This window comes from Meleagris gallopavo, chromosome 1 (assembly GCF_905368555.1).
Source record: "Meleagris gallopavo chromosome 1, MGAL_WU_HG_1.1, whole genome shotgun sequence".
Classification (NCBI taxonomy): Eukaryota; Metazoa; Chordata; class Aves; order Galliformes; family Phasianidae; genus Meleagris; species Meleagris gallopavo.
The window spans coordinates 107232784-107293731 of NC_139404.1; the positions used below are offsets into that span (position 1 = coordinate 107232784).

The 60948-nt window shown below is 42.9% G+C and overlaps 1 protein-coding gene, 1 long non-coding RNA gene and 2 pseudogenes across 3 annotated transcripts; 1 reads left to right on the forward strand and 3 right to left on the reverse strand.

Annotated features, from left to right (window-relative positions):
* Positions 1 to 16933: 16933 nt before the first annotated feature.
* RIPK4 (receptor interacting serine/threonine kinase 4) lies at positions 16934 to 37714 on the reverse strand. The gene is made up of 8 exons (XM_085208839.1): positions 37533 to 37714; positions 31154 to 31445; positions 23782 to 23930; positions 22966 to 23015; positions 21743 to 21901; positions 20686 to 20792; positions 19939 to 20191; positions 16934 to 19159 (listed from the first exon to the last, which is right to left on the reverse strand). The coding sequence occupies exons 1-8, from the start codon at positions 37712 to 37714 to the stop codon at positions 17982 to 17984; spliced, it is 2370 nt and encodes a 789-aa protein (XP_085064965.1). The 3' UTR covers positions 16934 to 17981.
* A 102-nt stretch (positions 37715 to 37816) lies between these two features.
* LOC104914414 (uncharacterized) lies at positions 37817 to 39241 on the forward strand. Of its 2 annotated transcripts, none has more exons than XR_014879638.1 (2): positions 37817 to 37944; positions 38199 to 39241. It is a non-coding gene; the product is annotated as an uncharacterized LOC104914414 (long non-coding RNA). The 2 variants fall into 2 exon arrangements; XR_796006.4 differs by lacking the exon at positions 37817 to 37944 and adding an exon at positions 37948 to 38092.
* A 5534-nt stretch (positions 39242 to 44775) lies between these two features.
* Positions 44776 to 50016, reverse strand: LOC146545553 (histone H4 transcription factor-like; annotated as a pseudogene).
* Positions 50017 to 51121: 1105 nt separating this feature from the next.
* Positions 51122 to 58879, reverse strand: LOC146545554 (histone H4 transcription factor-like; annotated as a pseudogene).
* Between the last annotated feature and the right edge of the window lie 2069 nt (positions 58880 to 60948).

Here is a 60948-nt window from a genome sequence, read left to right on the forward strand (position 1 = left end):
ATCAATATTCATATCAATATGCATTTCACTAAAATGAAATTCTCATTCCTGTTTTCATTTTTAATTGGTATTTTCAATCGACACTACTTTGTGTGTTTCAATTCTCACTCTAATGGTTCCTCTCGTTTTTTATTATTTTTCCTTTCACTGTCAGTTTCCAACATTCCATCAGCCAGTTCATTTACTTAAGGTTTTTCTTAATAAAAATATACGGTGTATATATGAAATCATGCTATTCAAATGAATAAAAATAAGGAATGTTGAGTTGTTGCTCTTTTTTTTTTTTCCAAAGATCTGAGAAGTCTGCCTACCCTGTCTGTATTTCCTTACCACCTGTATCCCATACAGTGCCCTGGATCTGGGGTACAAGTGTAGCTGTCAACCTGTGCGGAGCTGGGAAGTGGAGGTCCCAGAGCATCCTTGGAGAGCAGAGATTGAGAATGGAGGCCAGAGGAACATCAAGTGGTGGGATGGGGAATAAAGATGGGACTTCAGAGGGGTCTGTGCTGGGTCTGGTAAAGTTGACAGCACAATGGGTTGGACGTTTCCCTCTTTCGTGGTAGAGTGAACCCAGCAAAAGAGGTGATTCAGTTGTTGCTCTGTGTGGTGGGGCTTGTGCATGTGCAAAGCATTCCTCTTGGTGGAAAGCAGCAGCTGTGGTTGCTGTGGTTGTGGTAGAGGGAGAAGTTCACCAGCTAGGGAGAGGAACAGCAGGAAAGGAAGGGATTCCACACTAGTGTGAGCACATGCAATGTGTTGCATAATGACGTTTGTGTCATTCAGCCAGAGAGGATGTGACCCAGAGAGGATGATAAAATATGAAAGAAAATATTAACTTGGAGGGCCCTGCACCCCTTGGCAAGACAGCAGCCTGTGGTTGTGCTAAGGAGAATTTGCTGCCACTGCCTTGTTCTGGGATAGCAGTTTGGGTAATATGCAGATTTGTAAGATCAGGATTTGTGAAGGACGCCCCATCTCTGAAAACATTCAAGGTTAGGCTGGATGAGGCTCTCAGCAACCTGTGGATGTCCCTGTTCATGGCAGGGGAGTTGGACTATATGGCCTTTAAATGTCCCTTCCAACTCAAGCAATTTTATGATTCCTTGATTTCTTAATTTCATGTTTCATTTCTCCTAGAGGAGCTGTTCAGGCTCATTTTTTCCTCTTCTTGGCAACTCTAAAAGAAAAAGTAGCCAGCTGAGGTTTAAGCTGTCTAACATCAGTCCCAATGCAACAAGGTAATGTAATAAATTGCAAACCCTACTTGGGAGCAATGAGGGTTGCTGGTGCTGTGCCAAGGGGAGCAAGCTATTGCCAGTATCTGAGCTGCAGCTGCTACACCAACGGCTCAGGAACATCAGTCTTTTTCCCCTTGGCATGGGCAAAACCTCTAGGCTCCTGCCTCAGCAGCAATTGCTGTTGATGCAGGTAGGAATCCCAGTCTGTCTCCCAAGGAAACTGAAATTGCATCACAGCACAAGCAGGAAGTCTCTCTGGGGCGAGGAAGAAATGGGAGACGTAATGGGATAGGAGAAACATATATGAGGGAAGAGGCTGTGGGAGGAAAAATGGTGAGAGACAAGTTTATCCACTAGTTGGGAGCAGACCACCCACTCGAAATTTTTACATTTTTTATCTGCTCATTGTACGCCATCTTTGACCTCATGTGAATTCTTGCTCTCTGTTCACCTCTCTGTCCTCTCCCATCCAGCATGTCTGCGTGTTTCCATGAGCAGCTGCTGGAGATATCAGAACTGTTCTTCAAAATGAGAGAGCTGGGCTTGGTTTGTTCTGGACAATTTAGGATCAACATACACACACCTGTCTGGATGTTGGGTGGCCGATGAGACTGCGAAAGAACAGTGTCATCACTTCTGAGATGTGCACAAACACCATGAGGTTGCACACACAAATTACCCAGTTGTTAAAAGGGGAAAACAAGGAAATACAATAGGAGGATCTGTGACAGACCCCTGTGGTATGGGAAAGAATGGGTGGGAGTGTTCTTTGAAGGCAGTTGTCATGCCTGTCTGAGGGATTGGACCTTGCTAAAAACAGACCTCTGGCTCTTCCAAAGCCAGGTCCTGTTGGAGAAGCAATTGGGCTGCCAATAGGCTGCAAACAGCTCACCTAAGAAATGGAAGGCAGCAAATCATGGACTGGCTATTTCAGTATGAGAGCTGGCCAATGGAAACTGAGTCGATAATCTGAAGGTGGCAGTTAATTGAATGATCACACAGTAACACAGGTCAGTGTGATAAGAATCATGGATTTCAAGAAAGGCATGAAGACAGATGGTTATTTTCTGGGTCAAGTCTAAAGAGTAAAGGATGACTTGCAACAAGATACGGTAACCAAAACACGCTGGTATACTTTCCTGATGTAGCAGCCAGCTGGAAAACTTTGTCTGAAATACTCTGGAGAGGAGCTCAGTGGAGACAGTCTTGCTTCCACTTCAGGATGTTGTGCAAATTCAAACATGGAGAATAGGTCCTCAGCAGCTGTGAAACAGAAAAGTTTGCTTGTGAACAAAGCACAAAGGACATCCAGTTGCAGTTGCAAGGCAAACGTGGCCTTCAGCAAGAATGGCCAAAGTCTAAAAAGGCTTGTGCTCCTGCATTGGCTCTCCTAGTTTGTTTGTGTTTTGGGACTGCAGCATGCTGTATCTCAAGTGGTTCATGTCCACAGGAATGTGAAGAGCGTTCAAATAAAGATTAGGATGACTGATAGAGTGGTGTTTGTTTTCTAACCCTGTTACAAAAAAAAAAAAAAAAAAAAAAAAAAAAAAAAACTGCTTTGTAGAGCAGTCTGCATTGTAAATAAAAGTCATCTGATTTGAGTCTGTTTGGAAACATTCAGCATAGCCAAGTCTTCGCAGTGCCCCTGAGCAGTGCTGGCATGTTGGCCTTTGTGCTGGCTGGAAACATGAGGGGGTACTCATTTTTGCTATAATAATATTAAATATAATAATGAAAAATTAGATACTTGAAAGAACTCACAAGTTTTTGGCAAAGCCCTCTGATTCAGCTCCACTTTGGCTGTTTTGTGGCCCTTTTGCATCCTCTGTGCATTCTGTTAACTAATGCTAGTGGTTTCTTTTACTGTTACAAAGCTAGATCATGAAGAGAAATATGCAACATGTCCAGCTTTTCTTGTTCAGGGAGTAATTTTTTCCATGACGTCTAATCTTTTTCTTCTGCTGAACTGTCAGTAAAGCCAGACCACTTAGGCTTGGCATTCAGCCCACATCCACCTACATATTTTTCTTACCAGCAAACAAACTAATTAAATGCCTTTATCGTATGAAACATTCCTTTCTCTCAGGTAGTTACTGATTAAAAAATAAATAGAACTTCTCACTATTTTGAGAAAACAAGAGATGAGTCAGTGTGTTCACAGCTTGGTTTATTATTAAATAAGAGGCCAGGATAAAAAAAAAATGAGCAGGCTGGAAAAAATGTTACTGCCATCATGTTATGTTTGTGGCCAATGAAAAGAGTTTGTTCTCACTCCAGTGAGCATTTCCAATATCTATTAAAATTCATGAGCTTTGTATTTGCACATGAAGGTGGATGGGGGTACATAAATGAGGCAGCGGTACTTCTCATGTGAAGGATTACTGAAATAAAATGTTGATTTACTAGCTGTAGTCAGTATTGCCTCACGGTAGGTATGGGCTTCAATACCTTTCCAACAATGCTAACTAGAGGCAGAAAGACATCTGGAGCTGAGGAAGTTTAACTACATCTAAGCAGAGGAACATGCAACAGTAAATTTACTAACTGAAGTTTTGTCTGCTTTTTAACCTCAAAAATTGTAGAGCCATAAAATGAATGAACAGGAAATGGGAAAATCCAGAGAGATCATCCAGGTCAGCCTCTACTGTGGCAGATGCAATTGGATGCTGCTTGGAACTGTGGGAACTGAAACTTCCATAGCTCCACGTTCCAGGCCTGAGGAGCAAAGGTACTGCTGGACAGCCTGGCTGTGGGATTTTCTGGTGCGGACCCTGGGTTAAGCTCCATGGACATCTTGGGACTAAGCAAAAAGGTCTCTCTTTCAGCCTTGCTGTCTGAGTGTTAACCACAACACCTTGATCAACCCAAAGGCACCAGCCAGGCTCTGAGGGCTGAACAGATCAGTAAGTTCCTGTCAGGGCAGCACGAACACCTCTAGGCTTAAGAGAAAACAACAATAAAGAGATCTTCAGTCCTTGCTGTCTCTTTCTCTACAATTAAGCCCCAATTCTAGGCTTGCCCATGTTTGCCTGGAGAACACTTTATGCCCCAAGACAAACCAGGAGACGCTTGCTTCTATTACCAGCAGTTGTCGCTCCACTTTGGGAGGTGTTGCAAAATGTGTAAATCAGCATAGCTCTTCAGCCCATGGTTTTCTTAATCAGGGCTTCAACTCCAGCCTTTGAAGCAGGCTTTACTCACAACAGACCTATTAAGTTATTTGCTTCTGCTATTGTATAACCAGGAGATCCACATATGCCCCACAGTTACATAGAAGCCATCCACGCTTTCTAACATCAGAATTTATGCAAATCTGCGGGATAGATCATTTGGCTTAGAGTTTGGACCAAAGTGCCAACCCTATATTTAAAAACTACCATGCCATGGAACAGTATCCCAGCAAATTCTCCTTGTCCCAGAAAAAAAAACTGGAGCTGTTGGCTTCCAGTCACACCATCTCTAATCCTACCCTCCAAGCTTTGAATGATTCAGCAGCAGCAGACTAGGATCTTCCATGCATTATTTTGATCCCTAATCCTGCCTTGTCCTCCTCCTTTGATATGTAATAGCAGGCTGCTGGCAACTGTGGTGAGTGGCTGCTGCTTGCCCAAGGGTGGTGAGCATACACCAGATGCCAGAGCTGAAGTATGTTACCACTTGGGCAGACTCTTCAGCATGGCCTGAAAGAGTAGATCTGCTGCTGGATTTGGAAAGGCCCAGGGAGGAGATGATGTTGAGTTTGGCCAGATAGTGCTCACTGAGATAGCGAAGAGGGCTAATAACCCCAACAGTGTGACACTGGCTCCCGACCTACCTTCCCACTTTGCCAATTATAGCAGGAAAACAGGCTCTTCCAAATCAAGCATTAAATGTGTGCCCATAGACAGATATACAGGAGTCCCTGCCTCATCCCAAAATAGCGCAAAAGTCATTTTCTCTTTTTAATACCAACTCTCTTGCTCCTTATCTAAGCTCAGCAAATCACTTAGGCTTCTCAGACCCTAATGTTCCTATGCCTAGCCCTCATCTTAGCACAATACGTCCTGGAGCATGTCTTTATGAAAAACAATTAAATCCTTGAGGACACTGCACAGGAAATCATCCCAGGAAACTCCCCAGCTCCTCTTGCACAAAGCTCTGGCCTTGCCTTGAGCTTTCTGGGGAGTTTCCACTGGTTTTGATTAGCGCTGGTGCTACGTGGGTGGGTGTTTGGTGGCTCATGGGTCTGATGGACTGCATGGAAAGGTCTGATTTGCTGCATGGGCCAATATGTTGTGTATGTCTGCAAGGCTAAACAAGCAAAAATGAGGGTGGTGTCCTGAGGGAAGACATTGGTCTTTGATTTGTTCAGATGTGCTTTGAAAAAAACATGGCAGAAGTCATGATGGTTAGGGTTTGGCTTCACATAGGTTGGAGACCTCTTCAGCTCTGTGTGCTGGGTCCTGATGGGTGTAAAAGTAGGATGGCTATCATAGGGGTGAGAGTCCTTATTCATTTTGAACCATCTCAGGGACTGTAAAGAAGGATATCAAGATTACAGATAGGGTGAGGATTCAAGCTGGCTTGCAAAAAATCTGTAACTTCTGTTTGGTTCTTGTAGTCCTGTAAAACACGGGCAAAAGTTAGCATCACCTGCGGCAAAAGGCTCACAATTCATTTAGTCTCAGCTCAGGATCACTGGACTAGAGAATTAAGAGCAGAAGCTGAAGTTTGATGTAATTAAGCATCTGCAGAGCCTGTCTGGAGAAGATAAGGGTTGCATCCTGCGGAGGCAAATTGCCTTTGATTTGCTCAGAAGTAGGATGGGCTTCTCTGTAAGGGTAAAATTAGAGCTGGTGCCTCCTGGCTCAAATCCAACGTTGATCTTTCTGCGCCAGATTCAACTCATTGAATAGGCATCATGGCTTGTACTTAGTGTATAGAAAACTACAGTCACTGAGCATGAGGCTGGAGCCAGGAACACTGGTGGAATATCTTTGTCTAGGACAAATGGAAATAGATTGGAATTAATGGAAAGGCTGGGTGTTAGTAGTCTCTATTACTACCACTGGCCTGAATTTACCCAAGCAATGTTGCTTGGGTTATTTATTTTGATCCTGTGGTACTTAACCCAGACTCTATATTTAGCAGAAGAGCTCAACATAAAACACATGCTGATAACTTGTGCGGGCACCTTGCTGCAACTTTAGGCCATGTTCTGAACGTCTTTAGATCCACTTGTACAAAATCATCTGACTATCCCTCCAGTCATGAGCTTCCATACACACAGAAATCTTCAGCCAAATTCAGAATTATCTAGAGCCCCTCAAAAACTTGCCTTCAAGCCCATTTCCCCCAAGGCATTATCTGGTAGGACAACCTTGCAACCCTAAGTCCCAGCTCTCACACAGGCACCACCTTGGTGAAGGTAGGTAGCTTAAGGGTTGATAACCGTTTAACCCTATAGACAACAGGAGGACTTACTCTACATCTTTGGTCCTTGCTTTTAACACGGTGGTAAACCGAGCTCTTTGTTTTCTTCTGTACTCGCCCATAATCATAACTCTACCCCTAGTGTTAGCCCATTAGCCTGGTCAGCTAAGCCCAACCCAACCTACTAAACAATAAGTTTCGAGAGCAAACTCTCACAAGGAGCACTCACCCTAGGAGAACACAACAGATGAAATACATGGCTCTGCTACCATCACAGTCATACTCCTTCCTTAAGAGTCTACAGCATGCAATCATGAGCCCAGTCTTCCAGCTCCTGAACCAAGGTTCTCAGATAAGCAGTAATACTCTGAAGCATTTCACAGGAACTTATATTTTGGCCTGTCCTGGGGCCATTTTAAGAACAAAGCATAGGCAGCTTTTTTGGGATTTAGCTCTCCTTACTTTGGTCACCACCATTCCTACGGTTTCATCCAGACAGTCTACACTCTCTCTCTGGTCAGTGCAGGACACTCAGCTCACCCAAAGGCACAGGTTGGTGCGGGAGGAATAAGCACATTGAGGTTTTCTCTTTTTCTGAGGGAGGGACTGACTACTGAGGGAGTTTTTGCATGCTTGAGGCCTATTAGAGACTTAAGCTGGCTCAGCATCCCATCAGGCTGTGAAAATTTATACATAATTGACAGTCTGCACAACTATGATAAAGTATGGCTGACTAGTCCACTTCTCCCGGTTTTATTTAACTTGCCATTATATTTCCAGCTTTAGCAAACATATTCTTTGTTGGTGATCACAAAAATTAATAAATAAACAGTGTGTAGACTGCCCCCTGCACTGAGATCTGGGATGTATGGCAAGGGAGACAGCACTACAGTGGGTGCCTGGCCCTGCTGCAAGGGAGTCTGTAAGCACAAGTCTTCAGTGACACTTAGGCACCTGCTGCCACGAATTTTGGCAGGGAAAGGAGTTGGGACGCTGCTGTGCTTAGGCAATCATCTAAGCCCTTCCCTGGGCACTGCGTTTGGATCCCCCCCACTTCTGGAAAATTGCCTGACACCGCGTGTCTGTGTTCATGCAGCTCATGCTGAGCAAGGAGGCGGTGGTAAGAGGAGGCCACAGAGTGAGTGCCGCAGTGAGAGGAAAAACAAACAAACAAACAAACCCATAATCTTCTTTTTGATAGGAGCTGTCAGAAAAACACCTGGTGGAGAGCTAATTTCAGCTGTTACCTGATACCAGCTTGATATCACAGTGCCATCTTGGGTGGGGTCTTTATAGAGAACAACTTTGCTACAAGAACATTAAAGCTGTAACAGCTGGCTCAGACAATGCAGGTAAAAGGAAATAAAAGGCAAGGATAAGAAAGTAATTGTCATAATTAGGCAGGAGAATAAAATTGAATAGACTGTGTTGGGGGGGGGAAGAGACAGCAAAGTGCTGTTGGGCTGCCTGCTGCAGGTGTTGAGCTTTAATGGCAAAGACTCAAAAAAAAACATTAAGAGTTGTGTAATTAATACCCTATGAATAATGCAGATAGGTGCCCTCACAAGTAGTTGAATAACTGATTTTGTTACAGGGCTCCTGCATAATTTTACAATATGCTTCCTTTTCAAGCTGTCTTGTTAATTTTCTGCCTCCTCCTCCACATTTTTGTTTCAGGATTTGCTGGCTTTTTTTTTAATTTTATTTTTTTCTTTCATCAGATCGGTTTCCTGCAGCTCAGCCCATTTTACTGCTGTGAGAGGCAGATCCTTAAAAACTTAGCCTGAACAAGACAGGAGTAAATGAAGAAAGGCTCTCTGACGGCCTTCATCACAGGTGACAGAGAGGAAAAGAAGTAGCTTCCTGCAGAGGCAGGAGAAAAAATTCTGCGGTGACTGGGCCAAATGATGTGTAGACTGAAGTACAGGAGTTGCTGCTGGCAGCTATGCTCCTGAAAGCCTCTGAAGCAATTTCTTTGTTGGAGCAGACACTGCTGGCTTCCAGCCTCCAGAAGATACAGTGCAGACTAAATACCCGCAGTGGGGGCTGAAGCACATGGCCCATCCTTTGTGTTCTGTTTTTCCTTTCCTTTTAGTTATTCTTCAGCTCTGGAGGTCTTCAATCACTCAAGGGGACTCAAAAGGAAGGAGAAGAACCAGTGAGAGGAATAGGAGGTGATGACAGCAAGTCTTATGCATCCCGACAGTGGCAGCTGGCTTACCTAAGGGAAAGAAGTGCATGCTGGGCTTGCTGGTATGTGTGGTGGCTGTAGGCACACCTACGCATCAGGAGGGATGGCCAGGTCACACCAGGGTGACAGCACAGCTGGCAACTGCAGTCATCTAGGAGTTGTCTTTAATGTCTGCTGGGTCAAGGTTGCTGTCAAGAATGAGGCCAAAGTAAGAAAGGATGGATGTTTATAGTCTGATGGCTTCTTAAGACAAGGGATCAGCACCTAGTGTAACCTAGGCATAAAGCAAGCTCTAGCTTGGGGCAGCCATTCCCTGAGAGTCTTCAAACTTACTTGCAGGCATGCTAGAAAACATCTTGGCTGGATGTTGATGTTCCTGGAGAGAAAATGGATGCCTTGCTGGCCCGTGTTCTTCCAATTCCTTGAATGAAGGATGGGATGCCAAACAGACTGAATTTAATACATAGTTAAAGGATTATATTTTTTTGGTTTCTCAACAGTCACACGCTCAGTGGAAATCCAGTGGCAGCACGTGTGTCATGATGTAATGTTAACAGCTTCGTTACATATCAACTCTGTTGCAGCCCAGACATCGCAGCCAAGCTCCTTCCCTGGCAGCAGGGAGGTGCTGGTGCCCATGATCTACTCCATTTCAAATGTCTTTTGGATGAAATAGTGGGACAGGGCTGGCTCCTTCAGGACGGTCACTAATGTGTTAGGTGGGGTGGTGGGGTGAAAACCAATGCCCTGGGCTGCCAGCAGCTTTCTTTACACACCTACCACCCATCCCCACACCACAGCACGCAGATGCCCCGAGCTCTGCTATCTTGGCAAGATCTTGCCCCTGCCTACCTCAGAACAGGGCCAGCCAGAAATGCTGCAGCACCAGCATGCACCAACTTGCTTTCTGCTCTCTAGCCACTGCTCCTCAGGTCCATTCTTCTCCATGACTGGCAGAGGAAAGCTGTATCTGATGGAGGATGGTGATTAAGGCCATGCAGGAGGCCTTTGAGGAAGACATTCTCCTCTGGCGTGGCCACAGAACACAGCCATGGCTGAGAACTGTGCTCTGCTTGAGTGGAAATTTTTGCCCCTTTGCATCTTGATACCTAGTGAGTTTTGTTAATCTGAAAAATATTTAGGGCTTTGAGGCTATTAGAAAAACAGGCAGAACTCAGAGAAACAGCAGAAGGGCGGGGGGGGGCTTGGGGCACTGCTGCTTGTAAAGTGGGTCTAGGGCTGTGAGAAGCTACTTAATCTCTGTGCATGTATGTGTGTGAAATATCTAATAAATACTTTATATAATAACAATGGTAATAAGAATAATAATGATGCTTTATGCATTATATAATACATAATGATAATACTTAATAACACAAGGAGGTGGGATTGTTTAGCCTGGAGAAGAGGAGGCTCAGAATAGACTTTATTACTCTCTACAGTCACCTGAAAGGAGGTTGTGGAGAGGTGGGGGTTAGCCTCTTCTGCCAGGTAACAGTGATAGGATGAGAGGGAATGGCCTCAAGTTGCATCAAGAGAGGTTCAGTTTTGATATTAGGAAACAATTCTCAGAAAGAGTAGTGAGGTCTTGGAACAGGCTGCCCTTGGAGGTGGTGGAGTCACCGTCCCTGGAGGTGTACAAGAACCACATAGATGTGGCACTGAGGGACATGGTTAGTGGGCATGGTGGAGATGGGCTGACGGTAGGTGATCCTAGTGGTCTTTTCCAACTTTAATGATTCTATGATTCTACTTTATATAATAAATAATACTTTACATATAAGTAATAAAAAAACCATTATACACAACTCTTCTACTTGCCAAAGACTGCCCATTTATGTAAACATCGGACCAGCGATGCACCAGCAGAGTGGATAGTCAAACAGATGTTCCAAAGGTTTTATATAGATATAAGCATTATATATAATATTGTACATATATAATATAAAAGGACTATTATATATATATTATGACATATGTATTATGTACCAGATTATATATCATTATATGTCATAAACTTATGCACATACATAAGTTTAATATATATAAAATAAATGACAACAGTTAAGAACAGTGTAGGATTCTAGATATCTTTAAATATTTATAATTGGTAATGCAAACACTGTGGCGACTGTGATGTGGAAGGTGTTCTCCCTCTGGGCCTTTTATTTCCCAGCTGCTCAGAGAGGGATGATTTTTAGCCTTCCTTCAGATTTTAATGCTGAAAACACTGAGTCAAAACACTGAATTTGGTGAATGCTGCTCTGATCCATCCTTGTATTCAGCAGACTCAGAGTGTCTAAACTGGAACAGCCACACTTGTGCTCATGGCTGTGCAAGTGGCTGTTTCTTCATCTTGTTTTTGCAGCCAGGATTTGATCCCTTCCCAACAGTGGCAGCACCTCGAGGGAGTGGATTGCAGGGCTGCGGTTGTGCTGCAATGCGTCTGACTCAGCAGCCTACAGCGATGCACCTTGGGGCAGCTTTTGGCTATTGGGATGATCTGACAGACCACAGGGAGCAGGGATGGAGCAGCTTAGAGGAAGAGCTGCCGGCTGCGTTGATACCAAGCAGATGGTGGGATTAAGTTAGCAAAGCATAACACTAACTTCGGTGCAGTACTGCTGTCTCCTGTCTGATTTTCGTAGTCTGTTTCCAAAAGGAAAGCACTGCAGTGTTGTCTGAACATGGCTTGGAGTGGAGTAAGTGTGCTGAATGTGGTGGTTTAAGAGTTCCCTACCTCGAAAAGGGTCTAATTTTGCATTTGTAGATGTGATTGTAGATGTGTGCACAAACACCCACCCGTGTGTGTGAAGGCCAAGCATGGGTATGTGTTTGCTCTGTAGGTGGGTCAGTCAGTACGCGTGTCTGTGTAGGCAGGTACACATGCACACACACCGGGCCATCCCTGTGATCAAAGTGAAGAAACAGGCGCATTAAAAAGCATGAATATCTTCAGATCATGTCCTTATTGCCTCTGGTGTCTCACCTCGCCCAGCCTCACCCTGTCCCACGTCCCTGCTAATTGCCTGCAAACAGCAGCAGGGATGCACCAGCTGCCAGGGCTGGAGCATGCTCACCACGGGGCTGAACGGGCTGGGCCTTTCTCTGGGAAGCTGTAATGTAATGCAAAGCTTGTGTGAGTGTGACACCACCTCCTTGGCAGGTGTCGAGCAAAGGGCAGGGAAGGTGGGGAAGTGTCCAAGGGAATGCCCTGAAGAGGGCTGGTGGCATGCATGAGGGCCCTGCATGGCACACCTCAGCCCATAGTTCTGGGAATTTTATAGGGAAAGTCCTTCTGCTGTCACAGTGGGTTGAGGGGGGTGGGTTTTGGTGCTCTTCTCTCTTTCCCTGATGCTGGCATAGCTGAAAGGGAACCCCTCAGCTCCTGAATGCCAAGCTTTTTGCTTTGGAAATTGTGCAGGAGCTGGTGGAAGGAGAGTGCTCAAGAGCTGCGCCAGGCTGAGGGATGTTCACATCTCCAGGAATTAGAACTGAATGTGAAGATACAGGGAATAACTGGCACTTCAAGTTAGGCTGAAGTCAGCCTTTATATTCACCCTACATTATCTTCTTAGGCTTCTATTTTGCAAATGACCAAATAACATTGTGCATGTAGAACTGCTACCAATAGAGCTACTGAGATAAAATTTCCCAGTGTCCATTGTAAGTGTGGCCTGCTTAATCTCCTACAATGCCCTTAGCTAAGCATCTCGAAAGGAAGGAAGGAAGGAAGGAAGGAAGGAAGGAAGGAAGGAAGGAAGGAAAGGAAGGAAGGAAGGAAGGAAGGAAGGAAGGAAGGAAGGAAAGGAAGGAAGGAAGGAAGGAAGGAAGGAAGGAAGGAAGGAAGGAAGGAAGGAAGGAAGGAAGGAAGGAAGGAAGGAAGGAAGGAAGGAAGGAAGGAAGGAAGGAAGGAAGGAAGGAAGGAAGGAAGGAAGGAAGGAAGGAAGGAAGGAAGGAAGGAAGGAAGAAGGAAGGAAGGAAGGAAGGAAGGAAGGAAGGAAGGAAGGAAGGAAGGAAGGAAGAAGGAAGGAAGGAAGGAAGGAAGGAAGGAAGGAAGGAAGGAAGGAAGGAAGGAAGGAAGGAAGGAAGGAAGGAAGGAAGGAAGGAAGGAAGGAAGGAAGGAAGGAAGGAAGGAAGAAGGAAGGAAGGAAGGAAGGAAGGAAGGAAGGAAGGAAGGAAGGAAGGAAGGAAGGAAGGAAGGAAGGAAGGAAGGAAGGAAGGAAGGAAGGAAGGAAGGAAGGAAGGAAGGAAGGAAGGAAGGAAGGAAGGAAGGAAGGAAGGAAGGAAGGAAGGAAGGAAGGAAGGAAGGAAGGAAGGAAGGAAGGAAGGAAGGAAGGAAGGAAGGAAGGAAGGAAGGAAGGAAGGAAGGAAGGAAGGAAGGAAGGAAGGAAGGAAGGAAGGAAGGAAGGAAGGAAGGAAGGAAGGAAGGAAGGAAGGAAGGGGAAGAGAAAGAAAGACAGACAAAGCCAACCTCACTAGGGGCTTTAAAACACAGAGCAGACATCAGGAATGTCTAGTGAGGTTTGGCATGCTGAGCTGTGAGTCTGCAGCCCATCTTCATCCTGCCACAGACAAAGGATGCTCCCTGCAGCCATTCTGTGCTGCCTCTCCCTTTCCCATAGGGTAGATGTGCTTTTAAAGGTTGTTCCATCACAACAGTGTAGGATCAGGTAAGGACAAATCTTTGGGGCAGCACTTGCAAATGGACCCTTGCCCATTCCTCAGACGGAGAGCACAGAGCATCTTTCCCCTTGTCACTGTCAGTTTTAGTATCTGCTTTGCGCTTTTGCTTGATTCCTCCCAAGCCTTCCCAATCAAGGTGTTTCTGTGCAGATCACGAGTTGCTCTTTGTTAGCATTTAAATGGTCTTTGCTCTACATAATTACAGAGGAAAGCCTGAAACTCTCTCCAATAGATTTGCAAAAACAAAAGGCAAATAAAAGTGGCAGTAGCGGTGATTTCATTCCATTTTTATTCAAGTGCCTGCTGTGTGGTCTCTTACAAGCTCTTGACTTCCTCAGTCGGGTGAGGATGGCAGCAAGGTGCTCCTGGTTGGACTGGGAGCTATGGGCGGGCTTCATGCCAGCCTCTCCGCCGCAGCCTAGCTGGTGAATCAGAGCCACGCAGCCGCCTCCCCATGCCACCTTGCAGTCTGCCTCGCAACGGCTGCTTTCCTTGCCCCATGTCTGGCTGCTGTTAGCCTGTGATGCTGAACCACAGTGTTATCATGGCCACCCAACATGTTCGGATCTGCCCTCTGCTCCCTCCTCTGTTGAAACAGTTTCCTGTGCTGTTGCTATCTGTTTAATCATCATCAGCTTTGAGTTGGTAGTCTTTCCTTAGTGGGTCCCCAGAGATAATATTTGCTGCTTTGCTGCAGCCAGGGGCTCAAAGCATGTCATTAAAGCTGGTGGGAGCATGTAGCACTGTGTGCCATACATCCTCCTGCACTACCCAGCCTCTGTTGTAACAGCAATCAGAAGCTTCATGCAGAGGCTTGAGCACATGTGTGAGCCAAAGAACAGGATGAGCTGAACTGACAAAATCACAAAATCAGAATATCCTGAGTTGGATGGGACCCACAAGGATCACGGAGTCCAACTCCTTGCTTCGTACCAGAAATTCAAACCCTATGTTTGAGAGCACTGTCCAGATGGTCTCTGAACTCTCTCACTGGTGGCCGTGCCCATAGCCCTGTGCATTCCGTTCCATGCCCACCGCCCTGTGGTGCAGCCCCTTTCCCTGACCCCCAGCTGCCCCTCCCCTGACACAGCTCCATGCGTTCCTTCGGGCCCTGTCGCTGTCACACAGATCAGAGCTCAGCGCTGCCCCTCCGCTCCCTGTGAGGAGCTGCAGCCGTCATCAGGCCTCTCCTCAGCTCCTCTGCTCTGGGCTGAGCACAGCGAGGGGCCTCAGCCGCCCCTTACACACCTTGCCCTCAGACCCTCCCCCATCTTTGGATGCTCTCTAATAGCTTTATGTCCTTGTTAAATCGCAGCATCCAAACCCGCACCCAATGCTGCAGGTGAGGCCACGCAGTGCAGAGCAGAAGGCACCTGTGCTGGGCCTGGTGCCTGCCGGGTATGGTTGTCCCTTTGGCCCCAGGGCACACTGCTGGCTCAGGTACAGCTTGCCATTAGCCAGAATCCCTAGATTCCTTTCCACGGGGCTGCTCTCCAGCCTCTAATCCCCTGTGTGTACATATATTTGAGGTTGCCCCATCCCAGGTGCAGAATCCAGCATTTGTTCTTTTTAAACTACATGCACCGACACCACAGGTCTCAGAACTTGCATGCAGAGCAGCCTGGTGCCTTGCTTGTGCAGGTTTTCACCCTTCTGCCAAAGGAGCCCTCGGTGATGCAGCTCGTCTCCCTCACGCCTTGTTTTCCTGGCAGCCCTGCCGTGCAGAGCCAAGGTGGTGCAACGAGGAGGCAGGAGTGAAAAGTCTGAGGTTTGCCTCCGGGCCTCTTTGCAATCGCCCAGCAATCCTCTCCCCTTGCCTGCTGCCAAGCGTGTTTGAACCACAGGCTTGTCAAGTCCTCTCAAGGCCTGTAGAGACATGGTACTGCAGCTCCTTGGTCTGAGGAGTGGGTAAATAACACCAGCGGGTGCTGGGAACAGGCTGCTGGGAAGACAGGTCACGCACCAGGGGCTGCCTCGACACCCAGAGGCCGAGGCTTGCATCAGGGAGGTGGTGAGAGGCACATTCTGCTGCTGGGACCCTGCTCCTCCTAGCTGTGCTGCTGTGGGTGCTCAGAGCTGAGTTCTGCAGCACCCTCCTTGCCAACACACCGCATACCAAGCCTGTTCACCATGAACGTGGGTTTATGCACCTTTCTGGGGATTGCGTGATTGCTGGAGCCAAGGGTTTGAGCAGGCAGAGGCTGCATGCAGGGTGACAGCTCCCAACCCTGCCTTTTCTTGATTCCTGGTGTGAGCTGAGGGTGAGAGAGTGAAGCTGCTGCAGCGTCCAGCTGGGACATCAGCAAGCCAGTGAGCAGCACACACATGACCATGAAAGTCACCCACAGGAGATGTACAGAAAGCAGTAATTCCTAGTGCTCCTAGCCCTCCTGACTGCATGAGGAGCTGCTATGTGAGGAAAAATGCTCTCTACAACACTGGCAGTATGCAATCCCTTTGTTGCTTTTTCCCCAATGCCTTCTATGTAACACATAGCTGTTGCCTATTGTTGTGAAAGACTGGAAAATAAAGACTCATAAGTGTGGCTTCATGTCTAATTAGAAGCTAATGTGCTATTATTATTAGGCATTGAAGGAATGTACTGGCGAAGCAGTGCTCGAGTTGTTTTAAAAGCATAAGCTTATACTTTCTCTTTGCCTAGCTGGCACACACTGGCGTTATTAGGAGGCACAAGCCTGTTGCTGCTTAGTCCTACAGCTCTTCTTTTGAAGTTTGGGCAAATACCACTGGAATTAAGTATCTCAAATCTGTTTGTTTGAGGACTTGAAGTGTAAGGTGTGTCCCAGGCTAAGCCAAACATTTAATCACAGCAGCACAGAACTTGAGAGAGTAAGTGGTCTGTGGCTTAATTTCTATAAAGAGATAGTGATGAAGCACAGCTTAATGAAACATGACAACTGCACTGGTCTCAGAAGAGGCTGAAGGAAGCAGTAAGCAAATTACAATATTCTTATTTGTTTTATGAGAAGTTTCACTGTCTTGCATTTAGGAAGCTTGCCATGACTGTTAGGCTCAGTAAGAGGCATACTGCTTTGTAACCTCCATATATTGGCCATAAGCACAGATTCACTGTCTATTTCTTAGTACAGTTCCACTAGGTGGGCAGTGAAACATCTCCAACAGGGAGCAGTTTGCACCTATCCGCATACATAAAGCCCCACACTACACAGAATTTAACGGGGGTTGCAAACAGGTACAGAGAGGTACCCTATGCGTAGCCACAGTCTCAAGCAGCAGCGAGAGCCAACCCTTTGGGTTTTTTTATTAATTCAGCCACTACTGCTGCCATCACCCATGACAGGAGCAGCTTTGCCCTCAGGGAGGCAGAAGCCTTTGATTTGCTTCAAGATGGGAAAGAAAACCAATGTGACAAAATACAGGCAGATACGGAACACAATATTTTATTAATAATGTGCCACATTTGAATTTTGACAAGAGTGAAATTAAAAGGTGTATTAAAACATACCCACTCTAAACAATCTATTTTCTTCAGTAGAAAAAAAGCATACAACAGGTAGAAATACTATATACACAGTATATCAATCTAGGCAACACACAGTTCATTCTCCCAGGACATGTACTGTGGCATGGCTGGTATGGTTCTCTAACATGTCCCTACAAACATCATTTTGCAAACAGACTTAATGGTGTTAGAATATACCATCCAGTTACAGTCCAGTATGAATTTTGTTTGTTTGGCCAAACACAGTTCAGCTTACTGATCTTAAAATGCATAGAAGATGGTACTGCATATGAAGAGATCAGTTTTAAGCTTTTACTTCTGCTTATGTAATTTTGGGATCCTTGTTAATGACAGTCTGTCTTAGTCATCTTGATTACATGGAAAACTGTAATCAGTGTATAAACAGAATACCTTCTGAAAATGAAACTTAGCCAGGTTTTATGATTGACAGTATCTTGAATAGCTCTTTCTTCATCTCTTGCATTAATTTCCAGCAGATTTGTGTTGGGTTTATTTTACTTCGGAGGCTTTGAGCCCAAAATATAGATCACTGCAATAAACCAGGAACCTAATCCATCCTTTCTCTGAGGAAAATCAGAATATTAGTTCTTAAATTAGTTTGTCAAAAAAAAAAAAAAAAAAGCAAGGGGAACCCACAAGTTGCATCCTACTCTCACAACATCTGTGGAAGGGGAATATCACTATACAGGTGGGGTAGGCACATGCAGAGTGGACGATCCAGACCACAGTGTGGTGGGCTCCAGCTCTTAATCTTGCATTTGGCTTTAGTCCATGTGCTCCCTCTCTCACACACTCAAACATGAGTAGCTCCTTGCTGGCCGCCCCTCAGTCCATCTGCTGACTCTGCTGGTGAGCAGGTCACTGCACAGCTGGACAAGGCTCTCGTGAATCAAGTTCCAGCAACCTTCTCCACGCCAGGCAGAAAGATAGCAAATACTGCACTTTTTGATTAAGTTTCACTTAATAACACAGTAACTGAGCTACTGTTGCTCTGCTGAGTAAGCCGGAGGAGGGTCTGAAATGTGGGTCTTTGCAGATCAGTGAGTGCCCCATGCTTTAGAAGAACCTCAACTGTTTTTGTGTGCCCTCCTCTTGCAGCCAGATGAAGAGCTGTCAACCCCTCATCGTCAGAAACATTGATGTTTCCTGAACTGACAAGTTCTTCTACTACTTCAGAGTGCCCATTTTCTGCAGCAAGATGCAACGCTGTCCTATTTAATGGGCCCCTGGCAAAAACATCGGCCCCTTCATCCATCAGCAATTTTGTTGTCGCTAAATGGCCGCTGCGAGATGCCAAGTGCAGAGCAGTACATCCTTCCGCTGTTGCTGCCTCAATGTCTGCACCGTGTTTAAGGAGCAGCCTGGATGTGCTCGTGTGGCCAGTTTCAGCAGCTATGTGGAGAGCAGTCTGCGAGAGCGCATTCGGTACGTTGACATCTGACTCCAGGTCTATGAGAAGGCGAGCGACACGGTAGTGACCTCGCTGAGCAGCCAAGTGTAGCGAGGTCCTTCCATCCATGGTCTGTACATTTACATTTGCACCTGGCTGTTTGGCCAGAAGCTTCACGATGGGAAGATGACCTTGCCAGGCAGCGTAGTGCAGAGGCACCCAGTCATCCTTTCCTTTGATGTTCACATTAACGCCTCTTCTCAGCAGAATCCGTACAATATTCTCTTGGCCGTACTGACAGGCTATGTGGATGGGGGCTCTGCCTTCAAAATCGACCTCATTCAAGGATGCATTCTTATCAAGCAGCATTTTGGTGCTGAAGTCATCCCCGTTTTGGGCAGCAAAGTGAAGAGCAGTCCACTGATCCTCATCTTTGGCATTAACGTTGATTTTCCTTGCCATGAGCAGCTCCACAATGCTTTTAATTTTCTTCTCGATGGCTATGTGAAGAGGGGTGGATCCTTTCTTGTTGGTGAGGTTTGGGTTAGCATTGTAAAGGAGGAGCCATTTGACACATTCTTCTTGACCAGCTTCAACAGCTAAGTGCAAAAGACTGCAGTTCCCATCTAAAACAATATCAACATCTTGAGGCTGGAGGATCTTCATCAGCTTGCTCGTGTCTCCAGCTAAAATAGCCTCTGTTAGCTTCCTTTTCTGTATGTCTGTAGTACCTATATCTAGATGGAAAAAAAAATCATCATCACAATGCTGACACTTGACAACCCTTACTCATTCCTGGCTAGCACAGCTGGTGGCTTCAGCAGTGTCTTCTGACTGCAAAAAATGCCTTCCCCTCTCACTGCTGTACCTGCAGAAGTTTCAGAGCCAGTTTACATGACAGCTGGAGCCCACACTTTCTCTTATTCCATCTCCAATGAAACTAAGAACACAGGAAGCTGCAGTTTGTTTCCCTACACTTATCATGCTTTGCTTAAGTGGAAAATAGATGCCTGTTTTATGCAGTGCATTTTGAAAAGGGAGGGGCACACCGGGAGGAGGGAGGAGTCTTTATTACAGTATTCCTAGGGCTGCTGAGAGAACTGCTTGAATCTTCTCAAAAGTAAGGTGCTCAGACTTGGGCTTAGTATTAACTGCAAAAGCTACAAGCTCTTGTACTAGCACTGGCTTTAGTCTCACTCTGACCAGGACACTAGACAAGACGATCTCCTTTCCAATCAACATTTCCATAACTAATTCTGTAATTGCTTTGATGGCAATTCAGGTACCTTTTTTTCGTAAGTAAACTAAATGTATTCCTTCTCATTATATCATGCTTGGGAATCTCTCCACTTATTTTTTTTTAATAGCTGCCTCCAGCAAACAAATTTGCAGTTATGACAGCAGGACATGTTATTCTTCACATGGTCACTCTCCAACCCATAAGCTCCCATGCTCCAATCCAAGCAACCAACCACAGAAATAGAAAAACCAACAACGAAAAACCCCTGACCATTACCTGAACTCTCTCTTTCAAAGGAAAGGGAAAGGGAGCCTCTGGATGAAAAAGCTGAATCTACAGATGAAACTCCTGAAAGCCGCTTGTCGCTGGCAGCAAGTTTGGATTCGGAAGAGCTGCGGCTGAGATCCTCAGGGCCTTCCATAGTCTGTGAAATCCCCGAATCCAGCTGGGACAACAATTCTGATAGACTGTAATCCTTAACTGATGCCACAACAGGCTCCTGTTTCGGCTGGGATAATGCAGACATCCCCTTCAAAAGAAACACACAAGTATTTTAGAAAGGTCAGTAAGGAAAACTGAGTATGACCCTCTATGAGAGGAAGCCTAATACTGTTAGCTTGCGAGTAGCTTTAAGCATTGCTCTTATTAAATGAAATCTGTCTAAAGCATCTGGTTTGTTGTTTCTTTTTGTTTGTTTGTTTTTAAGATCAAACACACCCACGTAGTTCCAGCCCTGATTTTCTAACTGTCTTGCTGTCCTTCAGCAGTCTAAGGATCCAGTGGATCTGAGGTTTTGTGCAGGGGTTTTCCTAAGCTTGCCTATACTGTTGCTTCTGCAGTCCAATCCTTCAGCAACACCCACTTCCACCAGGCAAGGAGGTGTTAAAAAGCAGCAAAGAGAAAGCAGTTTAGAAGTTAGTCACAGAGGAACATGTTTCTGGCAAAACAAACAAATAAATAAATAAATAAAAAGAAAAGGAAGGAAAAAAGTGCATTTTAGCATGGGACAGAAAGACAAAATACCTCAGATCGCTGCTTTGGGGAACTCTTGGTGTCCAGGTCCTCAGCTACCATTTCCTTTGTTTCATCTTCTGGTTTTTCACAAAGTGTTTCTGTTACCGAAGTAATTTCTTTGAAGAAAGAAAGAGAGGTTTTACTGTTTGGTTGGATGGTTGGTTGGTTTTGTTTGTTTTTTAACAACTTCTCCCCACGTGCCCTACTGCTTTTCTCTGTCTTAATGGTTATGAGATATTACAGGAGAAAGACTCCAGTTTCGGCTATTCCACCAAGCATCTCATCAGAAGGTAGAAATGTGCAACTAAGCAAAGAGTGCATAGGACTGACTGAACAGTTCGTTTTCACAGTCAGACAGGACTGATGTTACACACACAGGACTTTTTCAACTGTTAGCAGACTTATGTGATACATCTTCCACCCATGGCCATACTTTGTTCAGGCAGAAAGAGGGGAGTGAATGGGAAGAAGAAACAAATCTCTGTCACTGATGCTAAATGAAGCCACTTGTAGATACTATATGCTACATTCTACTGCACATTTGAATTCATTACAGGTTCTTTGGGCAAGTTCAAACCTTTGGCCAGAGTTGCCTTTTTTTTTTTTTTTTTGGAAACAGAAAAATGATAGTACAAATTGTTTTGTAACAAGAAGACAATTCTGTTTCTTGGCATATAGTGGTATCTATCTCAAGAGCCAGGATGTTCAACACTTTGGTATGGTACAAAGCCCATCAACTCCAGCTTGGCATCTACACTAATACAGATGATCGGACGTGAACATAAACCACCTTCCCTTCAGGTACCAGCTAAATGGATCAACTGGGTCAGTACAGATCTTATTCCCAATATGTTTACATAAAACCATCATGGTCTGACTTGTCCCCGGATAATCTCTTCCGCCACCAGTGAATAAGTGGCCTGTATCATCGTCTCTACCATACAATGTGCTCTATTTATTCTGTCACAAAGGTTTGCAGCATTTACCTCAAGGATTAAGAGAGTCCTGAGCAATAATGTGACTCATAGAAGAAGAAACAAGCAGCCAAGCTACGAGGAAATCTTACCTTGAAATGTTGGCCGTTCACCAGGATCATCTTGCCAACATTTTTGCATCAGTTTGATCAAGTTATTACATGAATGAGGTCTGGATTTGGAAACAGCAGGTAGCTCTGGGCGGTGGCCTTTAACTACTTTTACCATGATATGTAAAATGTTGTTTTCCTCTGTAAAGCAAAAGCACAGAATGGAAGCTCTCAGCAAAAGGAAGGATTTCTCTTTTGTCTAAGAGTACTAACAGTGCATTAAGCAAAAACTTGTTTTTTCACACTTTTTTTTTTTTTTTTTTTTTTTTTTTTTAAGATCTAGAGCACTTTATCAACAGGAAAAAAAAAGAGAAATTGGTCTTATTCTTCCACAACACTTCCAGCAACACATTAACGTCTACTTCTCATGTATCAGTTAATCATCAGTGAGTGACTATGTGCTCTTTCCACCCATAAAAGAGGCAGAAACAGAGAATGAAATACAAAAACACCTCACAGTTCTTTGCTACCTCTCTCTGGTTTTTTGTATCTGCTGTGTGAAAACTGAACCACAGTTTTTACATAAGCCAAGTGCCTGAACTTTACATAAAGGTGAAGAAAAAACACAGTGCAGTAATGTGGCTCTTGACTCTGAAGTCAACCACTGAGTTCACTAGGAGAAAAATGAGTAGCAGACTGGAACCCGCTCAAACATGTTTGCTATACTTAGGCTAGTCGCATACAAAGGAAAATAGTCATAAAGAATAAATAACTGCCTGTAGATTTCATACATTTACTGTGGGGCAGAACAAAGCTTACTCTCACAGGCAGCTTTTTTATTTTTATTTTTTTAATCTGTACCTGCAATCTACAAATAAACTCCAGAACCACTCTGCAGAGAAGCTCTTTCTGAAAACAACGGGGTTTGCCCTGCACCTTCCTTGCTGGCCATGAACATCTATTAGAAGTCTGAGCAGGCCACACACTGATCTGGATCAGCACAGCAAACTCCACAAAAACAGTGCAGATGAAGGCATCTCATGGCAATATACATTCTGCTTTTAGGATGGAGGACAAAGGAGAACTTGAAATTGTGCTTGGAATTTGAGAGTTTACATATGCCTATTGCACAGGGCTGCAGGAATTTGGAGGACATGAATTATATATATCACTTGTCTTATGAGGCTGGTGAGGAGGGAAGTGTGCATATCATTGAAAGAAAGGCATAAGAAAATCCAGTGCAAACCACAATACATCAAACTTACCTGCAAAAGGCTTCTTCTGTGTAAGAACTCCCCAGATCACAATGGAAAAGCTACAAATATATACCAAAAATAGTTTTAGAAAAGCTGCAAAAAATAATTTTAAAAGCCCACTATTAAACAGAAGCGTAATTTATTTTGCTGAGTTCTCTTTCCTTGTACTTCACTACTGTGTTTCCGCTGAATAACACCCAGAGCAAGATGCAGCCAAGAACTATGATCTGAAAGTCTCATTCGTGCAGGGAGGAATCTGAGGCAGTGAACAAAGAGACTTGTTGGAGACTGTGGGTTTCTTGTTAACATTTACCTATTACTCCACAAAAAACACTAACAAGATCAGAGAGCAGCAAAGAACTACTATGGATGTCATTTAATAGTAGCCTACAACACAACTGTACAAAAATACATTTCATTTAGAACATGACATATCTTGTAATCTACAGCTATGACTTCCTCTTCCTAACAGCCTTACTGCGAAAGAAGAACCGAAGACCTAGTGATGAAATCTACTTAAGATAGCTAAGAATTGTGTCATAGACTAGAAAAGTGGGTCAGCATGTACCTTTAATGGGGGAAAATAAGGTGGGCAGAATAGCATCCATGTCAGTTGCTAATAAATAAACATTACTTGGAACAATTAATTTCCATAAGACCAGGATCAGCTGCAGTTTGTTAAAAGCATTCTACCTTGTAAGGACTTGTAAGCAAATCAAACGTGAGCCTTTGCAAGATGAGGCTCAAACTAGAGGTAGGGTTCTCATGCTCAGTTTTTTGGGTCATTTATTCAAGCACTTTCAGGTTTTTTCGCAGTTAACTGACCTGTACACATCATGTTTGGTGTCAAAACACCTGTTCTTCTCCTTGATGCGCTCTGGAGGAAGGTATGCAATTGTGCCACACAAGCCGTCCATACTGAGGTCATGGGAATGTGACAAACCATTGCACTTCGCAAGTCCAAAATCAGAAATCTGCAGAAGATGGAGGAGGAGGAGAGAGAATTGTGCATGTTACCATCAGACTTCAGAGGAGTTTACAAAACCTCTTCAGTAAAAAGAGAGAGATGTAATGCAGTGACTCAAAAAAACAACATAGCGAGCTACCATTCAGAAGTGCCGAGCTAAGAAAACAATGCTGGAAGCATTACGCTGTTGTAGGCTTTTCTTTAAGGTTAAGCTAAACAAAATAAAATAAAAGCAAGCAGCTTTTTGCAAGCAGCAGCATGTTAACCCATTACACGGCAAATACAACCGCCAGACAATTTAGTGCAATTTAAAACCAGTCAAAAAGTAGCTAGTGCAAACTACAGGTTAACACAATTACTGCTCTCACCCATCCCCTCTCCCTATGTAACAGCATCTTGCCAGTTATGTCCAAGTGTTCTGAGTACCTGTTTTCAGAACATGGGCCCAACAAGTGCAAGAGAATTGCTCCTCCAGATATTACAGTTGCACTGACCCTGCCAACAAGGACTGAGGCACAAAAGGCTTAAAAACACACACACTAAACCCACACAGGGAATTCTTTTTGGCAATGAGCAGATACAGCAAGTTTGTGCAGTGACGCAGTGAAGGCAGCTGAAATGAACTAAACAAGTGACAGCAAGTTTAGAAAAAGGAAAACACACCTCCACTTTAATTTGAAGTGTCAAACAAATATGCATTCATTTGCTCTCAAAGGCATACCAATCATCGAGCAAACAGATAGGCAAGGAATTTTCCTTTGTCTTAATTATTTCGCACTGGTCAAAAATGTGTTTTATGCTAAGTGGAAATTTCAAGACAAGTCAAGCCTTTTTGGGCCGCTCAGGTTCTGTCTATGTGATAGGTAAGATTTCTCCTTCACATAACTCCCCTCCACCCCAAAATGGACTTAAACATTCTTTTTATCTCAAAAATACTCCAGTTTTCCATTGACTCACTCATCTCTTTTGATCTTCACAGCGTCTCCTTTGAGAAAGTTCTCCCTCAAAACAACAGGCATAATTAAAAAATATTTATTTATTTATTTAAAATAGGCTCCAGCTTGACACTCTCAGAAACTTCTCTCTAAAGATACCACAGGGCCAGTTGTAACATGCACCTGATATTGGAAAGGGAGAAAACTGCAGCCTGCTCCACTTTGCTGGAGAATGGGCAGGATATACACCACTGTTGCTCACGGTAGGAATCTCCTAGCATAGGAGAAATAAACCAACCCACACAGCTTGAGAAGGAACCTCTCCCAGGGAAAAAGAACTCAGGAGAGATGTTGTGTGGACAGCCTGTGCCCTAGCACACAGGGATACAGAATCATAGGATTGCATGAGTCAGAAACTTGAAAGACCATGTAGCCCAACTCCCCTGCAATGAACAGGGACATCTACAGCTACATCGGGTTGCTCGGAGTCCAATCCAGCCTGACCTTGAGTGTCTCCAGGGATGGGGCATCCACCGCCTCTCTGGACAACCTATTCCTACCTATATCTTAAATCTGTATGGGAATATGCGAATGACTTGACAGAAAGGAAGAAATGTGAAGTCATCTGGAAGAGCAGTTTTTCCTGCCAAGTGCTGGAATATAGGAAAGCAGAGAGTAGTCAAAAACCTGTGTTTGCAAGCCAGCTGCTTTGGGAAGAGCTGCACTGATGGCCCCAATGAGTGCTGCAGGAGTTTGGGGTGCTTAATGCTCCGCACAGAACAAAAGCACAATGCCAACATCACATAAATTCTTGGTGTCAGGTTAGTAAGCTCTCTAGCTCATGCAAGCCTGAACAGATCCGACTTGGCAGAGCCATGCTATCCTGTGATTAACATAAAGCAAGGAGCTGTATACACCTCAAGAAATCCATATGGCATGCAGGCATAATTAAAGTAATACATCTTCCTCTTTGTCTAAACAATACCAGGTTTCCTACTGTGTAAGTTAAGAAAAAAGATGAAATGCAGACAGTGCAGTGACAGTGCTGTGTTAGGAAAGAACAATAGCTACTTTGTGTGCAACTAAAGCTAGAGCTAAGACACGAGGTTTGTGCACTATGAGGTCTCACCCCGAGACTACAAACCAAGAAACAGCTAAAATACATGGCATATAGCCTTGTGAACCTGTCCCTGCCTACTGTGAAGGATTAGGCTTCACACCAAAGTAAAGGAAATTCATCTGCTGAGCAGAGCTGCCATTATACTGAATGTTGCAGAAAGCACTGGACAGGAACATGTGTTATCTACCAGGCTGCAACAAAAGAGCAAGATCCCACAGACAGCTTTTGTGGCTTTCATTAGTTCCTTCAGGATAACTTTTCCACACAGCACAGAGTATTTAGTCATGCAGTTTCTTTTAACATCAGTGGGAACTATGCAGTGGGTGGAAGATGCAGCCATTTAACTTATCTCTCCTGCCTTTAAGTTGCCCATCACGTGCTTCGTTCACCAGTCACCTTGCTGGCAAAGTTCCCACACCTTCCACTAAGTCCTTGCTACCCACAAGCCTGTGCCCACCCCAGCAGCTGACCCGTGCCACCACTGGGCACTAGTCCTCACTTTGGATGGATCCCATCACACTTCAAAAGCGCACATAATAACAGCACGGTTTAGAGGAGACACGGAGGCGACAACCTGCTTCATGCAAAGCAGGTGGTGAAGAGGTAGGAAGAGAAGAGAAAGAACAGCGGCCAAACCCCATGGAGGCAGCGGGATCGTTCATGTTCAGACAGCTCACCCGCTCCCTGCCTCTCAAAGGCTGTGTGAGAAGAAACACGTGAGCAGTCACTGGGGAGGGGAGCTGCCCGTGCTTCCCTGCCCGCAGCCCAGCAACATCACCCTACTGCCAGATCCCAGATCCGAAGGGCATTTGCCACAAAACTTTTCTTTTTTGGTTTGAGAGCGCTAGCTATACACAGATTTTTAGCTGTTTCCGCCTTTTGCAGACATTTCATAGAATCATTAAGGTTGGAAAAGACCACTGGGATCATCCTGTCCAACCATCAGCCCATCCCCACCACGCCCACCAACCACAACCCTCAGTGCCATGTATTTCCATTCTAGTTTGTGAAAAACACTCACTCACTCACAAGGGTTTAGATGTTTGAATTGGTCAAATCATTTTATGGAGCTTTTACAGAAACTAAAATCTCTCCTCTCCTGTTCAGCTATAGAGGTTACTGAAGCTGTTCCCGAGCAGTGCTGGGGTTTACCTCCCAGAAATAAAGTTAGTGATTGGAAACTAACTGCTCCCGATAGCCCACCCTGAAGTGCGCATGCACCTCTGCATGTCTCCTTTCTGCAAATAATACTCAAGCATCCACCACAGCAGACTCAGGTCAGAGTTCACCCAAAGGTTTTCTTCATCAAATAGGTAACATAAAGCAGTCAGATTAATTTTTAATCTCTGTTGGCATATTCAGTAATTGTCCCTGGCCAAACTCTCTGTGCACTTGGCTATTGAGAATGCCATTGCATCTGTCATAACAGGAAGTTTTAAAAACTATCTCCTCATAAATCTGTTTTTTTTTTTTTTTTTTTTTTTTTTTTTTTTTTTTTTTTTTTTTAAATCAGTGATGTTTACAGTTGTTTCTTCGGAAAAGCAGAAAGCTTTTCTAATCCATCACAAATGTATATGACCATAGCAGCAATAGTCTTGGTACCTCCTCTGTGCCACTGCTAGAGAACTGATCAAGATGAAAATCAGCTCAGTTAGCTGGGATCAAAGAGCCAGGTAACAGCCTTGCCTGGAAACCTCCATCTGAAAGGGTGGGAAACTGAGAAGGGACTCAGAACACAACAATTTCTAATAATCTCATTTCTAATAACAGGAGAGTGCTTGCAGCTAATAAAATGGCTATTAACTACATCAGCTAGTCCAACAAAAGAGAGAACCTCTCTTTACCAGCCTGGCCTCCAGGTGTTACATCTACCTATGGTACATTAAGAAGCTTTATCATCAATTTTCTACCTGACTGTGCTTCTTCTCACTTCAAACTCTATAAATTCTGCAGCTCTTCCCTTCAGCTGAAGGTAAGTAAACACAGACAGGATGCCTGCATGTAATGGGAGCACAGCAGCAAACTTCACATTGGCTTAAGCTGGACCAACAGTGGGTGAAAGCCACTACAGTTAGCTTGAGCAGCACACAGCTGAGACACCTCATCCCCACTCAAGTTCTTTAAAACAAAACCTGAGAGATGAAAAATAACTGGTGGGATTTGCTTGTGTATGTATCTGCACAGAGAGACTATATATATACATGGTGCAAATACACACGATTGCATATATATATATACACACACACACACACACACACACGCACATATATGAGCTGCAAAAGCCAGACTGGATAATAAAAGAAACAAGGACTTATAATAATGTTTTTATCCAGAAGTATTAAGTTGCAGGCTGATTTCATTTTAAAAATCTGAACAAAAGTAGCTCCCTTAAAACAATAAGTAACCTGTAAAGTAGTAACAGAATACATGGGCATGGTAGCTGGCAATACATCAGACAGAGATTCCTGCACGGGGGGGTGTATTCTCCTGCGGATGGCCCTGGAGAAAGATCCCATTGGAGCAGTGCTGGATGCGGCGTCACTTCCCCAGCTCCAGCTCTATCTGGATTGCCAGAGACCAAGGAGCTCAAAGGAGGGATTCCGAGTTTGTACAAGGGGTGGAAGGGCAGAAGAACAAATTTGCTAGATGTGGTCCAGGTAAGCAAAAACTAAGTATTAAGAAATCTATAAGCATATGAACCTACGAAAGACCGGAGAAAGGAGCAAGGCAGATCTCACTGATACAGACAGAAGCAACAGCTTGAAATTAAGGAAAAAAAATAATTGCAGACTGTTGGTTGCTAGCGAAGCTTGCCAGGGTATGCAATAATCTTCCCAAGGAAATCACACTGCTCAAGGCAGCCCAGAACAACAGGACATGGAGAGGAAGGGAACTCCTGCTTCAGACTTTTCAGGGCAGGAGGCATGCATACATCCTACAAATGACAGCAAAGCCTTATTCCAAGTTATACATATTATATACATACATTTAGAATCAGCAAGGAATCCCTGAACGTGAGAAAACTAATAAATACACAGCTATCTACGTCTTGGATCAGGCTAATCTTTCCTCTTAAATATCCTTAATAACCAAATTCAGCACACACACTTATGTAACAGACAGGAGACAGCTTTAAGATATGGAGGCACCCACATGATGATAAGTTCTGTGCAACACTGCTGCATTAGTCATCATCCTCTCTTGGGGTTTTTACAGTAAGTGTTGTGCTCATAAAAGAAGAAGGGCGTGTTTCCATTGAACTAGCAATATGGCTTTTCTAATGTACTCCACTGCAAGACTGTTTCCTGGCTCAAGGGCAAACAGCTTATAAAAATTCTCCCTACCTCCAAACTTCTCTTTTGCAGTCTGCAACATCTCTTCACTCACTTTAGGATCCTATTAGGGACAGGTCACCCACTAAATTAACACTAACATTTTAAAAGTAAAAGCACTTCAATCATCACCTTCATTAGCCTTCCAGCAAGAAAACGCACATTAAATGAAGCTGCAGGGTCTGAAATTTAATTACAAGTTTCACATCACACAAAAAGAAGGTTTGGGGCCACATTTTTAAAGTGAAGGCTCCTCACAGAATATGTACATCTCTTATTTTGCATGTAGGTTTGTATGTCTGCTTTGCTGCTTGGAGGACTTTCCAAGATGGCTACAGATATGAAAGACTTCTGGCTGAAAAAAGCTGGGATTAGACCATTCTCTTCAGAGCTTAATGGAAAGGGTCTGAAGAATGTGCTCTGTATATGAAACATGAAGAAGCAACAGCTTAGAGAAGTCAACAGTGACCTCAGCTGAAAAAAACTTTGGTGCATTTTGCACTTTGCCCCCTTGTATTACATCACCTTGAAGATATAGTTTATACTGCAGGCAGAATACTAGGCAGCATTTCAAGCTGCTGAAATGGTGAGAAAAATAAAGCCTTCATATCTTGGTTTGTGGATAAGTCAACAATTAGGAATGTAAAAGTTATGCAAGCAAGCATAAACTTTAGATAAATACTTAGCAAAGGCCTCTGAGAATGTGTGTGAGAATATATTTTGAACAGCTCAGATCATGATGTTCTGACCATAATACTGCCTGCAATTGCCTTGTAGCTCAGACAGAAGATCTTCCTAAGAAGTAAACCATTACATGGCCTAGAAAAAAGCTGAGAAAGCATGAAGTCTGATTCCATTAGGCTTTTAATGGCTCCGGCCCTCTCAAGAAATCAGGAAAGGTGCTTTTATTTACTGAATACTTCATTTTTAGAGCAGTAGAGCAGGATCACAGCCATTTGCCCACTTTGACGAGGACAGAAAAACAGGGAGAAGATGGATGATGGCACTGGAAGAGCTATGACTACGTGTGCTGAACTACATCAGCCAGGGTTAGAATTGGGCCACTGATTTGGAAAAAAAATAAAAATAATTAAAAAAAAAAAAGATATATTTCAGTCTCTCTCCCCTCCAAAAGGAATCATCAGAAAGCAGACACAATTTCTCCAATCCAGCTGTCAAAACAGAACCTTCAACAGAGAAAGCCAACACATTTGCCAGTTTACTCTGGAAAAGGATACTGAAAAGAATTTTGTAGTGATACAGCCACAATGATTTCCCTGAGTGACCTCTTGGTAAGCATAAGCACTCATGACAGAGCTAATTTTTCATTGTAAATACTCTGAACAAAAGAAAGGAGAAAATGAGTTGCTGCCAGGAAGGCTCTGGTTCTCTGGAATTCCACTGTAAATAAGATTTGGGTATTTAGAGGAGCGTACACAGCCCAGACATAGACAAAACAAGATTGTCACTAGGAGATGTGGTGCAAGTATAGATGATTTAGATATTCACACCATTTTGCTGTCTCCATTTTCATCTGCCTTATGATCCTGCTGTATGGAAATATATAACAGGATCTATAACATTTGCAAAAACAAAATTCACTACACTAGCACTCTACTAAAATTTTAGGAGAGGTCTCGCAGGCTCCCCAACTCTACCTCCATTTATACACCAAAATGGTGCATAAATCAGTAGGCAAGTTGGGGGATGGAACAATTAGGTATTTTTCTTACTCAAAAGGAGTGCTTCTGGGTTTCCTCCAGACCTCTGTGTTTGGCAAAAGCCATGCAAGAATATACAAAAGTGGGTTTGGGCCTCAGAGCACCCCTTGCCCAAGGCGTACCTTGACGTGGTAGTGGGCATCAAGAAGGATGTTGGCAGGCTTGAGGTCCAGGTGGAGCAGTGGAGGAGACATGCAGTGCAGGAAGTTCATGCCCACGGCTGTCTCGTGGATGATTCGGAAGCGCAACTCCCACGGCAGAGGTTCGGAAGCCAGGAGCTTTTCCAGAGATCCTGTCTCCATGTATTCCATCACCAAACCAACCGGCTCTTTACAGATGCCATAAACAGGAAGGATATAGCGAAATTTTGCCATTTCCATCTTCCTAGCTTCTTCCAATAACTCCATACGCTCCCTAGGTAGGAGAGAATATAAGGTGAAAGATGGACTAGCTGCTTCGTCCCTCAAAAGAAGCACAAAACACTTGAAACTGAAATACATGTTCAGTGGTCATCGCCTGGCTGTATCACACCGCATGCCTCCAGCCTATATACCCCAGGAATATTTTCACATTTACTGACTTGACAGTTCACAGTTGCTGAACCACATACAAGCTTGCACACTTCAGCAGCAAAAGTCCCCCTAGCGCAAAGCCCACCTCACTTTTGTGATGTGTACACAACGCAGTTAAGAATAAAGATGATACATGTAATGCACAGATTCACCAGTGCTGTAACTCCCTGGGCTAAAGTAATTAGCCTTTTGTGAGTTATAAGGCTGTGATCAGAAGTGAGCATGGACAGCGCTGCTTCAGCTGCCCTGTGCCCCAGGCTGCACAGACCCAGCACTGTCAACAAGAAGTCCCTCAGATCCAACATTTAGCAGAGAAAATTCCCTGCTGCAATCAGGTGGGGCATAGTAGAAGCCTTCTTTCCACCAAAATGTGATGTGGAACTGAGGCATATGGATTAGAGAGCACGGTGGTGATGTGTTGATTGTTGGACTAAATGGTTTTAATGGTCTTTTCCAATCTTAATGATTCTGTGATTCTAAAATCACTTCAGTACACTTGCCACACCACAGCTGATGCTGGCCTTCATTAGGTAACAGGGATGGCACAAGTAACGAGCACCTGTGGGTTGATTGCAGGTGGTGGCTGGCCTGACCCCACAGCATTAGTCAGGCTAAGGCACGCCATCCTGGGTCAGGACCCTTAATTGCCACAGCCTTCTGCAGAGCTGTAATGCCCGACATTATCTGTCTGCAGCCAAAGTCAAAACACAAAGCACCTACGAAGGGGAGCTCCATGCGACAAGTCAGTCAGAAATTACAATGCTGGTGGCGACAGACAGCATACAAAGCAGTTTGGGGTCACAGGTATCAGCATAGCACAGCAACCATCCATCCACTAACAGACCAGGACATGAGGTGGTCAGAGATTTAATATTCCTGCGCGGAATCTCCCACATCCTTCTGCACACCTCCTGTCCGGGACTTGGAGTGCTGGGGACACTTGAGTATGGACAGGTGACTGCAGTGAGATTTGTGTGGGAACACCGCTGGCAAAAAGCTCTCAATATGTCCCCACAGTGGCTGCAGGAGCCACCATGTGACACCCAGCCTGTGCCGTGGGGCTCCAATTGAAGGCTTACCATGATGGCAGGCCCCAGGGCAGAGGTGAGAAGGCTCCGCTTTGCCCAGCATGGGACACCTGGGTTGGCATTAGCTCTGCCTTACAGGTAACAACTGAGGGAACTGGGGTGTTCGGTCTAGAGAAGAGGATGCCCAGGGGAGACCTTACCACTTTCTACAACCACCTGAAAGGATATCAAGGCAAGGTGGGGGTTGGCCTCATTGCCCAGGTAACAGCAGTGGCGTGAGGGGTAATGGCCTTACGTTTTATCAGGGGAGGTTCAGGTTGAATGTTAGTATTGCATAGGCTGCCCAGGGATGTGTGAAGTCACCATCTCTGCTGGTGTTTAAGGAAAGAGTAGATGTGGTATTTAGGGACACTGTATAGAGGGCAATATTGGTGGTAGGTAGATGATTGGACTAGATGATCTTAAGAGATCTCTTCCAACCTTAATGATTCTATGATCTCCTAGTAGAAACCTTGACCAGCTGCAGCACTCTGCAGTGATCAGATATGCTGAACATTTCTCCTTGGGAGTGGTTCTAACCTAGCAAGAAGCCGCAGATCTATTTCAGAGGCAAGATCAGGCTGAAAAATGAGTGAAGAGGGAAGTACACAATACTGGAAGGATAAAAAGATAAATCTTTCTTCTCTGTTAACCATGTCGACTCTTGCTGCTCCCTACAGCAGCTTTCTTGTGAAATAACAGCCTTTGTAGACAAGTACCCAGTTTGCTCTCTGGCTCGCTGGAAGGGAGCGCCTCTGAATAACACAACCAACTCCTTGCCCCCAAGCCACATGCATAGCCAGCATAATTCATCAGGCTTCAGCGAGCTGAGCTGAGCGCTGGAGTCAGAGATGTAAAACACCCGTCTGAGCCCTCCGAGGCAGAGCAGGAGCCCAGCCAAAGCTGGAACAGAACAGGAGCCACTGAGCCCAGGGACAAGGGGGTTTCCTGGCTAAGGAAGCATTGCCAAAATCAGAGAACAGCTGCTAGAAATGGGACATCTTCCCCAGTGGAGAGGGCGCTTCCACTTAGAACAATACAAAAACCTCCTTTTCTGTTTCAACCAGGCTCAGTTAATTATTCATTTACTCAACTAAAAGACAAGTGTCTTAGATGTGATTTGCTCATTTAAATAAAAATCGCACACAATTGCCATCTTCAGGTTCTTCCCATACAAAGTGCATTTCAAAGTAAAACAGATGGTGATGCGGCATAGCCATTACAGTGTAAGTAGTCCAATTTTCAAACACAGCTCCATCACCTTCAGAAAACAGGAAAGAGAAAGTGGCAGAAGAAATAGCCAGAATACAACTTAATCATTAGTCAAGTAGGGAGTGCATTTGCATTAATCCTTTTAACACAGTCATCTCTTTAGGCAGGTAAGGCCACCTCCATCAAAATGAGATGAAAGGTCTCCACTTTTGCTTCCCACGTGGTGCAAGGATCTGCTGGCACTCAGCACTCACACAGTCTGCCTATCACTTCAGTTCACAAGTTCTAACGCTACAAGGATGCTGCAGGTATCACTGTCGTTCAGTTTTAACAGATCAAAGCATGGTTTTAATACTGTCCAGTTACTCCTAGAGCCTAGAAATTACACTGCATTGCCACCAAGAAACAAACACCTCTCCCTCCAAAGAGGAAGGAAAGATCCTTGTGAGGCTTCTAAGTCAAGTGGCATGAGACTAGCCCCTCTTACAGTTTCGTATTTCATACCTACAAGTTTGAAGAGTCAGAATTATCTTCTCTAACCACTTTCACTCCATGCCCTTTCCCCTTCCAAATAACAATATAGCAATTAAAAAGATTTGCATCCAGGACAGCTCAGCTCCCACAAATATAGGGGTACGTATGCTTTCCCACAAAAAAACATCAGGGAAGAGAGGCATGCACAGCAAGAGACCTAGCTCCAGATTCAGTGGCAAGTGACACCTGTCACAGAAGACAATGACAGATCAGTCATTTTCAGAACAATCAGAAATATTGGATAAATCACTATACATGACCTCTAGCATTCCTGAAGGCAGACAGAGCTGCATGCCTTCAGAAGGGACAAGGGAATTGTTCCTGCGGCAACTCTCACCACAGAAATTATGACTGTGCCCACACTTGTATGTACCTGATCTTTACGCTCTCTAAAGATAACGCTCTGTGTGCAAAGACACAACTTGCAGCTTCCCACACTGCTCTGCAGCTGGGAACACAGATTACTCCTGCGAGCTGCTGGCAATGAACACTGGGTCCACAACAACACGACATCGCTGAATTTTTCATGTGTTCTTTCACCTGCTTCAAGGCAGACATTTAAGAGTATGCTATGACCTCTGCTGTGCCATCTACTGCTTTAATAACCTTCACACTACTGATCCTCAGAGAGGAGTATGAATAAGAGTAGAAAAAACATAGTATGGTTAGAGCAGAATATGCTTTGGGCCAAAAATAAGGCAGAAAATCCCTTCTTTCAGGTTAAAATGGCTCTCAGACTGTTGACAGATCTCTGCCACACAGCCCTGGCGTGACAGGATTATATGCAAACCAGCACAGCTGGGCTCAACCTGCCTCTAAAAGGGAGTGAGGTGAGTATGAGGATTTGACTTACACATCCAGAGACCACCTGAATACATTCACTCACCTCTGTCACCTGCCTAAACAGACGCAGCACCTGCTAACAGCAACACATTCCTACACCTCGCTCCATTCCTAAGTTCTACTCCATTTCCAAACCCAGGTACACGTAAGATTTTGTTCATTTTTCCCAGGCACAAAGGCACACCTTTCCACCCCCGCATCCAGCAGGCACTCTCATGGACAAGCACACTTAGCCAGGAGCCTGCCCTGGGAACCGTTACAATGCTCACACTCCTCACAGTCCATACAGTCACATCCAGCTCTAAGAAACCCATACTGATTTCCAGGCTGTTCCCTCAGAGCTTGTCACCTTTTCTCCACACCAGACCTCTGTTCTGGCCAATGCAGGTATGGAAAAGACTTGGCTTTCTGCCTGCAGGCCCTGGCGACAGCCCCCTCCACTCTATTCTTTAGTCTTAGGCTGATCCTACCCACCCTGAGAGCACCTGAAGCTGCATGTGAGAATTTCAGGTCAGGGGAGGGAAAGTGGGAGCAGGTAAAGCCTAATAAATGGGATTTGGCTAGACAGCAAGAGAGGGTTTGGATTTAAAAGTAAAAATATTTCTGGCTGTACACTCAATTTTTTTCTGCTTGAGGCCACTTCACTTTATGGTGAGATAATTGCCAGGGGAATTACTCCAGATCTCTTACTGTCTGCACAAACACTGCAGGAGAACTAAAGAGCTCTACCAACACCAAACCAGTACAAATGGTGTTTTAATGTGGTCCCAAATAAATAAAGAAAAGCCCCTGCACAATTCAGTTAATGTTTCCAATACTTCTGGTAGCTCCAACTCTGCCGCTTCAGACACTTCCAAGACATGGTTCCTCAAATTAATCTCCTGGATTAACAGTTCAATTATACGGGCTTGTTTCAACTAGCTCCAAAACCTGCGAACTACATGAGGAGTGCTTTATTGTGTCTGTGCCCCCCTGCTATTTAAATATACAATCTGCAAAAACAGCCTTTTCAAAGGCCAAAGACCCCCCTCCCCCCACCCCCAAACTTCTGACTAATGCTCTCCTAAAGCACCTAAAACACATTCTGCAACAAAACAAATACACTCCTGTTTTTCCTGGATTGCCAAAACGAACCATGTGCTGCAGGAGTCCCTCGCCCTCAGATGTTCCAGAAGTGTTAAATTGTTTTAGTTCACTGAACCTCAAGTTCACATTATTTCCCTCATACTTGCAGACCTTGTAACTACTGGAAGAGAGGCAGCTCTCCATTGCACCACTGAGTACTGCTAAGAGAGACATGGACTTGCTGGAGCGTGTCCAGGGGAGGGCCACAAAAATGATTCCGAGGGATGGAACACCTCTCCTACGAGGACAGGCTGAGAGAGCTGAGGACAGCCTAGAGAAGAGAAGGCTCCAGGGATAGCTGAGGGCAGCCTTTCTGAGTCTACAAAGGGATGTAAGAAGAAGGGGACAGACTCTTCAGCAGGATCTGTTGTGACAGGACAAGGGGAAATGGTTTCAAACTGAAAGGGCAGATTTAGATAGGGTATAAGGAAGAAGTTTTTTACAATAAGGCACTGGCACAGGTTGCCCAGAGAGGCAGTGGATGCCCCATCCCCAGGGACACTTAAGGTCAAGCTGGATGGGGTTCTGAGCAACCTGATGTAGCTGTAGGTGTCCCTGATCATTGCAGGGGAGTTGGACCAGATGGCCTTTAAAGATCTGTCCCAACGATTTTATGACTCTATCACCGAGATTTGGTGGCACCTCTCAAAACTAATCACTCACATTACAGTAGGTGGCAGCACGGTTCACCTCACGCTAAAAAAAAAAGCTGAATGCATTTCTAAAACGTTCTGTAAATAAAAAGCGCAAAAACCATTCTAACTTATTTTTAAGGTGGTGATGGTGGCCCTGCCGTGTGACAGAGCTCCGGGGAGCGCTTATAGCCCAGTCTCCCTGTGCCTGGACACTCTGGGCTACATCGCCTGGTCTGTCCGTCAAAAATAAGCTGACACCGGCGGGGCAAACAGCAGCGCAGCCTCACAGGCGTTTGAGCTGATGGTAAGCTCTATTACCTCCATTAGCACGCCCAGTGTAGGGATAACAAAAAAAAAAAAAAAAAAAAGGAAGAAGGAAAACAAGAAGGATCCGTGCGCTCTCCATGCCCGGTGCAGACAGCCGTCCCGCCCCGTCCCCACGACGCCTACCGAGGCGCTGCCGCCTCGCCCCCTCCCCAGACGAGCCGAGTCAGCCGAGCCGAGCCGCCTTACTTCTCGTCCACGTGCAGGCTGGGCGAACACTTGATGGCGAGCCAGGTCTTCCAGTGGAGGTGGCGCACCTTGTACACCTGCCCGAAGCCCCCCGAGCCGATCTTCTCCCAGCTGCCGAACTCACTCTCCTCGAAGGTTTTCAGCAGCCCCATGGCCCACGGGGAGCCGCTCTCCCGCGCCATGCTGCCCTTCGGCCGCCGCCCGGCTCAGCGCTCAGCCGCGCCGCCGCCGCCTCCCGCCGGCCCAGGTGAGTCAGGTGAGCCCTGGGGGGCCGGGCCCGGCCCAGGAAGTGACGGCGTCCCGGCCCCGCCGCCATGGCGCTGGCGCAGGGCGGTGCTGTGGAGGAGTTCTCGCCGTCGGGCTGTGGGCAGCGCCATCCGTCGTCTCTTCATCTGGGACGAGCACGAAAACGGTAGGTGAGAAGGGGACCTGCCTCAGCGGCCGGGAGCTGCCAGAGGTCATAGGATAGTAGAATATCCCCAACTGGAAGTGACCTACAAGGATCGTCGAGTTTAACTCTGGGCTCCACACAGGACCACCCAAAGTCAAACCCTATGACTGTGAGCAACGTCCAAATGCACCTTGAACTCCGGCAACTTGGGGCCGTGCCCACTGCCCCGGCAAGGGAAACATCGATTACTCCGTTCTTTCCTTTTCCGTAAACAGGGTCTATTCTGAGAGTCTCACCTGGGCTACATCCAAAGAGAAACCTTTCATCCACGCATCCTGCTTCAGGCTGGGAGACACAGTCCCACCTGCTCCATCCTGCAGAGCCTGGGGTCAGTCTGGGTGTGCTTGGAAACAATTTTTTTTTTCTCTAGGAAACTGTACTGCCAAGCATTGATGTGTCTATGGCTTTTACCTGCCCCTAGGTTGAGGGACTTTGATTAGTTCAGCTGCAGATTTCAGTGGTTAAATCCTTCTGTACATCTAACTGCTGGTAGAATCACAGACTCGTGAGTTGAAAGAGACCCTTAAAGGCCATCTAGTCCAACTCCCCTGCAATGAACAGGGACACCTACAGCTACATCAGGTTGTTCAGAGCCCCTCCAGTGTCAACTTGAGTGCCTTCAGGATCAAGGCATCCACCACCACTCTGGGCAACCTGTGCCAGTGCCTCAACACCCTTATTGTAAAAAACTTGTTCTTATCTCCCCTCTTTCAGTTTGAAACCATTCCCCTTGTCCTATCCCAACAGACCCTGTTGCAGAATCTGTGCTCTTCTTTCATACAGCTCCCCTTTAGATACTGAAAGGCTGCTCTTGGATCTCCCTGGAGCCTTCCCTTCTCCATGCTGAACAGTCTCAGTTCTCTCAGCCTGTCCTCATAGGAGAGGTGTTTCATCCCTTAGATCATTTTTGTGGCCCTCCTCTGGACACACTCCACACTCCATATCTCTCCTTTACTGAGGACCCCCCATCTGGACACAGTACTCCAGTTGAGGTCTCACCAATGCAGAGAAGAGGGGCAGCATCACCTCCTCACCCTCCTGGACACGCTTCCTTGGATGCAGCCCAGGTACTCCAGGACTTGGACCAAGGCATAATGACTCTTAATCTGTTGCTGAGATACTGCAGCTGTGAGGAAGGAGTCCGCAACCTTTGGTAAACAGCACAATTGTAAAGAGGCTATTCCTATCTGCATTCTGACCTTCATACCTATCACACGTCTAAAGGTTAATAAAGTTTGTGATTGTTTGTTATGGTGAATATCAGACTCAAGTTTATTGTTCTAGGCAGTCAGTGTGTGATCGTTTAATCTGGCAAGTTAGGCAACAGATGGAGGACAATATGTTTAAAAGCTGGGATAATAGCAGTAGTCACTCTGTTGTCATTGCAAAGCTCCATTTAGAAAGAATTTGTAGAAACATTTAATTATTTTCAAGACAAGAGACATCTAGTCTATTCACAGGGCTTTATTCCACATGAATTACTTCCTGTTTAATTTAGTCTGGATTAAATTTAACACTCACTTACTCTCAATGTGAACATCTATATATACATAAATCACAATCAAGAAATAACTGTGTGTAGAGACAAGTCCTTAGTCCCTCTGTCTGGCCACCTCCTCCTGCCTACCATCCTAACTTCCTTCTTCTTTTGATCTGGGTTCAGCTACAGCCGGATCCTTGTGGAAAGATGTCTGTGCTCTCAGGGAGCTCTGCTTAAACTGAAGCAATCTACAGAACGGGGATCTTGGATACTTCCTTCTGGAGGTGTGCATGACTTAGTTCCTAGTGGCACACCAAATATTTCATTCCATTAACGATACATTACAATTCAAACACCTGTTTCACTGGTGAGATGGCAAAGACTGTAAAATAAAATAAACTGGACAAAACCCGACTTGCAATTAGCTTGCAGTTGACTTTAAGCAATAAATTGATTGTACACCTTCCACCTGCACAGTGACCGCAGAACTAATTCAACACACAGCAGCAGCAAAGGAGAGCTCATGAGCAAACATGAAAAGAGTTATCCTAAGAGAATTTATATTGCTCAAGTGCTTTCATAAAGGTTAGGCCTAAATAAAATTCACATTTATGTTGCTTAGAGAGTAGCTGCTCAACCTCAGAGGTTTTGGATGGTGAAGTTTAGGGTGGCTGGAAAAAGGCACCAGAATGACACTTCCTTTAAGAGGAAGAAGATGACAAAGGAATTCCAGAGCTGTCCCCAAATTAAAAATAAACAGATAAACTATGCCAATAGATAGCCAGGATGACAAAAGAACAGTCAGTACTGGGTTTATTGAGAACAAATCATGTGACACCAGCCTAATGGATCTCTCTGTGACAAGATAACCAGTCCTGTCCACGTCCTTCTCTCCTGTGTATTAGCACAGGCATCAAGAAGAAAACCCTCTTCCTTTGTTTCACTACCTTGCAGTGCTATCAGAAAACAGGGCTTTAGCCTTTTCATTTTATGAGGATGTCCTTCTAAAGTTCTGCTTGGTATATATACACAGTAATCCAAGCCAAAGCATCAATAGGTTATGGGACACCTTTTCCCCATTAGAGGTAAAAAGTTTTTCTCCCATCGTCTATGAAGGGATAGCAGATTTCAACTATGTAACAGCTTCAAAGCTGGTACAAAGGAACACTGATTTGTAACTTTCCAGAAGATAAAAATAAAAACTCCATCCGTTCGCTCAGGCTGCAAACCTTTAAGCTGTGTTTTAACATTTTTATACAAAAGTGGTGCAGTGCTGTAGTTGGCTTAAGCCAATCTGAAATGGCATCTTGCTGAAGGAAGCTTGCTATCCCCTCTTTCATATTGGTGCTGGCGTTCACATGGTTGAAGAGTAACTGAATCAGCTCAATGATCTCACTTTTAAAAAAAAAAAAAAAAAAAAAACGAACAACAGAAAGCCAAAGCACCACTCCCTTATTAGCATGCAGACAGACTTTAAGCTGGCCTGAGTTACCACTGATGTCAACAGACGGGGGGGTAGAAAGGAAATCACCTCTGAAGAAGGTGGTGAAAGGGGCACAGTTACACATGGCAGCAGATGCAGTGAACTCAGCGTATGGAATTCCTTGCTGATCTCATTTACAGCATAACTGCTCACTTAAAGAACAGTGACAGAGTAACAGAATGCATGCTGTATTTCATGGGATCTAGTAAGAAAATTATGGTTTCAGGGCTTTAAGGAGGCTTTCCAAAGGGTTTTTGACATGTCTGATTTGAAATTACATGCCAAAAATACAGATTGGGCCAAACACTCCTCTCCCAAATGCTATATTTAAAGCAAGTGCAAAATAATAGAACTGACTAATGATCCAGCTTGGAGGATTTTTTGCAAGGAAAAATAATATGCTTTTCCTAACTGCTTTCTTAGGAACCACTGAACTATTTTTGTTAACTTTGTTAACAAAAAAATTGTTCCTTTGTAAGGATATAATACAAAGCCTGAATTCAGGCTTTAAGTGAGAAGGATTAAATGGCATCAGTTGTATGTATATCTCATTAGCAAGTCTGTTTATAACATCAGAGAGCTTGAAAAAGCATCAAAACACAATAAAAATTATTAAAAATAAAGATCACATTAGTGTAAGCAATGAATAGGAGTTGTTTCTGTGGTGCTAAGAATGCCTAGTTTTACATCTTCTTTCTGAAACCCCAGAGAACAAAAAAGGTGTTCTGCATGACTTCCTCAAGCTGGATCTTGCTCTGCCTCTTGGCACACACCATCATTTTTCAGGTACGTTTTTCCCTGCTGCTGGCTGTGCTGCAGGGCACCATCTCCTAGGTCATCATCAAAGGGTTTCTTTGTCAGCCAGGCAAGCTGGCTCCTTCATCCTCTGCAAAGCCAGAGCCAGGCCGCTCCCACTGACATCCACAACGGTCCCGTGCCAGACCCGCAGCGATGCGTTGCGCTGCTCTCCGTATCCCAGCAGACTCACGCCAGCTCGCCTTATCTGATATTCTGGCTCCATGAGAACGAGTCCCTCATGACTCAGTCCACCTCATGCCTGATGTGCAAGGGAAGGAGTTGTTTTTCAAGCCGGGTCTCACATACTCTTCGCTTCTCAGAGCTATCTACTGGGAAGCACGGAATACATACGCGTTCAAGGCACCCCCTATGGGTTCTGCTGGAAATAGCACTCGTGTGGGTGTGAAAGTAACTTCAGAATGACGGTGGAACTAAGGCAGAAACTAAAAACTAGTTTTCCAAACCGAATAGTTTTAGATACATTCATTAGAGTAAAAATAACATAACATAACATGCATAAATTGGCATCAAACTCACAGGGAAAACAAAAAGCTGTTTTCAACAACGTTCATTGAGATCAGTATTTTATTTTGCTTTCGATACGCTAACCTTGGAGTGCTAATGTAACACCAAAATGTTAACATAAAATTTGAAAAAAAAAACCCTCCGAAAAAATCCATTGTCACAAACTATTTCCTAATAAATACAGTGAGGCTAACACAGCCTTTGTATCCAAACCACGGATGAATGCAAACTCTAAATTCAATGAAGGAGAAAGTTTCACTTTTTAACTTCCTAAAGGCCTTTGTGTGTGTGAGTGCTAACACTGAATAGTAATGAATCATCATAGAATCATAGAATCATAGAATCATAGAATCATAGAACGGCCTGGGTTGAAAAGGATCACAAGGATCATCTAGTTTCAACCCCCCTGCTATGTGCAGGGTCTCTACCAGACCAAGCTGCCCAGAGCCACATCCAGCCTGGCCTTGAATGCCTTCAGGGATGGGGCATCCACAGCCTCCTTGGGCAACCTGTTCCAGTGCATCACCACCCTCTGAGTGAAGAACTTCTTTTTAATATCTAACCTAAACCTTCCCTGTCTTAGTTTAAAACCATTCCCCCTTGTCCTATCACTACCCACCCTCGTAAACAGCCATTCCCCTTCCTGTTTAATACACTCTCTTCAAGTACTGGAAGGCCACAGTGAGGTTTCCATGGAACCTTCTCGTCTCCAAGCTAAACAATTAACCTTCCTTCTTAGAAGATGTGCTCCAGCCCTCTGATGATCTTAGTGGCCCTCCTCTGGACCCACTCCAAGAGCTCCACATTCTTCCTGCACCAGGGGCAACAGTGGGATAAGGCTTTCCGGTGTAACACTAAGCAGCATGAGAACAATTGCTTTAAGATATGATTTTCAAAATAAGTTGCCATTAAAAATGATCAACCTTCTGTGTCTGACCCCACTGTTGATTTTTGTCTTCCAAAATACATTTGATGGGCTTACATATATCCTGCCCTTCAAGTGTGGTTCTATAGCTCAAAACCGTGCATGCTTAAACCTGTCATAGGAAAGCCCAGGTCCTGAATAGGCTTTGTGTAAATTAGCCCTGATACCTGCAACGCAGCAAACTCCAAATCAGGCAGGCATAGGCAACTGCCCAAAGGAGTAAATTGTTGGATAAAGGATTAGAGGCTTTTGGTAAACGATTATAAAAGATCTGCATTTTGGTTGACTAATACTTTCCATTATAAAGGATTCTTTCTTTGGGAAGCATTAACACCTCTGTTGTTTGTTGCAGACCTTTGATATTTAGCAGGGGAAATCCCAGAGGCTATAGTGGTGCCTATTCTTTGCCCAGAGACACGTGAGTCAGTTTTACCTGTATTGTAAAAAATTAAAAATGTTGGGTCTCTGATTCATGCACAAAGGCAGATTAAAATCAGGTTACCTCCCACATCTGTCTGGTCTGCACCCTCCGCAAAGATGGCTCAACTGCTCTTGAAACATCAGCTGAATTGCCACAAATTACAGCCAGGCATATTTAATAATACTAAAAGGCGAGCACGAAGATCTCATAGCTGCTTGCAGAGCAGAAACTTTCCAGGCAGTAACAAGGTGGATGGCTGTGGGAGGAAATTTTTACTGCCACCATTTTAAATCTGCCTGTATGGGTGACAGAGACCTTACGCTGCTTTTCACTCTCTTGCCAAGATGGTCTAACATTGCAGACAGCCTGCTCTGGGTGGTTAGATTGAAGCAGCAGTGAGCACTGCCCTCTGAACATGGACACACGCTGTCAGAGACATGAGTTCAGGCTCTCTCTGGCAAAATCCTCTCCCATTCATAGTGGCAATGTCACAAACAGCATAAAGCCTTCTGCTGGCTCTCCCTCTGCACTCTTTGGAACAGCAAATGCAGCAGGAACTGCACCCAGCTCCCTCAGAGCATGAGGAAGTAGAAGGAATAGTTCATGTACGAGCATAAAAAGCCCTATTCTGTGAGGCCACCACTTCACCCCCTCCTACCAGCCAGTGTGGGAGCCTGTGCTCTTCCAGCTGTGTGGTTGAGAGGGAAGGAGTCTTATCCCTTCCTCCAGCCTAGCACACGGGCCTAGCCTGTCCTCATAGTCCTCACCTGCAACAGCTGCAGGCAGTTAAGGGTCCGTTCAGCAAAGACAGTTTTCTACAGAAGATGCACAGTGCAAATCCTCCCAGATAAAAGTGTCCCAAAATCCCTGACTGCTTTGTAGTTACATGGCAAGCTCACCTCGATTTTTGTTCAAACTATTTCCAGCCTGTTTGATATTCTGTTCTTGTTGGCTGGGGACTCAACAGATGCAGGTTTGTTCAGGTAAGGAAACGAGCATTCAGGAAGCCATGGTAATCATACCATCCACCATGTTATGAAGGGCCTTGCCTTGAAAGCTCCTGTTTGCAGGCAGCAGAGCAATCCACTCCCAGAGATTACCTTTGGCTCTTCAAGGGACGCTGGCTTGTAATAACTAATATACTGTCAATCAGTCTTCAATCAATGCTGACTGAATACTATCCCCTCATGTAGTATAGAAATCTCTGGTATAGAAATCTCTGGTCCATCAAGAATGTTTTCCCCAGTACCTTGTGACTATGGCTGAAGTTGTGTGTAAAGTGCTTCCACTGTTGAGGTGTCTTTTACAAGAGTTGTCATCTTCTCTTCCACAACTATTCTGTCTTATTGAAGACTTATTTATTATCATCTCGTTATCAGGAGGCTGACCTAAACCTGGGATTGCATTATATATTATATATTGCTAAATTTAAACTCATGTGACCCTCACCTTCTTTGTTAAACCTAAAGGAATAGAATAGAACATACTGAAAATACAAGCTACAGACATAGTATTTATGGAAGAAAATAAGAATAAGCTCTCATTAGATTGCCAAAATTGAAATTGTCAGCAATTAAAAGCTGAATCAGATTGCTATTTATTATATCGTATTAAAACAAAAAATGCTCAATGTGAAGAGAATTGACTGCAGCAGGATTCCAATAAGCTCATCAAATACACGACTGAACAGAAAATAAGAGACACCTATTTGTAATTACATCTTATTTACTGAGTTTTCTTATGCCAAAATGGAGAGTACAGCTTGTTTGTACTATAGAAGCTTTTGATATATTTATGCAGTTTCTTTCCTCAGTAGATATAATTAAAAGGTCAGTAAATGTTTTTAAAAGAATCTCAAATTGCAAGATTTTCCCAATAGTAAAAGCTACAAAAACAAGGAGATTTAAACCACCTTTACGTTAGGTTTTCCATAATGACAGCAAAATCTAACAAGTGAATTGTTTCACAGTGTTTCACAGTCTGTCTAAAGCTGGGCCAAGCTTCAGACAGCCTTTAATTCAATATCTGAATCTCTTACACAAAACCTAAAAAGAGAAAATAAGAGTTACTTTATGATTTGAACAAGAATCAGTTGGTAACATACCTGAAACAGAACGACTGCTGAGTTTATTTGCTTTTCAGAGATGTAGGGTCAATGTATAACTTCAGGAGAAGTATTTCTGAGATGCGGCATTTAGATTTTAGAATACCATTACTCTCAGAAAGAAATGGTGTTAGAGTCATTTACTCCTTTGTTAAAAAGGGTAAAACCACACTATCTAGCTAAAAAACCTTACTGAAGTTAGCTTCCTAAAAAGTTTAAAATACACTAGTTTTAGGCAAGCTTATCTGATTAAGGAACCCCAGTGAACATATACATTTCTGCATGACCTTCAGCACTGAAGATGTATGAAATATATTCAGTTTACAGTGAACATAACTTGGAAAGTAGAAACAGCCAAGAAGCGTGCACAAGCTATTACAGCTAAAGCTGTATTTTTAATGTAAAGCTGCATTAATTTTAATCAGACTCACCTGTCTAAAAGTGATGTAACTTTTACATACTTGATAGTTTCTCTATTTTCAGGTTACACATTGGGTCTATGAGTACAGCATCAACCTGAGGAGAAAGTTAATATTGTATATTAAACCAATGTTTTGAGTTTTAGATTAAGATTAGCATGTTGTCACACACATATATATATAGGTAAGGATGAATCAGGTATTTGCATAAGGCTTGCAAAAGTCCTAGAAATATGTGCAAATATATGATTTGATGGAAAAACGAAAGATTTCTTTCATTCACATGAAACTAAACACATGTAAATGTGAAGCTTTAGGATCATTTAGAGCAATATATTTTATTCTACTATTTAATATACTCACCACATGTGCTCTCTTGTAGTGCTGTCTCCAAGTTTGTAAAGTCCATGAAGTAAAACCACATCCTTCAACATCACAGCTGTAGGCATCTGAATCACCGTGCGTTTCAATACGTTTATGCAGATCACAGGCATTCTTAAAACTCAAAACAAAGTAAAACAAATAACAGATAGGATAGTACAGAGAAGTACTCTTGTGGTTAATGTTTAGGACTGGGAGGTAGTAATTTTTGGCTCTGAAAATGACAAGTGAAAGCGGAATATCTGGAAATCATTCCTCTAACTCAGTTTTTCCATCTGCAAAAAGGGGATAATACAGACACCTCTTTGATGTGCTTTCTATTTCATTTTCCATTCCCTCTTTCTTCCCACACATCCATACCTTGCCCGAATCTAGGAGATTTTTCCACAGCCATGTTGCAAGGCATCATCATCTCTGTTCACATAAAGAATATTCTTTTCCACTACTTAGCAGTCATTTCATTATTTTTGGTCTAGAAATTCAGATTATTTCCTTGTGTTCTCCCACGATGTGAACATAAAAGTACTTAAATATTTGTTCACTTTATCCCACTCTCAACATACAAAGATAAGATCACTCATTTTCTCTGGCAGAAGTTATACATAAAAAGTTACACATACGCTTACATGTGCAATCTGGTCTATCACATCCCAGTGCTACTTTTTTTGGTTGGTTGGTTATAATTTCTCTGCTCTTTGGCATCATATTGTGAAAGCAAAAAAGAAGCCACCATAGAAAAGTCAGCAACCAAGACTTTAAATGTTACACCGAACCTGTGACAGAAAAATAATTCAAAAGAGAAGACTGAGATTCTCTGAACAAATGGCCAACAGTCATTTGGAATGGCAAAACCCACAGTTTCAGGCACTACTGCTACACATCTCGTCCTGATGAACACTTTATATTGCACAAAGTCTTATCAAGAAAAGTAACCTTTAATAAATCAATCCTACTTCACCACTGAACTACATTTCAACATATGAAGGCAAATGAACAGCAGATAAATCTATTAGATTTCTGAATTGAACAGCTGACTATTTTAGCACTTGCAAAGTTTTCTTATCCTTATGAACTCCTATGTAAGACACTAACTCAGGGTTAGCTGAGGGTATCATTACAAGCCTTGCATTTTCTTATCTGCTGTCCCAGAGGTGACAATGGAAAGGACGTTTATTACAGCGTCGGAATCAGATGCGTGTTTCCAGTGAGAAGGCATTTGTGCATGCCGTATTACAAAGAGGATATGTTATAGAGTTAGCTACAGGAAGAAACTTTCAGTTCTGCAACACAACTTCATCAGGATACTCCGTCCATATGACAGAAATATATATGTATATTAAAAGCTCGTATTAAAAAGTAACATTCTAGTAATTTGGGAATCAAATGTACAGAGAAAGAAATGAGGTAAAATTGGAACGCAGATACAATAGAGAGAATAGTTGAATAACAGGCAGTTTTATAATCTTTTACATGCATATATAATCTTATGGTGTTTGAAGTTACTTTCCAAAAAGGTAAGGGAAAGAGGCGTAGAGGATCACATTTCACTCTCTAGGCTCTAACAAAAGGATGATTATAGTCTTGCCTTTAGCACTTTGGGAGAATTCCTAAAAGGTGCATGTTGTCTGGAGGCCTTCTGACAGACAAGCACTGGCAAATCTACTTTTAATGTTTAAAGCATCACCACTCTTTTATAAGGTGGCAGAAGGAGTATATGTCTGTCCTCCGCCTCCCCGTTTCACATTCGGATATTTTTGCTTAAGGCATAATAATGGTAGGTGGTTGCTAAGCTGACAGACTTTGAACTGCACTGGCTGAGGCACAGGTTGGCTCTGCTGACTATGGAACAGGGGAGAACCTCTGGCAGGTTGGCAGGCAGGACTGTAACATTTTAAGCTGAACAAGTGCTTGCTTTGCTGCAAATGAATCGGGAACTTGATGAATGTCATAGGAAGAGTCTCAGTAAAGAAGTTTGGGATTTAGATAAAGTCTGTTATATGTAAGACTTTGAAACATTGCCTTATTTTATAATTAGATCAATGCTTAACAGGTGGCCAGAGAAAAACATGCAGTTGAAGTGGTCGCGTGAAAAAAATGAAGGACTTGTTCTAACTACTCTCGAATTATTCCTTGCATAGACACTATTCTTCATCATTTATCTTAAACTAGGAGGAATTTTTTTTTTTTTCCTTTCTAAAATAAGTAGCTTCTTTTGAAAAATTAGTCTGGAATTACTTAATATAATAATAACATTATTATATATTAATAACTTATTTATTTTATTATAATAATAACTTAAAACTGAATCAGTGATATTCACCAGTCTCTTGAAATGGCAGTATCTGACAGCTTACCTAGTTGCCTGACATGTAAATGTTTCCACGTAGGAGCAATTTCAGAATACCTGCAGCATTTGCGTTCACATTAACAACTTATTTCACACTTATTTCTTAGAGGTAAGCAAACACTTTTAAAGGAAATTTCAATAATTATCTATTACCAGAAAGCTATTACAAAATTCCTGTGTAAGAATCTGAAAATGCCATGTCTGCATTGGCAATCTGCACTGGCATATGTATGCTGCCAGAATTTGTAAAGAAAGCTGAATCATGAACTGAGAAAGTAACTGGCTCCAATGTCTGAAGGGATTTAGGTCGTGCTTACAGTTGGATCAAGAATTGCTTCACAGCTTCCTCAGCCAAGTTCACGTTGTAGCTGGTTCGCGGTGGCTTACCAGGACGTGACACAGCAACACCTCATCCTTCTTCCTAGGTCTAACAACCCTGTCATTTTCCCTGGCTGTACAAGCAGAACACAGTCTGAGTTACCAGGGAACGAGGTTAGCCAGGCTCCTTGTACAGTTCACAAAGGTTTAGATATAGCCAGAGGGAGCAGAAACAAACAGTTCCATTAATCGCACGCTTTATTTTCTATATCAACTCTATTTTAAAATGTTATGTTTTAATTTAAAAGAAAAACCTCAGCATATTTCAACTGCTTCATTAGCTAATAAAATTAATAAAAAGTATTTCTTTCTAATTTCTAGCTAAAGGAATAAAACAGGAAACAAAGAAAAAATCATTCCATTTTACAATATAAAATATAAAAATTAAGATATCTTAAATCAGATGCATGTCAAGTACAAAAGCATTTAAATGCAAATTAAATGCTTCATCCTGGTAGCTCACAGCAAGCACCAAATTAAATGCATACTTGTTAAACATCAATGCACTGATTTGCAGACTGAAAAACTATGTTTTCTTTATGAATGCAGCTAGAAAGTAGAATCTACTGTGACTGAGCAAGTCTGCACAAAGCTATTTTATGTTTATACAACCTAAATAACTGGTACCCAGGTCTGTCTACATGGTTCAAGTATTCTTGTTCCCAAAGCAAAGACCCACCCACCTTTTGGCTTCTGCATTTCCTGTATGTCCAAGAGCAATATCACGTTTCCTTGTGCTTAGATGCTGCAGGATTCTTTCCCAGCAAGTCATAGCTGTTGTAGTATAACTTGTGGGAATAATATGGGGACCTTGGAGAGATTGTGGTTAGGTCAGTGAAGGACTGTTCCATTTGAGTGAAGCTGACTATGTGCTGCAAAGCGAACAGAGTTGCAGCCCAAGCTAAGACACGGCTTTGGCTTTAACCATTCTGCCAGTTAGGAAAGCAAGTAAACAAAGATGCAAATGAAGAACAAGCATCTGTTGAGAGAACTACTGCAAAATAGAAAAGCTCACATTGAAAAACCCCTTAAGCTTCTAGATCAGAAAGAATGGAAAAAGGAGCTCCTATGCTTCAAGGGACTGGCAGTGAAATTCTTACTTTCCATTGTTTGTAACTCAGTTGCCCTAGTTCTGTCTATTAATTTTCTTACTTGATATAACAATACCTTAATAACTGTGGTTTATCAAAAGCTCTTCTATATAAGGCAACCTTGAGAAAACCATGGTTTACTTTAAAAAACTTATCTTGTCCCTTCATGTGATCACGTAGCAGCCTTTCATGGGCAAAATGCTTGTGACACTTCTGGCAAACATTTGTTCCGAATTTAAACCTGCAGAAATTGTTTAGTGGCAATACAAATAACTTATAAAAGATATATTAACTAATAACCCGTAGCCGTCAGTTTTGTGAATAAACCATCACCACATTTAGACTGTTTCAGTATTCTTTTTCATTATGAATACTTTTCAGAAGAAAAAACTTAGTTGAGGCTTAATGAAAAGGATTGTTTATCAGCAACTTAATTTCATTCTCAGATAACAATCTGTTCAGAACACTAACAGCTTGAAATTCGAGTCAATTCTTCTTTAATTACCCAGAGTTCTTTTGCTTTCCATCACCAAAGTACCCGCAACTTCTAAACATATTCCAACTAGTTAAAAACAGAAAAAACAGATACCTCTCCCTTTCTCTTTAGCACCTAGGAAAGTGTGCCGATCAGTAGACAGCTGACTGAGGTAGTGAGTGTTCTGGTGGAGAAAATACTTACTGAAAAAAGAAGAGAAAAAGATGTCTTTTGATCTGAAAGTAGTTAAAAGGTCATTAGGATTATTTGCAGAGATTTTGTAATCCCGAGCCTAGCTCTAGTGGAGGTTCTCACTTCAATAATCCTCCACAGATAGGACATACAGCAACTTCCACTTGCATGTGGGTTCATAAGAGATCCCATAGCTTGTGCTTCCTTTTAAATATTCCTAAGTAGTCTAAAGAAAGAAAAAAAAAAAATAGCTGCACATAAGTACCATACTATTTATTACATAGAAATAACAAAAGTTATTACATATTTACGCTTTATTGTAACATTTTTAGAAACCCAAAGTAAAACCTTTCCTGGAAAAAAAAATCAGACTGTCAGAAACATAATGTGACACTTAGCCACACAAATATCTATGCCAAAGTCAGATTACTTGTCAGTAGTCAGAACTGACTTCAAGATATGTTGTCTGTGTGTCCTTCTTAGGAAAATTTTAGCTTTGAATTTGCAGAGGGCATGCTTTATACTTTTCACCCTCACGTGTCAAAGCTTTTTACTCCACCCATATGTTCATATAGTAGAAGAACAAAATTCATTACAATTTCTGTTGTTCCTCCAGCAGAAAAACAAGAGAACAAGATGGGGTAGTGAATAGATGTCAAATAACTGCTTACTAACCTCTTTTTTGTTTGTTTGTTTTATCTTCATATTTTCTGTCTTTACATACCCATTTACGTAGTGGCGAGCCAAAAGCAATCAGCTATCCACCAGACAATCCTTGTGCATCCTCAGATCTCTTGAACTGGGAACAGTCTGAATATAGAACAAGGCTTAAGAGCACAATCCTACGACACTGGCTACCAACATGTGACACATAAGGGCCTAGTAGGTTAATGTGCTACTATAAATGAAGCTCAAGAAGTACTTTCAGCAGAAAACATCAGAAGGATGTAAAGGAATACCCTACCACATCACATAAGGAAAAGCAACCACATCTACCTAGCAAAGATAACAGCCATGCAGAAAATCATTTTTTTAGGGAGGTGAAATAATAGCCTGGACCCAAAGTCTTGAGATAAGAGACTAAATTCAAATTCAGGAATCAGAATTAAGAAAACACGAGATATTCTTTTGCGGATGATGCATGAAAACGGTCATAAGAGAGTCAAACTCAGTGATAGATTGGATATCTTTAGGTCTCAGAAATTAAAACCAAAATAACTTAGGACTCACCTAGTTAATTCAACCAAGTAGATGCATTTCTATCACTTATGGGGGCTTTCCCTCCACAGTATAATAGGGCTAAAAACAATCCACATCCACACTAACTTCCTGGAAAGGACTTCTGAGTTTCAGATTGACGTGCTGAGTGAAGGGATGGAGCACTAGACTCCTCATCAAAGATAAAGGAAATCCTAAAACTTCACCTTGCCAACAATGAGGAAATAAGATCATTACTGGACATTCAACAGCATGTTGGAATCATAATGTTCAGTGTCACAGATGTGGTATTTTCTCTCCTCTAAGTACTACAGATTCTACACTGTAGTACATTCTACGTCAGGCTATTAGAGAGAGTTCCCCTGCCAAAAAAAAAAAAAAAAAAAGAAAAAAAGAAAAAAGAAAAAAAAAAGTGCATCTGTCATCAGTTGATCTCAATATAGAAAGGAAACAAATTGATACCGCCTTACATCTGCTGACTGGATTTTGCCATCACTGCAGTGAATACTTAATTCAAAATGTAACTTTAACCTATAAATTGAAAAGATCTGGGGGGATCACAAAGAGGATTCCAATCAAATCTGAACTTTATTGACACAATACAGAATGAAATCTGTTCCAGAAACAGAGTCCAACAAATCGTCTCATTATTCTTCAGCACAAAGTCTTCTTGAGAGGTTCTGCCCACCCACCGTGTGAATCTGAAGCTGAATGGCAGGTACATCAAATCGCAGCCCATACTTCAGCCCTTACTCAAACAATAAAGGCATCTGCTATGAAAGACTGTCAATGGAATGCAGCTTCTACAACAGAGCCAAGGGCAGAACATCAGCTTTGAAGCCACGACAGTAATTTCAACACAAGAGGTAGGCTAGCAACACAGACAACATAATAAAAATGCTCTTTCTCACCACAGAGTTGAGAAAAACTAGAATGGCAACAGGTGTTCTTCTCTTGATTTGAAGGAAAGAGATGATGGAAAGCAGTGAGTAAGCTCACCATCAAAGATTAACGTGAGGGAAATATTCATGGTCCTGACCGGTAGGATACAAATGAAAAGTCTGTTTGAATGGCACAAACCAAGACTCACAGGATGAATTATGGAGAAACCCAGCCTTGTTCAGTGATGACCTTTCTCAGCTTCAACTAATTGGGAGCTGATGCATTCAGTCCCTTGGGTGATGAACTATGCTACCTAAACCATAGGTCCTATATAACAAAAGTGTTTCCACAACTATTTAAGATAGATGAAAAAATATCTGAAGATCTCGCAAGTTCTTATGTAATATTTACTATGAAGTTAATAGGAAATGCTGCAGAGAAAGTTTTTTTTTCAAAATTGAGGGTTTTTTTCAAATGAACTGCCTTTCCAGTGGCAATGAAGGGCGTTCTTCTGAACTGTAACAGTTTTTTCCTCAGTAGCATAAGCATGATGAGCAACAGGTTGATAGAATCACTCTGGAGAAGTATCCTAAAAAAACAACAGGAAGCATGGAGAAGACAAGAGAGTTTTGGCAGGAAATCAACTGACAGGAGCACAGAATGAAGTGTTTTCAGAAACCAAAGAGACACCAGTAAATGTTGCAGTAACATTTAATTAACTCTCCCCAACCCAAAGAAAATTACATCAATTACAAAAATGTAGAATATTCTGCAGTATCCCACATAAACCAGGCCCTGAATTTAGACCTACCATCAAGTAGCTGAAGTCTGTCTGGACTAATTGAGGGAACGCTACCTGTTCTTTGGGGGAAACGTGTTAAGACACTTCTTTTTTTGGCGTATTTTCATCTTCTCCCCTTCCTTCACTTCTGCCTGCTCCTGCTCACCAGGAAGCTACGAGGGCAACAGAAAGAGGAAGGCCACACAATTATTAGACTGCGTTAATGCTAGAGACACAGCACTCCACCAGCCAGTTGTTACATGAAAGGGGGATTAAATCTTAAATAGCCTCTGCCTCACCCCCCAAAAATCCACAGCTGTAGTGAAAGTATGCTGGATACTGCACCTTCTTCCAGTTGTATAGGGTGTTGTTCAACTGCATACTGTCATCAGTGGCAATTTAAAGTAACTCTCTAATTTTCTAATAATGTAACCCCTTAACCTCTGCTGCACTAGCCCAAATTTTTAAAGCAACACATTGAACTAGGACAAGGAATTGATCTGGCTTTAACAGTATCTGTTTCATCAGAATTGATCTGGCTTTAACACTGGCCAAGGGAAATGGGAAACAAATGAAACTCCCTGAGCTGATATTGCCACTGCAGATAATGTATAGTTGATTCAAATCTAAACAGTTTTATCTTTTTAAGATGACTATATAAATTACAAAAACTGTGTATTATGCTTGTAAGCATCCTAATCTTAGGAGACTATATTAAACTAAGCTTTTAAAAGCATCCTTTATGCAGAAGAGAGCATTCACACAAGGGATCGATGCAAGCAAACTGCTGCATTTTTAATTCCTACTCAGTCTATTTCACAATAACTCCCTGGAGAAGGCAAGCTCTTATTTCCTCTGAAGGGCTGGAAACACGATCTGAGAGATCCAAGGTCCTGTGTATATAAAAATGTGCAGGCATATTAGGGTGGACCAACTAAACGTATGGACCTAAACAACGATGGAAAGAAAGCCTCTTCGCTCGTCATGAGAGTAACCACGTGGAGATTACATCTGCCTTTATTTTTTGGCACCATCTCTTTAAATCTTTTATTCAGACTTTCTTGGATATTTCTTTATATATAAATAGGAAAGAAGTTTGGAGGGGTGTTGCTTGGAGTAGTAGCTTTACCTTTGGAGAAATTAAATCTAACACAGTAGGAGGCATGAAAAGAGACAGGGAAAGCTGTATAGGAGAATTATATTCATAACTGTGGGAACATATTTGCAGGAGGGTGGGAAATGTAAGCAGGTTTCCCTGCCCTTACAGTCCTCTTTCCCAGTGTGCCCTACCCCACCTGCTGGGTCTTGTCTAGCAGGCCTACTAAGTTGAGAAACATTCTTTCAAACAATAAAATTCACAACAAAGTTGGAACTTAAAAAAAAAAAAAAAAAAAAAGTGTCAAAATATTTAGCAAAATGCTGCGGACTGCCCTTTAACAGAAATGAAAAACAGAACATGAAATCAATTAATGTGAAAATTTTTCTTTTTAAAGTGTGTTTTTTCAGAAGGCTGTGCTTTCTATGCAGCAAAATCAGTCTCCTGAAGGCTTTGAGGTTTTCCTTCATTTAAAAAATATATATGGATTATTATTGCACTATGAAAATAAAGACTGGTTGGTATTCATTAAAAAGCACTGATACTTGAAAATAATCAAAAAAAAGAAAAGCAATTTCTAGGAGCTATGAGACATAATTGTAACAGCATTTTGTAGCCAAACTATGCAAACCATCCAAAAGTTATCGTAAATAATGCTTTCTGAGAATCATCTCTTCATAAACTTCACCCACAGATTATTATTTTTTTATGTCATTCCTTATGAAAAGTAAAAATAATGAAAGAAATTAAAGCATTTTTGGGTCTATACATACCAAATGCAAAGCGAAAGGAGACAAATGATATCTCCGGACATTCTTCTCAGTAATAACACACAAGTGAACAGACACCCTGTTCATATGCTATGCCATAAATAATCTGCAAGCTGAAACATTAAGAGGAATCTAGAAATAACTTTAGAGTTAGTAATCAGAAGATTAGCAAAACGAAGCATGAGCTATAATCACCATCAGGAAACAAGAATAATTCCACTCTGTTGTTGCAGTTTATTTATTCAAATGTTACACTTACTTTAATCTAATAGTGTGTAAGTGAGGGATAGAATATATAAAGCAGCATCAGACTGATGTTCCCTTGCATGGGCATATTTTCATCCTTAATAATGTTTGTTTATAACATCAAAAAGCACAGTTGATGTCATAAATTAGTTTTATCACAACTTTGATATGAAAAAAGTCATAGATAATAGAAAAATAGGATCTGAAGTTAAGCTTGTGAATCCAACAGTGACATGGAAAGTGTTCCCCTATAATATCATATCACTGTGGGCCCATTTTTGATCAGGACCGAACACCTCTCAGAAGCAGAAAGAAAATTATATAGGCAGCACAATTTATGTTAACACTCAAATACATAAATAAATAAATAAGCAAACAAATAAATAAAGTCAACAGCTGCTACTCATCTTGGTTCACTTCATACAAAAATAACACAATAAGAAATGGAATGGATAATCATTTCTAATACAGAATACCAACAGGCAGTCAAGATAAAACCATTTTAGTTGGAATCAATTTGGGCCCAATTGGAACACGAGACACATATCAACAGCTTATTACAAATGATTTCTGTCCCAGGAATAAGAAAAAAAAAAACACAACAGCAACTAAACAACATTTCTAATTGACCCTAGAAACACCTGATTCTCCCACTTAAAAACAAACTCCACCAAGGTCCTTGGCAGCTGATGTCAGATCCAGCTGCTCAGCAGATATGCTGGCAAATCACTGTGCTGTGCTCATAACTGAGAGCCTATGCATTTCAGCTTGGTGTGGTAACTGAAAATTGACCTATGTGATCAGCCCTCTGGGATGCTTTGCCCCAAATTCACGATTTCTTCACCAGCACTGGTACTGTTCTAAACACAAGAAAGGAACATATTACAAAAAATTGCATGAAATCTGCAACACTGTGCCACAACAGCGGCAAAAGCAATAGCAACTTACATTTGTAATAGCCTCATGATCCGTAGGTTAGCGTAGCAGAGAAACTGATAAGTTCTATCTACTATAATGAGGTAGGTAAAACTTGCAAATTTCAGTGGCAATCAGGTTGGGCGCAGTCTCAAAATCATAGCAGTAGCAGTGTGCTCTGTACATTGAATAACTTATTATAGAAAAGCACTTCATAGATTCAACAAGAAAATTTTGTAAAAGTTAGTACTTTTCTTAGGTATATATTAAGATACTCCTGGGATTTGGTCACACAAACGTTGTTAATGTTGGTTCAATTCTGTATTTTTCACTTTTAATTAAAACTCATCCACCTTTAATTAAAATGTCTACACCTGTAATTACACTTGATTATAGCGTTAAGAATAAAGAGCAGGATACACAAGAGCCAAAATAGTTGCATTTAAAAGCCTAGTATATTATTGCTATTACATCCACAGGGACCGGCTATAATTTTCTGCAGAATTAGACTTTTTTTTTTTTGTTTTCCTTTTAAGTATACTTAGTACCATTTGATAGATGTAGAATATAACCCCAGTCATAAAACAGCACTGGTGTCTGTAACCAACTAAGGCAAATGCCACACAACAATCAAGTTTCCATTTCTCTATAATGATTTGTACACACGCTACTTCCAACTTGAAATTCTTAAGCACCAGGTCAGTCACCTAAAGGGGAAACGGTGTGCCAGTCAAAAACAAATTTCCAAAATCCATTTTAGACAATTGCATCTGCTGAGAACCTAACACTGGAAAAATCCTCAGTTCTCATGACATCACCTTTCCAGTCTCTTTCCATTTCATGAACGTTTATCAAGAAAAATCTAAGGCGAGGTCTAGGATGAACAGTTTAAAACTACAGGAGAGATTTAGGTTAGATCTCAGGAGGGAATTCTTTCCCAGAGGGCGGTGAGGCGCTGGCACAGCTGCCCAGAGAAGCTGTGGTGCCCCATCCCTGGAGGTGCTCAGGCCAGGTTGGATGGGGCCCTGGGCAGTCTGAGCTGGTAGGGGGCAGCCCTGCCCACAGCAGGGATTGGGGTGGGTGGGCTGTGAGGTCCCTTCCAACCCTATTTTGTGATTAAGACAATCAGATTTAAAGCAAAGAGCAAGTGGAAACCCTCATCTGAGTGCTTCATGCAGCTGGGCACCAGCAAAGCTACAAAGGTCTGCAGTGAGGTTACAGACATCAGCGAGGTTTGGAAGTAGTCTTCAAAACTGCAACGTAATCTGTGTGGCAGATGGGACACAAGTGACCTGCTGCTTCCAGCAGGGGCTACAGAGACTCTTCCAAATATTTAGCAAAGTGATCACAAAAGTCCTCCGTGCATTTTCCTACATGGAAGCATTCTTCCCATTCACATGGTAGTATCAACTCACTTCAATTTGCTTCCAGGAATCCTCACCTAATATTTTTAGAAGAACTTAAATTTTAGTTGTTGTAAATTTCCCTTGTAAAAACTAAAGGTTATTGACCTCCTAAATTATACTTTTTTTTTTTTTAATTACTGAATACTGAATTAATTTTTTTTATTTTTTTAAATACGGAATATTTTTTTTAAATACTGAATTAAGAACATACGGTGGCAGCTGGCAGACACCTTACCAGAAGCCACAAGCTGTCACATTTTCATTACAACCATCCAGTAACAGCCCTACAATCACCGTCCCAAACAACTGCAACTGTAATTTAATTCCACAGCATTGCTGCAGAACGCCTTCCCACGTGGAACACGAGATAAATACTACCACGAGTACAATTCCAGTCACTTTAACCTGACACAAGAGAACACTTGTGACAAGACTCATCCTACGCCCCTGGGCTCCCCTCAGCCGCCCCACCCCACCTGACCAACAGCCCCACCGGCCGGCAGCGCCAGGTCGCTACGAACGCGTGTGACAGCCGAGTGCGCTTGCGCAGCACCCGCCCCCATTTTGGCGGCAGGGTCGCGTCCCGTCAGAGGTAGTGCGTTTCTCTGAGGGAAGGCGAAGTTAATGAAGGCGATGTGTATAGTGTATAACTGCAGCAGCTATCTCTTAGCTAGAAGTGCGCTCAGGGTTGACTGAATTATCTTGCAACGCCACTTTTTTCCGAGGCTAACGCCAGAAACGCCTTATATCTGTTTCTCTTCAACCCACTCCTTACCTGAACAACCACACAGGTATATCATGCCTCGAGGAAAACTTAGAGCCTGTTGGGATTTGCATGCGTTTCATGGGAAAAGTAGTGGAAGAGGGAGGAGAGTGAATGAGAAATAGATCCACTTGCCTCCAGGACAAAGTTTCTCATTTTTCTCTCTGATTATGCAATCTGAGCTTTTCTCTTTTCCATCTTTATAAATGGTGCTTTGTCCACTGGTTCCACTGCTTCTTCGCAAAAGCTTTCTGTTTCCATCAGTGCAGACTTCACAGCAATGGAGGTGTTTTCATTCTCTAAGACAGCCCCCAAAGAGCCCCACCCTTTGTACACAAAGCTCCAACTTTACCCATATGCATTTTGAAAACATATCGCAGAATTCTGTATGGTCACCAGGGCCCTTGGGTACAGATGCCATTTGTACAGCAAGCAGGCAAAAGCAATTATTCCTTGAAAGCTCACATTCGGGTTTTAACACAGGCATGGATATGGAAAGAAGGGAAGAAGAGCTCATATAGGCTGTTACCTTATTTATTTATTTACTTTAATCTCCCTCTCCTTGGCAAGGAGCTGGTAAGAAATTCCCCACCCTTCCCTTTAATCTGCTCATTTGATTTTGTTGTTGTTTTGCTCTTTGATTGCAAAGCAGCCCTCTTTATTCTACTGTAATCCCCCTTATGTCAAACTTACATGGTTGTAGCACATACATGACAGAGCAAGTCTTTTCTGTGCATGAGAAAGGACATTCAGTCTTGAGAAAATTCTGCCCACAAGCTTGCTATAGCTCTTTCCAGAAGTGATGAAATGTGGACCTGCTACGTTCTCTTATCATTTGTGCATCTTGCATTTTGGTTTCTGCATGTTCCTGCGTATAACACACTGTGTTTTACCTTTGCATTTAATTTATGGTAAACTAAGCATGCATTAATGCTTTCCCCTCTACACTTGTAGGTTCTTCTAGAGAAAATCACCTGAACACAGTAATCACTAATATTTAGTTAACAGGACTGCATCTACCAGAACTTACTATGCTTTTGTACAGCACGCTAAGTCTGTGTTTTCTCTGCCTTTATCTACTTATACGTCCAGTATTTCATTGCCTCTCATGTCCCAGTCTCATCTTTCTTTCCAGTGAAGTTCGTGGGTACAAGGCTCAGAGATGCCCACTCCCCTTTGAGTTCAGTGGAAACTGCCAGCTATGAGGGGACAAGAAACTAAAATGAGTGCAGGGTTTGAGAGGAAGGCAGGTGAACTCAGCTGATATCTGGCTTCATTAACAACACCCAGCTCGTCAGACCTTATGCTGGTTGTTCTGGCAAACCAGCCACAGTATGTGCTATCTCCTTGTTTCAGTGTCACAGCAAGAACCTTAGATTCACATAGGTAGGAGAAGAATGGAAACTTGCAGAAAATTAGTACCATTGGGTCTGCCAATTTTAACCTCTCAATTTGCCATTACTACTCCTTTCCCTTTCCCTTTCCCTTTCCCTTTCTCTTCCCTTCCCTTCCCTTCCCTTCCCTTCCCTTCCCTTTCCTTCCTTTTTCTTATATATGTATATATAGCCATTTAATTTTTGCTACAATTACCAAACACCTTCAAAACTTTCTAGAATCAAAATCTAATTGTAAACAGAAAAATAAAGAGCTCAACTGACAGCAAAATGACATTAGAATTGAAAAACTCTGCTTTAGATGGAATAAATGCCTAAACTCAGTAATTTTAATTGCTTTTGACATCAGCTGTTTGAATCACTGTAACCAGCCAGACATTAATTGGTCAAAACAGCTCATGGATAAGACAAAGGTAACAGCATTACACTACAGTTTTGATGAAATCCTAACTTGAGAAGTGAGGTTGAAGTCTCT

Coding starts and splice junctions, on each gene's coding strand:
- RIPK4 (XM_085208839.1), bottom strand. CDS start 37,714: ATGGCGCGGGAGAGCGGCTCCCCGTGGGCCATGGGGCTGCTGAAAACC. Junction 23,016..23,781: donor ACCAAACATGATGTGTACAG/GTCAGTTAACTG, acceptor ATATATTTGTAG/CTTTTCCATTGTGATCTGGG. Junction 20,793..21,742: donor TGAACGGCCAACATTTCAAG/GTAAGATTTCCT, acceptor CTTTCTTCAAAG/AAATTACTTCGGTAACAGAA.